The sequence below is a fragment of the Hakea prostrata genome, chromosome 6, assembly GCF_041222555.1.
Source record: "Hakea prostrata isolate BN-2017 chromosome 6, UWA_Hpros_2, whole genome shotgun sequence".
Taxonomy (NCBI): Eukaryota; Viridiplantae; Streptophyta; class Magnoliopsida; order Proteales; family Proteaceae; genus Hakea; species Hakea prostrata.
Window position 1 is genome coordinate 17,015,439 of NC_142605.1, and position 72,089 is coordinate 17,087,527.

Consider the following 72,089-nt stretch of genomic DNA (forward strand, 5'->3'; position numbering starts at 1 on the left):
ATCAACAAAGTTAAACACAGCAGTTATTACAGAGCTTGCAAGCAAGTAAATCTAATTAATGAAGGCAAAACAAGTAAATCTAAGAAGATGAGTGAATGATGGAATGAAAAACTGAAATTGGGAATTAAGGATAGGGCCGGTAAAGTGTTTTAATTGTAAATTACAATATATATCCCTTAATTTGGCACGGTACTAATTCGGTACGGTTTCGATACATACCGACGATATAAGTACCTAACCGGAACCATACCGAAGAAATGTCAAAAAAAAAAAAAAAACTCCAAAAAAAGGGGAACCGTACCAAAGAAATTTGGTTTCGGTACGTATTGTACCAAATTTTTTGAACGGTACGGTACAATGCAGTTTTAGACAGCTCGGTCCAGTATGATTTCGATATGTTGACACCCTTGTCCCCCCCAAAAGGAAAAAAAGCTACAACTAGTTCTAGATGTCAAACACCACTAGAAACACCCATAAAGATTAAGACATTGTTACTACAGCACCAGATTTTTCTTCGGAATTAGATCTAAGTGATGGGTCTAATCTATTCTGTATGTGAGATTAAAAATGTGGGATTCCAATTTGTCAATAATTACCAAAAAAAAAAAAAATTGTCAATAATCCCCTGCAAGGAAAACTATCACACCCTATAGCAAAAACTGTATCTCCAAACTTGCCATTCTCATAATTGGGTTGTATATTATTGAGGATTGGATACTAATGGATTATCGATACCTGCAATCCAATAATTATATTTTATTGTTAGCTAAAAAGTCTATCTCTACCAGAGAACAGTCCAAGCAGGAATTAGTGTCTTATGTGTAAAGTAGGGGTGTCAATTTGTAATTCGAACCGTTAAAATCGAACCGTCTCAAACCAAATCTTAATGGGCCGTAATTGGCTGAGGGTGGTGGAGTCCGCACCAACCCGAAATTGAACCGCAACCCGTTATAACCTGTTTTGTAATTTTACATTAAATAATATTTGAATTGTTATATTACCATTAGGTAGTTGGTATCGACAATTAAAAAACAAATTAAGCAATAATTCAAAGATCAAATAGTCATTTTACTACTAAATATCAAGGTTCTTGATTTCTATAGAATGGGTGAGTTTTTTTTTTTAATGGAAACTGACCAATAGGAACTTAGCTTTTCATATAATTTTCAATTTTGTTGTAGGATAATCAATTGTTTTTTCTTGTTTTTTTTTCTTGCACACCATAAACCCTTAGTTAACCCGAGTCTAGACCGTTAACCCAAACTGTTAGTTAGTCCGAACCAAAACCGCATCAAACCCAAACTGGCCCAAAACCATTATTTTGCTAATGGGCCGTGTTTGGGCTAGGTGTTTTTCAGCCCGAAACCGTTAAGCCCAGCCTGAAACCGCTCCAAACCGCGAATCCGGATCATCACCCCTAACGGGAAGCACTCTATGCTCCCCGATAGGTTTACCACCATAAATTCGGTGGAACCCACTATTAAAAAATAATAAAATAAAAAAATAAAAAAATAAAAAAAACCTTCCTATCACCCAACCCCTGGGTCCCCCTGTATTTATGGTGGTAAAGCCCGGGAGCTGATCCGGACTCCCAAACCACACCGTTGACGCTGATCCGGACTCCCAAACTACACCGTTGACTCTGATCCGGACTCCCAAACTACACCGTTGACACCCCTAACCGTAAAGGTTTGTTTTTCTCTCAAATTCAAAATTTAAAAGACCAGGGGCGGGTCCACACAGCCTGCCTCTATGTATAAAAGTTAGCTAATTTAATGGCCGCAGGATTAGCCTTGCCTTGTGCATGTACATGCAGTAACGCTCCTTATTTTGGGGGTAACTCCCGCTGCCAAAGAAATCTCCTCTTTCGGCCTCCTTGAACGCATAGATAGATCAGTTCCAGAAGTGAGGCTTGGTCGAAGATCTTGATCTGCAAGTTCTGAATCGAGTGTTGAAACAATAATAGGTACGTGATCTCATCATAGATCTGGTTTTCAAGATGAAAATCTTTAGCTGCTTCTTTTTCTCTTGATTTTTCCATTCTTATTTTATGTGATCAGTTTGATCTTCTTGGATGTCAGCAGCAAATTAAAAACACATTCTTGCCAAAGTACCTTTCGGAAATGGAAACTGGTCGAAGTTTTCCTGGAGATAGAATCAGTGATATGCCTCAGCATATCATAGAAAACATCCTCTCCCGTCTGAGTTTAGGTGAAGCAGTGAGGACATGCATTTTATCTAGAAACTGGAGATACAAATGGGTTACACTTCCCAAACTTATATTTGAACCTTCCGTTCGACCTGATTTGATATCCCTAGATCCTAGCCTTGCACTTCCCCAACTTATAATGAATCCTTCCATCAGACATGATTTAATGACCCCTGCAAGATTCATTGATGGAGTTCTCTCACTTCATCAAGGCCCAATTTGCGAGTTTCAGGTCACTCACGTGTGGATCCCGAATACCCCAGAAATGCTTGAAAGATGGATTCTTTGTCTATCCAGAAATTATATACAAAAGTTAGTCCTTCGTTTGTACCCTCAGCCTTTGCCTTATGATCTTCCATTAAGTCTGTATTCCTGTGAGCACCTGACTCATCTAGAACTAGCTTCCTGTGCACTCAAGAATCCACCTACAGTGTTTTCATGCTTCAACTCACTCCGCAGCATTTTGTTTTTTAGGGTTATTTGTATTGGCTTTACTTATGAGGATCTAATCTCCAGGTGCCCAATGCTTGAGAGGTTTATAATAGAAAATGGGTTCACAGATTACACCGACCTAGTAATCCAAGCTCCCAAGCTGCAGGAGTTAGTTGTTTCAGGTTATTGCAGCGTTAGACAAAATATATGTATCCAAAACACCCCACTTCTAACATCTGTGTCTTTTGATTTGGAATGTTTTGATTTCGAAGGAGCACTTATGAATCATGAAGTGGGGGGTGCAAATATCTATTTGCAGAAGGTTTTTGGAAGTCTTGTTGGTCTTGAGACGCTTTCTGTGTATGAGAATTTTTTGAAAGTAAGTATGATGATTTCATGAATATTATTTCTTGGGTTGTTCTTTATTCATTAAATATATTCTTAGACACACCTATGTTTTGGATGTTCTTTATGTAGTACTTCTGTGTGGCTTCTATACCGAGGAGGCTTCAAGTTACTCTTGATCGTCTGAAGAAATTGAGGATGGAAGTTTGCTTTAATGATTGGAATATGATCTTGATGGGACTTTGCTTGATTAGAAGCGCCCCAAATTTGCAAGAACTATTGGTTGATGTGAGTAATCTTAATACTTAAAACTGTTTGATGTTCAGATAAGTATCTGCTTTTAATGAAATATATCAAGCACAGATATACAAATGCCACTATATTTCTCACAACATAAAAATTAATATTGTTTAATGTTGACCCCCCCCCCCCTCTTTCTCTCTTCTCTCTCTCTAATCAATGTAGTTTTGTCCTTGCATTCCCTTTTTATTAGATAAAGAACCATGAAATGATGAAATATTATTTGATATATTTGGCAAAATGGCTAGTTCCTAGCTGTCACCTACCAAATTTTTGTACAGAAACATGATTGTTATGTATCTGTTAGGACAACATGTCTTGGCCATTGCTCCTATAAATAGTCCCCTACTTCGAATGTTAAGACATTACATCTTGGCATTTAGTGTACATCATTACAAGTGATCAAGAAACTCTGAAGTTCTCAATTCAATACATTCAAGCCTCTCACCTAGTGTGTACATTCTTGAGGAATCATTCCTAGGAGATCTAGCCCGTCAAATTTGATTGTGGCTGTAGTGATATAGAAGGCTAGTTGGAGAATCATCCAATCTAAAAGTCTTGCAAGCATTTTTAATTGTGCACTTCATTTCATCTTGCTGCACAACCCACTAAAGGTGTAAAGTGTCACACTCTTTAGTGGGTAAACTCTATCTTATATTTCATTTGTTGTAATTCTAGCTTTAGGTTAAATTAGAATTGTTAATAAGGGTGAACTTGCTTTGGTAATATAGATTGTAAAGGTACACTTGCCCTATGAACAAAGATCATAAGGGTTTGTTTATCTATTTACCGTAATAAAGAGAAACACTGGTGTATTCTCTCTTGAATTCAAGAGAGGAGTGGACGTAGACTTGACAAGTCAAATGACTATAAAATTCTTGTGTCTTAGATGCTTGAATTGTTTCTTTTGTTTAATTAAGTTTTCAACTTGCAATTATCATAATAATTAGACAAAATCCACTAGTAGTAACTTATTCACACCCTATTTAATAACAACCTGTACGGTACCGATCTGATAATAAAAAACAAAAAAATATATCTTCCCCTTTTTTGTATTTTTTCCAACCGTACCTTTTCTTCTCTTTCTGGATCTTTGCACACCTCCAGCGACGATCCACCGAATCTTGCTCTAGTACCACTTGTTAGGGATAATGGATGCATAACTACGAACAGAGAAGAACACAAGCAAAGCACACAAGAAGAATTTAACGTGGTTCGGCAAAACTCTGCCTACGTCCACCTAAGAGAAAAAAGATTCCACTAGTTCAGAAAATCTCACACCACTCTCACACCCACCAAGTGTTATCCTTTGCTTGCCTTTGCCTCAATCCCTATCACCAGGATGTGTTTCCCAATCCCCTATAGGGATTGATTCATATAGGTTATCCCACAGAATAAGACTTTCATAAGACCTATGTGTGGCTCCTAATCTGCCCGGAAATGAATAAGACTTATGAAAGTCTTATGAAATGTGTGGCTCCCGATCGTGTTTTGAAGTCGATCGATGACGTTGAAACACCTAATCCTGCTTATCAATCTTGGATGCGTACTGATCGGTTGGTGACAGCTTGGATTACTGGCACTTTGTCTGATGCAGTTCTTGGAAGGGCTTACGATGTCTCTTCCTTTGCAAATATTTGGAAGACCTTGACATATGCGTTCTCTCAATCTTCTGAGGCTAGAGAGTTCGACCTTCTGTCTCGGTTGCAGTTTTTGCTCAAGAAAGAAACTTAGTCACTCAATGATTTCTTGATTCGTTTTAAAACAATATGTGATCAACTTGCCACGATTGGTAAACGGGTACCAGATCAACATAAAGTATTCATTCTTCTTACCAATTTGGGAGCTGCTTATGAGAATTTTGCAACTACAATGTTGAAACCCCCTATGCCCTTGTATGCCGAAATTATACCACTGTTGTAAAGCCATGACTTGCGGAGTCATGGTACTCTTCTTGACACTACTAATTCTAATCTTGCATTTTATGGGACTTGTATTGGTTCTTATGGTGGTTGCAAAGGCCGATTTGGTTAGAATGGTGGACAATTTAGTCGTGGTGGTGGACAGAGCTATTTTCCTTCGCAAAACAGAGGTTTTGTGCCTTAGACTATTGCTTTTGGTTCTATTTCGACTGGTTTGGCTTATCCTGGTTCTGGTACTCAGTTTGCATAGGAGAATCACCCTCCCTCAGGGTTCTGTTAGCGTTCTACTCTTTGATGCCAAATCTGTAAAAAGATTGTCAAGCTCATGATTCCATAACAGACATTTCTTCTTTTAGGAGCTATATTATTTCCAATTGTTATGTCGTGCGTGATAAGGATAGTTCTAATTATTCTAGAATTCAAAAGATCTAAATTTGAATTTCTTGTCAAAGTTGGAAGATGCTAAGGTGGTTCCAAAAGATAAGGAAAGTCCTATTTTGTCAAGCAAGAATTATGAGAAAAAAACTCAAAATTATCCTTATCAGAACAGAAGGTTCTAGGCTCTTGATGTACATGTCTCTTGTATCTATAAGTTGGGTACTTGTCTGTATATATATACTGCAGATGACATTCTTTAATGGTATTACTCATACTCTCTACATGTTAACCATTATGAACATTGCTGCTGTCATATTCTATCCTGAACTCTATCATGAATTTCTTTGATTTACTATGTGGACAAGAATTTTCTGCCCTGGTCTATCATTCTCTTTTGGGGTGGATACCATTCCGCATTAAGAAAACTTTGCATAGTCATTTCTGCAGGCATATCCCGACCAAGATATTGAACTGCAAGTTCTGGAAATAGAGGATCAATTAGAAAGGCCACTGAACCATCTTAAAAATGTCACTATAACAAGCTTCTATGGTTTACAAACTCAAACAGAATTCATAAGATTCCTTCTTGCTACTGCACCTACACTTGAGAAGATGACGGTTGGTGCCTTCAATGATTTAGAAGATGAGGAAGAAGGACACATTGATGTATCTGTTATAATGGAATTTCCCAAGATGTCTGCAAAAGCAGTGATTGAATACTATGAGATGTGAGTAGGGGGATTTTGGAAACTAAGAGCATGGATTTTGTTGGTTACTATTTCTAGACAAAAACTAGATTTCAATTGTATAATTTACTTGTAGTTGATCATTTTTCTTTAGTTTAAGTGATCTACAATTTTTTTGGGTACAAATGCGCTATTTATATATAGGGAAATGGGGATGGGGATATTACAAATGCTGCCGGCAAGGGTTGAACTACGACCACTCCACTGAGAAGTTAGGTTTTCAACCACTCCACTAATCCTCCATTGGCAGTGATCTACAATTTTAATAAATATTGAATTGAAACAGTGTTTGTATCTTATGGCAACACTAGTTACAAGGAAAGAAGAATAATAAATTGGGGTAGGTTTGGCTTGGACCATAGCAGGGACAAGATTAACGATGGGTTGCAGGTTTTGGCTTTTTAGTACAAATGGGTTGCAGTTGGGGCTAGGGGTGTGTATAGGGTGGGTTGGGTTGGGCTAGTCTAAACCCAACCCTACCCTAGGGAACTAAACCCTAAATCCAAACTCTATCCAACGTTAAAGGAAGGACTATCTCTTGATAACAAGGGAATACTAATGATAATTAACTATCAAATCAGAATCTAGGCTGCTTGCATCATTTCTCTTTGGGTGCGGCATTATTAGCATTCTCTGCTACCTGCCTACCATATTGTATTTGGAATTCGTCACCGACTTTGCCAATTAGTCTAGAATAGAATTTTCTATACAATAATAACATATAATTTTTCATTCAGTTCCATTTAAGTAATCCTATTTTCCATCTTTGAAGACCAAGCCATGGAATTCGTCAATGTTGGAATGACAGAACTTTGCAAAGTTTGAACAATCCCAAAGAAGCACTAAAAGGAGTCTGCCACTATTGAATTTTCATATTGGAAAACACCACTTGCCCCCCATGACTTAGGTCCTAAGCGGACACCCATTAAGATTGAACTTCCACCAACCCACCTCAGGAAAGTTTCACTAGACTTCCTTTGGATCCTGATATCTTCTTGGAATAAGCTTCAACCCTGTTCTTTTTGCCACAACCAAATCCTATTGAGAGGTCAATGTTGTCATTAGACACTTTTCTCCCTATAACTCAAGCTTTAATGAGTTCAAGAGTCTATCAATCAATTTCCTCACTCCTTCAAATCTTCTAGAATTCCTCTTTAGGAAAATCAGTTGCAGACAAATTAGAAAGGCCTTTTTCTAGGTCTGTTGGAAGTTGGTTCTCTTGCTCTTATCCCTATACCACCTTGACCACTCCACTAAATTAGAATCTTCATGATTCACATCAAACAACTATAACATCAACTTCCAATAGTGCTAAAAGAGGCTATTGGAGGGTGTCTGGATCACCTCCTCGTTGGAGGAGCATGCCACAAAAATTTGGGGGAGGGGCATGGGGACCCATAGTATGTCCCACTGGTAATTTTTTTGTTTTTATAATTATTCACATGTGGGTCTTACATCATTTTTATGGTTAAAAAGTGTTAGGGGAGCATTGGTGATCTCAACTCATTGGATGTGGGCCCCCTCATAAACATGTTATGGAGGAGTATGAAAAATGAGTAAAGTACCGGTTGATTTAGTGTGCAGAAGATGTAAAAATGAGGAAACTGTGAACCTTATTTTTCTTCCCTCTCCATTTGTCCGCATTTTCTAGTTTGCATCACCTCTATGTGGTGCCTCTAGGTGAGGAGGTGGAAATCCACAGATGGACCAGGATCTGGAAAGAGCTAACTAAGAAAGAGAAATAGGAAAAGAAGACAGTGGTGAGCATGGTGACTTTTATTGTGCGGCAAATCTGGATTGCTATAAATGAATTGATCTTTAGGGGGAAATAGTGGTTGCCTATTACAAAAAGCCATTTGTGAGTATGAACAATTCAATAAGTTGAGCTTGAAGCCATCAAGGATAAATAGTAGTCAAAATCTCGAGGATTCGAAATCTTGATGGTCTCCATCGGAGGCAGAATGGGGCAAGGTAAATTCTAACACCTTAATGAAGCAGATGAGTTCATGTAGCCTAGGCTTTATTATCTAAAATGCATACGGGAGTGTAAATTGACAGTCTCCAAACTAGCCTTGGCCCATTCCCTGATTGAGGATGAGGCATTAGTTCTGAGGTATGGAATGCTATGGACCCTTGGAGAGTGTTATAATAAGGTAGTCATTGAATCGGATTGCCAAGAGCTAGTTAATGCGATCTCATCAAGCCCTCAAGGCCCATTGGAGCTTCTTCCAGTTCTAGACAATATCCTACACCTTAGGCCCATGTTTTTGGATTGTAGGATTGAACATATTTGTTAAAGTAACCTAGAGGGGGGTGAATAGGTTGCAACTAGTGGATTTGCCTAATTTTTTGGTTTAATTGCAAATACAAGATAAATTGTAAATTTCATGAAATTAAGATAGTGCAATCAACCACAAGACAAGGATTTTATAGTGATTCGGCTTTGCAAGTCTACGTCCACTCCTCTCTTGACTTCAAGAGATAATCCACTAGCGTTTCTCTTTATTATGGTAAATAGAAACAAACCCTTATGATCTTTGTTCATAGGGCAAGTGTACCTTTACAATCTATATTACCAAAGCAAGTGCACCTTTACAATTCTAATTTAACCTAAAACTAGAATTACAACAAATGAAATATAAGATAGAGTTTACCCACTAAAGAGTGTGACACTTTACACCTTGAGTGAGTTGTGCTGCAAGATGAAATGAAGTGCACAATTAAAATTGCTTGCAACACTTTGGGATTGGATGATTCTCCAACTAGCCTTCTATATCACTACAGCCACTATCAAATTTGATGGGCTAAATCTCCTAGGAATGATTCCTCAAGAATGTACACACTAGGTGAGAGGCTTGAATGTATTTAATGTGAGAACTTCAGAGCTTCTTGTTCACTTGTAATGATGTACACTAAATGCCAAGACATAATGTCTTAACACTTGAAGTAGGGGACTATTTATAGGAGTAATGGCCAAGACATGCGTCCTAACAGATATATAACAATCATGTTTCTGTACAAACAATGTGCCGTTTTGGTAGGTGATAGCTAGGAACTAGCCATTTTGCCAAATACATCAAATAATACTTCATGCTTCTTAATCTAATAAAAAGGGAATGCAACAAAAGTATGAGAGTATATTGAATAGAGATAGAGAGGGGGGGGGGTGTTCAGCATTAAACTATATTAATTTTATGTTGTGAGAAATATAGTGGCATTTGCATATCTGTGCTTGATATATTTCATTAAAAGCAGTTACTAATTTGAACAAACAATTTCAGTGTTAAGATTACTCACATCAACCAGTAGTTCTTGCAAATTTGGGGCACTTCTAATCAACCAGAGTCCCATTGAGATCATATCCCAATCATTAAAGCAAACTTCCATCCTCAATTTCTTCAGACAATCAAAAGTAATTTGAAGCCTCCTCGGTAGAAGCCACAAAGAAGAACTACATAAAGAACATCCTAAAAATAGGTGTATGTCTAAGAATATATTCAATAAATAAAAAGCAACCCAAGAAATAATATTCATGAAATCATCACACTTACTTTCAAAAAATTCTCATACACAGAAGACTTCCAAAAACCTTCTGCAAATAAATATTTGCATCCCCCACTTCACGATTCATAAGTGCTCCTTCAAAATCAAAACATTCCAAATCAAAAGACAAAGATGTTAGAAGTGGGGAGTTCTGGATGCATATATTTTGTCTAATGCTGCAATAACCTGAAACAACTAACTCCTACAGCTTGGGAGCTTGGATTACTAGGTCAGTGTAATCTGTGAACCCATATTTCTTCTATTATAGACCTCTCAAGCACTGGGCACCAGGAGACTAGATCCCCATAAGTAAAGCCAACACAAATAACCCTATAAACCAAAATAATGCGAAGTGAGTTGAAGCAAGAAAACACTGTAGGTGGATTCTTGATTGCATAGGAAACTAGTTCCAGATGAGTCAAGTGCTCACAGGAGTATAGACTTGATGGTAACTCATAAGGCAAAGGCTGGGGGTACAAACGAAGGACTAATTTTTTTATATAATTTCTAGATAGACAAAGAATCCATCTTTCAATCGTTTCTGGGGTATTTGGGATCCACATGTGAGTGACCTGAAACTCGCAAATTGGGCCTTGATGAAGCGAGAGAATTCCATCAATGAATCTTACATGGGTCATCAAATCATGTCGGATGGAAGGATTGAACATACGTTGGGGAAATGTAAGGTTAGGATCTAGGGTTGTCAAATGAGGTCGGATGTAAGGATCAAATATAAGTTTGGGAAGTGTGACCCATTTGTATCTCCAGTTTTTTGATAAAATGCATGTCCTCACTGCTTCACCTAAACTCAGACCGGAGAGGATGTTTTCTATGATGTCCTGAGGCATATCACTGATTCTATCTGCAGGAAAACTTCAACCAGTTTCCATTTCCGAAAGGTACTTTGGCAAGAATGTGCTTTTATTTGCTGCTGACATCCAGGCAGATCAAACTGATCACATAAAATAAGAATGGAAAAATCAAGAAGAAAAAGAAGCAGCTAAAGCTTTTCATCTTGAAAACCAGATCTATTGATGAAGATCACATACCTATTATTGTTTCTGTTAGGGATAACGGATGCACAACCACGAATGGAGAAGAACCACAAGAAAAATACATAAGAGGGATTTAACGTGGTTCGACAAAACCTTGCCTACATCCACGAGAGAGAAAAGAAGTTTCACTATTTTTGAAAACCTCACACCACTCTCACACCCACAAAGTGTTACCCTTTGCTTTCTTTCTTTTTATAGGTTATCCCATAGAGACTATTTATAGAGAAACCTAAAACCCTAATCCCAATATAATTACAAATTTGACTCAGTACTAATAATTGACCCAAACCCTGTTTCAATTACAAATAAAACTAAAACTATAATTACATGGACCCACATAATATAAGATACCCAAACCCAACAATCTGCACATTGGCTTGAATTCTACAAACCACCTTGAAGAAAACTTGTTGATGATGTCTCTCTGCAATCATCCGTCTCTGTGCATCCACCACACCTTACCACATGGCCCACATCTAGGAGTTACACTTACTAGTCGTCACCTTACTCAGAAAGACAATGAGATGCGATTGGAAAAAGAACAAAGTCAGCGAAAAATTGAAGAGTTGGAGAATGAGATCAAAGACACCAGACATTAATTAGTGGAGGAGAAAAAATCTTATTGTGAACTTCGGCTTGAAATGACCCAATTAACTCAACTTGTAATGGATAGGCTTGGTTCACAAGGTTCAACTCACTTATGTAAGTGTGAAATGTCTTTATGAATTTCATTGGTTTCTTTATGTTATAAAATATCGACATTTTATTTGTACAGCTAATAATGGAAGTCGTTGAGGTCCTTGCTAGAATCGGACTGCGGAATCCACATAATTTGAAGGTTATTTGCATCTTCCTAAACTTCTTCTCCTCTTGTCTCTTCTCTGTACCTTAGTCTTTCAATTTCTTCCTCTTGTTTAAGTCAAGCTTGTATGTTGATGCCATCTTTGATAAAAGTTGTTGTTGAAGGCTTTGTTATTTCTGTCTTTCTAGTTTTATTTTGAAGTTAATTTCTTTAAGTGACAAGCTGGTTCCCAACATTAGATTCCAAGCTAGTGTGGTTTTAAATTTTTCTTGTTTAGAACTTGGGGTATTGCTCTATTTCACTTCATTCTTGTTAAAGTCGGAATGTTTTTTAGATTGCATTCCTGCAGCAGCTTATATAGGTACTTTTTTGTCAAAATAATCTTTTGACGCATATGGATTATTCTAAATCTTTTGTTTTCTTAGTTTTCCTTCTCTCTTTTTGTGCTGAAGATATAGGTATGTGGTGTTGACATAAATTAATGAAAGTTCTACAAGCGAATTTTGAAGTATGTCCCTCCTTGTTATATCAATTTTTTTGTTCCCAGGAAGTGCCAGAGAAAACCAAGGAGAGTCCAGGGAGCCCATGGCAGTTTCTTGGTTTGCTGGCTCTCTTTGATCCTCGCAGGCATGACAGTGCTGAACCTATCCGCAAGGCTCTTCACCTCGGTGTGAATGTTAAGATGATTACCGGTATGGTAGATTGATCTTCCTTAATTTTCCTGTAATTATCAGTTGATCCCTTTATCCAGTGTTGGTTATTATTGCATTTCTATTTCTTTCTTTAGGTGATCAACTTTCCATTGCAAAGGAGACTGGATGAAGGCTGGGAATGGGAAGTAACATGTACATTCCTCTTCATATCTTGGTGACAAGAAGGATGATCTCTCCACCATTCCCGTAGATGAGTTGATTGAGAAAGCTGATGGTTTTGCAGGAGTATTTCTAGGTTGGTCCTTCAATTAACACCTTTTATCTTGGACTATTTGTCTTTTCCTTCCCCTTCATGATCATAAGGATTGGCCGTAATGCCTTTTCAACCTTTTGTTGCAAAGCACAAGTATGAAATTGTGAAGAGGTTGCAGGAGATGAAGCATATCTGTGGTATGACTGGAGATGGTGTTAATGATGCCCCTGCTTTGAAGAAGGCTGATATTGGTATCGCTGTTGCTGATGCTACTGATGCTACTAGAAGTGCTTCTGATATTGTCCTAACTGAACCTGGATTGAGTGTTATTATCAGTGCTGTGCTGACCAGCAGAACAATTGTCCAAAGGATGAAGAACTATACAGTTAGTTTCTGTCATCTTCTTTACTTGTTAACATGCATCAATTTCTTTTACTTCATCAAATTTATTTATTTATTTATTTTTTACTTCATTTGTTTCCCATCTTGCCAATATAAAATTGGGTGATGCCTTAAATATATTTCAATAGTCCTAGATTCTTTAATGTACTAATTGCAATATTTGCTAGCTTCAGGAAGCATTGGATCCTGAGTACAGAAATGCAACCTTTGACACAAGTGAAAGGGAAGTGCTTTTGAATTAAATTCAACTTTTACGGAGCAAGTTGCAGTCACATATGGATGCAGCTGCTTCAAGTGAGTCCATCGACAAACAGTCCAGCTCTAATCCATTGTCAGGATCAGTCCAAATGAGAGAAAGTGGTAGATACTCATGATAAGATTGAGGAAGAAATTCAGAAGGCAAAGGTGGACAGAGAAGGAAAGTGAGTGGATTTCTTTTACCGATGAATTGAGAATCAACCTTGAATCAAACCGTCAACATGCAGAGAAGCTGGAGGCAGAATTGAGACTGGAGAAGAATTGCACAATGGAATTGGATGATGTAATAAACAGGGCCGTGCTTGGCCATGCTAAGATTATTGAACATTATGTAGAGCTGCAGGAGAAATATAATGACTTGTTTGATAAACACAAGAAAATCATGAAAGGGATTGCTGAGGTGAAAAATGCAGCTGCAAAAGCAGGACGCAAGTGTAAGGGGTCCCGTTTTATCAAATCACTTGCTGCAGAGCTCTCAATCTTGAGAGTAGAGAGAGAAAGAGAGAGGGAACACTTGAAGAAAGAGAACACAAGTCTTAGGATTCAACTTAAAGACTCTGCAGAAGCAGTTCATGCAGCTGGGGAACTCCTTGTAAGGTTGACAGAGGCAGAGAAAGCTGTGTCAGAAGCAGAAGAACTGCAGAATAGCTCAAATGAGGTTTTAAACTAATGAAAGTGACAACTTTTTCATGGGTGCAGGAGAACTACAGAATAGCTCAACAAGATATTGAGAAGTTGAAGAAGCAAATGGAGAAACTGAAAACAAAGCACAAGATAGAGATGGTGAGAATGAAACAATATCTTGCAGAGAGCCGTTTGCCAGAATCTGCATTACAGCCACTATATCCTCAGGATTCCGACATAACAGACAACACCTTCGGAGCCGCATCTCCAAATGATGATCAAGCATGGAAAGCTGAATTTGGATCAATATATCAAGACCACAGGGAACTAGACTAATGTTTGGTGGTGCGACTGAAGTGCAAGCATAACAAGCAGCACTGCAGGCAAGAAAAGGAGTGATGCATCATATGTCAGGGACCCTACTTGGGTCTCCATGCATATATGATTAGGTTGGTTTAGCCACCAATGTGGTGGTACTTGAAATTCTTAGCATTTGTTTCAGACTCTGAACAATGATTTTAGATGATGTATGCTACGTCCCTCTAAATGTATATCTTCAGTGATATGAAGTTCTAGATTTTATGACGATCAGGTGGATCAACTGAATTGTAGGATTCCACCAAAAAATACACTACTTGTTCTTCCAAATCATCGTTTGAGGAATCAGAATTGAAGGGTTGGATTGATTAGTTGGACCAGAATTCTGTTTTGGTTAGTTGGTAAAAGTACATAAATATCACCATAAAAATAATAATGTTGGTGATTTGGGATCAACCAGGTGTTTCTATGAGAGCCCGATAAATCTAAATGCATTTGAAGCACCCGGATGGAAGTCATCAGATGTGAGTTCCTCATTGTGAATTCTCTGTGGTGGATTCCATCAAGATGCTTCATGAGTCTAGATCTTGTAAAATTGAATTTGGATTGATGGAATTGGATCTTCATTTGTAAAATTGAATTTGGCTTTTTGGAATCATTTTTTTTTAATTAAAACAAACGTTGGCATAAGTAACATATGACGGAGTTTATTAAAAACACCAGTAATAAAGTTAAAAACCAACAACGTTTACAAAAAATGCCGGCAATAAACAAATTCTTATGTCTGCTACGACATTTCCAAAACGCCGCAAAAAAAAACACTAATAATGGCATTTATAAATATTGCTAGCAAAAAATGAATATTATAGTCTATGGAGGCGTTTCTTAAGTGCCGCAATAAATTCCTTTTACCGGCGTTTATTGGCAATATTATGGCACTTCCTTTTCACCCGCGGCGGTTAATAAATGCCACAAATAGAACCCTATAACAACACTTCTTAAACGCCGGTAAATGTGCCGCCGTAAGTTACCATCACCGGCATTTGCATTTAGTGCCGCTATAACAATACGACAGTGCTTTTGCTAGCGTTTTTGAAGCGCCGAGAAAGGTTTACAACGGCATTTTTAGACTTATGGCGGCGTTTTGGAAACGCCGCCGTAGGTCCGTTTTCTTGTAGTGTCCCCTCCAGGTATGGTTTTGTTACCGCCATCACTAAACCAACATGGCGCACCCCCCCCCCACCTGGGGTTTTAGTATAGCTCATCGCCGCTATACGATGTGACGTGGCTCCATCTCTCATTTTGTCACAGTCGGCTCCGAGAGATCATTGCCACTCACCAAATCCAAAGCGAAAGTCACCCGCTTCTTTCTAGATTTGCCCTTGTTTTGCGCTTGAACAACCTGCAAATTCTGCCTACCTGTACCCCTTGCCAAAGTGTCAACTGGAGCTCCACCTATTTCAACATTCCCTACAAGCCTGTACAACTTACTAATCATCTTTCCCCACATCACAACCATGGATCCCCTTGAAACCTTGAAAACTCCACCTTCAAATGACCATCTAAAACCTTTAGAATCTATAGTGCTCAATGAAATCAGATTCTTCCTTAGATTTGGCACATGTCTAACCCTAGTCAAAGTTCACACAATCCCATCAAACATGCAAATCTGTATAGTCCCAACTCTGACAACCCTGCTTTCCACATTATTTGCCATCTTAACTGTATCACTTTCACATGCATGATATGTAGCAAACTAATTCGTGATTGAACACATGTGAAAAGAACACCCAGAGTCTAAAATCCAATATGAAGTATCCAAACCTGATGATGAAGTCAGAAGGACATCATCTCCTCCATCATTGCTCAATAAGACAACAATAGATGATTCATCACTCTCCCCATTCTTCCTTTTCCTGTCCTCCTTATGCCTTGGACAATCTTTCTTTATATGACCTTCCTTCCTCTTTGCAATAATAACAAGCTACTTTGCGACGAGCAGACTTTGAGCAACCCCTTGACTTGCTAGACCCCTCCATTCTTCCATTTGATCTTCCTCTATTATGACCACCCCTTACAACCAAGGCACTACTTTCATTTGGCTCCCTATCACCACTATTTTTTTGCTATGTTTCATTGATTAGCAACGTAGTAATAACATCGTCAAGTTTGAAAGTGTCCTTACCAAAAAGTAATGTGGTCACAATATGATCAAATGACGGAGACAATGATACCAACAAGAGTAACGCTTGTCTTCCTCCTTGATCTCCTCATCAAGAGACAACAACTCCGTCAAAATCTTGTTGAACTCATCCAAGTGCTTGTCAAAATTTGCTCCCTCTAATAACCGAAGGCCATATAATTGTTTATTTTAAAAACAACCGATTTGTCAACGACTTGGACTTCTACCTACTCTCCAGTTTTGCCCAGACTTCCACTGGATTTGCCACCTCGATGACTTCATTAAGAACTTTATCCGCAAGATACAACTGGATCGTACTATTTGCTAGATCCCTCAACTCTTATCACTCTGTCTTCCTTCATTGCCTTTGGCTTTTCTGGATTTTTTTTTTTTTTCTGAGAGCCTTAACAGTCCCTTCCCGCGTGAGGATGTTCTTCACCTGTTGTTGTCACAAGGTGAAATCGTTATGACCATTTAAAAGTTCTATGGAGAAATTAGAACTCTTCACCGCCATATGATTTGTGCCCTTCATACCCGTCAACAATCCAAAACACCTGTTCGTTGATCTCCGTACGAACTCACAAAATCAATACCAATGGAGCAAAATCTCCTCGATCCATCACTTCCATTGAGTCCGGAACACCCAAAAACCTTGGGAACACTTAACTCCATACAAAAAACCTTCACACAAAATCCTATGTAAACAACCTCTAAATTACCAATCCGATAATTAAAATATATATATGTTTTCAGTCTTTTCCACTACCGTACCTAAAAGGATCAACTAGAAAGGCCACTAAACCATCTTAAAAATGTCACTATAACAAGCTTCTATGGTTTACAAACTCAAATATAATTCATAAGATTCCTTCTTGCTACTCCACCTGCACTTGAGAAGATGACGGTTGGTGGCTTCAACAATTTAGAAGATGAGGAAGGACACATTGATGAATCTATTATAATGGAGTTTCCCAAGGTGTCTGCAAAAGCAGTGATTGATTACTATGAGATGTGAGCAGGGGGATTTTGGAAACTAAGAGCATGGATTTTGGTGGTTACTATTTCTAGACAAAAACTAGATTTCAATTGTATAATTTACTTGTAGTTGATTGTTTTTCTTTAGTTTAAGTGATCTACAATTTTTTTTTGGGTACAAAGGCGGTATTTATATATAGGGAAATGGGGATGGGGATATTACAAATGCCGCCGGAAAGGGTTGAACTACGACCATTCCACTGAGAAGTTAGGTTTTCAACCATTCCACTAATCCTCCATTGGCAGTGATTTACAATTTCAATAAATATTGAACTGAAACAGTGTTGGTACCTTGTGCGCAACCCTAGTTACAAGGAAAGAAGAATAATAAACAGGGGTAGGTTTGGCTTGGACCATAGCAGGGACAAGATTGATGATGATGGATTGCAGGTTTTGGCTTTTTAGTACAAAATGGGTTGTAGTTGGGGCTAGGGTGTCTATAGGGTGGGTTGGGTCGGGCTAGTCTAAAACCAACCCTACCCTAGGGAACTAAACCCTAAATCCAAACTCTATCCAAACTTAAGGCTACGTTTGTTTGCTGGAATAAAGGTGGGGTGGGAAAATTGTTGAAAAAAATCAAACTTTTCCTACTTTTCCTTTAAATCCTACAAGTGTAGATTACACAGTTTGGTTGCTTGGGGTGAGAAAGTTAGAGATAAGTTTCCTTAAAGTTAGAGACAAGTTTTCTTAATTTAAGGAAACTTGTCTAGTGATGTGGCAACCCAACCTTCCCACCCCAAGTCTTTTGAAAACCCCACAAAATGTGTGGAATTTTGTGGAAAAAGTAAAATGTAGGATCCACAATCAACATTTTTCCACAAAATCCCTTCCTTTCCTTTCCTTCCTCCCTCACCCCACTACACATGGGGCCCACAGTTGTTTTCCCACCCCACCTTTGCAAACAAACGCAGCCTAAAGGAAGGACTATCTCTCGATAACTAGGGAATACTAATGAAAATTAACTATCAAATCTGAATCTAGGCTGCTTGCTTCATTTCTCTTTGGGTGGGGCATTATTAGCATTCTCGGCTATCTGCGTACCATATTGTATTAGGAATTTCATCACCGACTTTGCCAATTAGTCTAGACTAGGATTTTCTATAAAATAATAACATAAAATTTTTCAATCAATTCCATTTAAGTAATCCTATTTTCCATCTTTGAAGACCAAGCCATGGAATTCATCGATGTTGGAATGACAGAACTTTGCAAAGTTTGAACAATCCCAAAGAAGCACTAAAAGTAGTCTGCCACTATTGAATTGTCATATTTGTAAACACCACTTGCCCCCCATGACTTAGGTCCTGAGCGGACACCCATTCAAATTGAGCTTCCACCAACCCACCTCGGGAAGTTTCACTAGACTTCCTTTGGATCATGATATCTTCTTGGAATAAGCTTCAACCCTATTCTTTTTGCCACAACCAAATCCTATTGAGAGGTCAACGTTGTCATTAGACACTTTTCTCCCTATAGCCCAAGCTTTAACGAGTTCAAGAGTCTATCAATCAATTTCCTCACTCCTTTAAATCTTCTAGAATTCCTCTTTAGGAAAATCAGTTGCAGACAAATTAGAAAGGCCTTTTTCCAGGTCAGTTGGAAGTTGGTTCTCTTTCCCTTATCCCTATACCACCTTGACCACTCCACTAAATTAGAATTTTCACAATTCACATCAAACAACTGTAATATCAACTTCCAATAGTGCTACGAAGAGGCTATTGGAGGGAGTCTGGATCACCTCCTCGTCGGAGGAGCATGCCACAAAAAATTGGGGGAAGGGCATGGGGACCCACAATAGGTCCCATTGTTATTTTTTTGTATTTATAATTATTCACATGTGGGTCTTACATCATTTTTATGGTTAAAAAGCATTAGGGGAGCATTGGTGATCTCAACTCATTAGAGGTGGGCCCCCTCATAAACATGTTATGGAGGGGTATGGAAAATGAGTAAAGTACCGGTTGATTTAGTGTGTAGAAGATGTAAAAATGAGGAAAACTATGAACCATATTTTTCTTCCCTATCCATTTGTCCGCATTATCTAGTTTGCATCACCTCTACCCTATGTGGTTCCTTCAGGTGAGGAGATGGAAATCCACAGATGGATCGGGATCTAAAAAGAGCTAACTAAGAAAGAGAAAAAGGAAAAGAATACAATGGCAAGCATGGTGACTTTTATTACGTGGCAAATCTGGATTGCTTGAAATGAATTGATCTTTAGGGGGAAATATATAGTGGTTGCCTATTAAGGTGTTACAAAAAGCCATTTGTGAGTATGAACAATTCAATGAGCTAAGCTTGAAGCCATCAAGGATAAACAGTAGTCAAAATCTCAAGGATTCAAAATCTCAATGGTCTCCATCGGAGGCAGGATGGGGCAAGGTGAATTCTGACACCTCAATGAAGCAAATGAGTTCATGCAGATGAGTTCATGTAGTCCGGGCTTTATTATCTGAAATGCATAGGGGGAGTGTAAATTGGCAGTCTCCAAACTGACCTTGGCCCATTCAATGATTGAAGCTGAGGTTTTAGCTCTGAGGTATGGAATGCTAAGGACCCTTGGAGAGTGTTATGATAATGTAGTCTTTGAATCGGATTGCCAAGTGCTAGTTAATGCGATCTCATCAAGCCCTCAAGGCCCATTGGAGCTTCTTCCAGTTCTAGACAATATCCTGCACCTTAGGCCCATGTTTTCGGATTGTAGGATTGAACATATTTGTTAAAGCAACCTAGAGGGGGGGTAAATAGGTTGCAACTAGTGGATTTGCCTAATTTTTCGATTTAATTGCAAATACAAGATAAATTGTAAATTCCAATGAAATTAAGATAGTGCAATCAACCACAAGATAATGATTTTATAGTGGTTTGACTTTGCAAGTTTACATCCACTCCTCTCTTGGCCTCAAGAGAATGTTCCACTATTATTCCCTTTGAATACAGAGGATAGAAATCAAACCCTTACAATCTATGTTTAATAGGGCAAGAGCACCCTTTACAATCTTTGTTCTAAATAGAGTAAGAGCACCCTTTACAATTTTTGTTCTAAATGGGGCAGGAGCACCCTCTATCATTTCTAATCAACCTAGACTAGAATTTAGCAACAACACAATATAAGAGATGGATGATATTACCTAACAAGGGGTGTGACACTTTACCCCATGTGTGAGTGTGATGCAATGATAATGAATGCTCAAATGAGGAATGAATGCACCACTAATTAAGTACTTATGGCTTTTAATCACATCAAGCTTTACTCCAATGAGCTTGTTTGAAAACTTTGGAATGTTCTTCAAAGTTGAGTGAGGTTGGAAGGTAAATAATCAATGCTTCTTCATAAATTGAGAGCTTGAGAGTTGTAAGGTAGTAATGACTCAATAGGCAAGGTAGAAGCTCTCAAATGGGGGTTGTTGGGCAAATAAAGATGGTATTCAATTGCTTGGCCCAACCTCCCGACGGATATAATTTTTCTCCCAGTTTTCAGTCCAGATAGACGTTTGACTGATCAGACAGAGCTCCGTTGGGAAGTAGCCATTGAAAAGTAGCCGTTAAGACAAACTTTAAACCAGATGAAAATTCCATCTGGCACTCTATGACTAGAAGGACATCCGTCTGGCTCAGACAGATGTCCATCTGCAATACATAGTGCACAGTAATGTGCACTCAGGGACTTGATTGGGTTTTTAGGAATTTCTAGCCAACCCTAAGCCTCATACACTCTCCTAACATGTCATAGGCCAGTCTAATGACATGATATGTGTATAATTGAGCGTAATTACATATGAGTACATTTGGAGGTGTCCTAAGCCTAAATTTTTCTAAATCTTGAACTTGACTTGATTTTCTCATCTTCTTGTGCTTTGATATTGATGCTCATCTTGAGTTAGGTTACTTGTCCAAATTAACTTGACCTTGACTTGGGCTTGAGCATCTAGCAAGTTGGGTCCAATGAGTTGAATTTGGTCCACTTGCTTTCCTATTGAACTGAAAACACAACTTAATATGGACATTAGAATTCGTGTTTGTTATCATCAAAACTAATGGAGGCTAATGTGACAATGTTGACATGGCATTTCCCAACAATATTCTTAGGGAGGGTAATAGTTGTGCAAGCTCCCTAGTCCGAAGGGCTCTACCTTTAGAGAATATATGAGGTGGTCTAGCCCATATCCAACTCTTAAATTCCAAGCCTTCTGGTTGTGTATTCTTTGTGTAACTCTCTTTCTTCAATTAAATGAAGGATGTTTCAACAAAAAAAAGGTGGAGCATAGACCTCTACCTATTGGGATGGAGGATTTAGACTCAAATGGTAACATTTAAAAGTTAAGAAGTCTTATTCATAAATCTGTAAAGTACATAATGAGTTAAATTAGTAAGTTCAGTAAAAGTTGAAAGCATTAATTCGTTAAATGGTAATTCACATTAAGATCTCTAGAGAAATGCTAGAGGCAAACTACCTGTTGTTTACAATGAAGAAGGGTAGTGACTACCACCAGACTCTATATAACTTGAATTTCTTAGCCCCTTTTGCTATGTAATCTTCCTGAGCATTGTTTGATCTGGAAAAAATCGGACAACAACCGATTGAAACCTAGATGAGATCTTGTGGATCTTATTTAACAAGATGGAACTGGGCCAATCAAGAGAACCGTCTTGGCCATTAAGAGCTAACACAACTATTAAACATCAGAAAATAACACAATTTGTCTAATGCTATGTCATACACAAACAAAAGGGCTTCTCTAATACTCTCAAATTCTAAAGACAAAGCTGAAAACCCAAAAAAAGTTGTCGCCTTTGCTACATCAAACATACCACCAAGATCGCAAACTATGCTTCTTCTCCCTCCTTTCTTTGCTAGAAAGTCCCAAGAAACATCAAAGACGACTTTACACCAACTTCTAGCCTGCTCCGAAACTAATGAATAGTCAACATATGGCTCTTATGTGGCCCTAGTACCTTCTCTTGGTTTGACTGATTGGATTTCAATTGTTAATTTGAAGAACCAAGATAAAATATTAGGAAGAGACACATAGGAGCCTTTAATAAATATGCATTCTGAGCATGCCAAATAACCCAACAAATGATGCTTCACATAGTATACACTAGATCTAGTTGGTCCGAGTCCTTAAATATATTGTCCTCAAAATCGGTCCAACCATGTATGCTAAAGCCTCTAAACTCACCTGTCTCTATCATCAAAGGGGATGCTCTCCACACAAGCTTTGCGAATTCACAATGAAATAATGCATCTCATTTGTATCTATTCTCAAAGGAGATGCTCTCTACACAAGCTTTGCAAATTCACAATGAAATAATGCATGTATAGTATCTTCCATTTGGTACATAGACATAAAGGAAGATACAAGCTCTTTCAATCAAACAAGGCTTTATGAGTTGCTATGCCATCATTTACAGCTCTCCGGATAAAAGTTTTAATTTGAGGAAGAGTGTTAATGCCCCGAATCCTCTTCCAATTTGGATGTGAAGAAGAGCTGGCTAAAGAAGAGAAATAGTTCCCCTAAGATGAGAGAGTTAAGTAGTAGGTAGATTTAGTAATAAAATCACCATGCCTTGTTGCCTTCCCACATCCATGCATCTTCCACGTCTAGATCTAAAATGGGAAAGGATATGATTTCCCTTGCTTCAATCTGCATGAAAAGGGAGTTGATTGAAGGTTTATTCTACATGTGATTTCTCCAATCAATAAGTTCATGGACCCGCAGTGGCCCCAATTGGTTTTGATTCCTTATAGGGTATGGAGAAGGAGAGTTTGGGTTTTAGGGTTCCTCAAAACAAGAGTACCTAGACCATTCCCAATTCTTTTAAGCAATTCTTGCTTCTCTCCTTGCCAACAAACTCTTCCGTCCCTATGAAGCTCCTCTTGGGGTTTGTGATTGGAGAAATGGTTGATCCTTAAAATATTTTCATTCATTGTTATGACCCAAAGAGAGTTTGGATGGTTTAGAAGTCTCCACCTTTTTTTGGCTAATAAGGCTTTGTTGAAAGAATTGAGGTCTCTAAATCTTGAGCCAACTTGGTTCTTGGGGAGACACATATTCTTCCACTTACCCCATTTAATCCCTAAATTCTTGTTGTTATTTCTCCACCAAAACTCCCTAATCATTTGATCACATTATTACTTAACTCTTTTGGGAGTAAGAACGAGACATGGTATAAGTGGGCATAGTTGTTGCCACAACCTTAATTAGAATTTCTTTTCCCACATGAAAATCTAATTTTCCCTTCCATCCTACCAATTTGCTATGAAGCCTATCCTTTAAATAAGCAAAAATTTGGGATGTTGACTTAGTAATATTGGATGGCAACCCCAGATAAATACCGTGTGAAAAACCTCACTTATGTCTAAAGTAAGGAGAGATATACCATCTTGTTTGTCTAGTTACTCATTTTCTAATGAGAAGTAAAGATTTTGCATTGTTTATGTGTGACCTGAAGCTTGCTCATACTCTCTTAGGATGTTACCAACTAGGATTGCAGAGATGTAGGTGTGAAGAGCATGCAATTATCTGTACAAAAATTAATGATTAATATCATGAGTAGTTCTAGCTATATGAATACCAGGTGATCTTGAAATACCAATTGATGAACTAAATCTTCTTGAAACGACTTCAAGACACAAGATAAATATGTAGGGACTAAGAGGGCAACCTTGCCTCAACCCCCTAGATGGGATTAACTTGCCCGTCAGTTGTCAATTAATTTTTATATGATACCCAACAATTGTCAAACATTGCATTACCCATTGTATCCATTGGTTTGCAAAACCTAATAAGTGCAATGTGTCGCTGATGACACCCTATTCCATCTTGTCATATAGCTTACAAAAGTCTAATTTAAGTGCCATACACCTAGATTTTGATTTAGAGTGTTTCAAGAAGTGGAGACACTCATGTTCAAGGTAAATGTTGTTAAGGGACAGTTAAAACCTTATCTTCTTTTCCTTTTGGAGATTAAGGTAATGATTGTTTTATTAGGGCTTTTAAGAAGAAAACCCCCCATTGAAAAAGTGTTTGATCCTTGAGATCACATCATTTCCCAAAAGGTTTCAGTTTAATTTCTATGGTAGAACCTAGCAAGAAAACCATCTATTCTGGTTTTTTTTTTTTTTTCCCTTCAATAGAAAAAGTGCATCTTTTATTTCATCTTCTAAGAAACGTTTACACAAATGATCATTATCATATCTAGAAATACAAGGCTATACACAAGAAAGAAAATTATCTGGAGATTATGGATGTGATGTTGAGAACAAATTTAAAAAATGGGTTATTATCTCCCCCTGAATGTCATGCTTCTCAGTGAGCCACTGCCCTGCGTGGGATTTCAGTTTATGAATTGCATTTCTTTGTCTTCTTTGAGTTGTTATGATGTGTTTTTGTCTCTAGCTTGAAGCAAGGTAACTCTAGACCTTTGTTATGAGTATATCTCTTCCTCCCTCATAAGAAATACTAGCTTTTGAGTCAAATCAGCTTCAGTTAATTGGGGTTGTGTAGTTGAGGGGGTTAATTGTTCGACCTCTTCTAGTGCTTTTTAGGTTTATTAATTTATTTCTTTTGAAACAACCAAGACATTGGATTACTCTAGTATTTTAAAGAGGTTGTGCAGTGGTAAATTTTATGCTAGAGAATAAAAGAAGGAGATCCATGTCAATTTGTTGTCCAACATTTTTGGTTTTGGTCCCCAAAGTCATGATACTCTTCCCATTTTGTTTCATAAATGAACCTCATGGACTTTCTTTTGGTTTTCTGAATTGTGACTTCTAAAAATGTATGGTTTGAACCAGCCCTTGAAAGTTTGTGAGCATGGATGCCACTAACATTATAAGCATGACTAGGTTACAAAAGACTTATCAATATTCTCCTTTAATAATGCCCCCTCCTTCCTTTTATTTGACCATGAATACATGATCCTTTAAGTTCACAGAGCCCGCAGCTAGAGATAGATTGTCTAAAGCAATCCAATTGATTTTCGGGTCTCGGTAATCCCCCCCCTCCTCCTCCCCAATTTCTTATTGTTGTGCATTATTTTGTCAAAATCACCTAGGAAGAACCAGGGGTTGAAATAGTATTACCTAGTTGGTTGAGTTCCTTCCAGTTCTTTTTCCTTATTCCAACCTTAGGATCTCCATAGACAAAAGTGAGCCGAAAATATCAAAAGAACGCACATGAATTAGTAAATCCACAAAAATTTTGGAGGTTGAGAAAAGAATAGAGAAATATTATCATTCCACATAATAGCAGTACCTCCAGACCGACCTACTAGATCAATTATAAAGTTATCACAGAAACCAAGAGAAGATGTAAGTTTGTTTAGTCTCCAAAAGAAGAACTAAGCATGGTCTTGATGACTTGCACACCTTGTGCAAGTATTGTTGAATTAGGGGTTGACCACACCCCTGACTATTCCAGCATAGTAGCTCCATTTGTCACTTGGAGGCTGATTAAGGGCAACCTTCCTCACCTTGTTTGAAGCTTCTTTCAGTATTTGATTGTAATTCTCCTAATGTCTGAAGTATTGATGAGAACCACTTGGGAAATGGTTTGACCCCTTCTTGAGATGTTCTATGCTAAGATCATTAGCAAGTTGGTGTTTTCCTTAAGATAAGGGCCTCAGTTGAGAGCCCCTAGAACAGACTAGGAACACATCGGTTCTCTCCCTCTAAGAGATGAAACTGTTCTTTCTAATCCTTGCTCCATAATCTGGGCTTTTCCTTTATCCAACTGGGCTTGCTCAATCAGAAATGCAAACTTTCTTTACCCAGGTTATTGGGTTTTGAACTGCCCAAAGCCCACCTTATGTGGTTCGTCCATTAGGTCACAAGAGACATTTGAAATATTTTTCGTTCCTTTTTCAGCCCATCAAGATCATTTAAACTAGCATCTCCTATGTGTCTTTTCAGTGACTTTTCTATCCCAAAACGATTGGTCCTCACTGGTGCGCTTACCGAAGACCTTCGATGTCGTGACAAAAAATCCCAGAAAGCGATTCCTTCGAAGTACCAAACAAACTGCGAGTTTTTCTGTCTCAAGCGGAAGCCATTTGAAAGGTTTCCATGGAAACGAGGAAGATAGTGGTTGTGGTGGAAGATGTGGACACAGCTCGAACTGCTCTCCAATGGGCTCTTCACAACCTACTTCGCTATGGGGATTTGATCACTCTGCTTCATGTGTTCCCATCTACGAAATCAAAGAGCAGCAAGAAGAAGAAGCAGATATTCAGATTGAAAGGCTTTCAATTGGCTCTTTCCTTCAAAGATCTTTGCGATTCCGTTTTCGGTGTACGCTCAGTTTCTCACTCTTCGCTTCAATTTTCGAAGTCCTCCTTAGGTTTGGAAGCTTTCAATTTTTCATTTGTGTGTAAAAAATGTTTGCAGGCGAAGGTGGAGATTGTGGTGAGGGAAGGTGACCAAGAAGGCAGGACGATTGCTTCCGTGATCAGAGAGATTAGAGCTTCAGCTTTGGTTGTAGGTCTCCATGACAAAAGCTTCCTTTACAAGTAAGTCTCTTCGATTAACAACAGATCACAAGCTTGTTCTTCATCTTCTCCTCATCAATCGTAATCCTTCACTCATCTCTTGAGTTTGAAAACATTACAATCCCATCAAAACTCGATCAAAATTGCGAATTTTTTTTTCTAATTCTGTTAAAGAACATGGGCGTCTCGGATCATCGGAAGGGAAGGTCATGCCAAGCCGCGCCGCCACCTGGGATGGTCGGACATGCCGGAGGAAACAAAGGAACGGTGTGGTGGGGCCCACTGAGGACCAGCCACTTTTGAATGATGTGAATGCGATAGCTCATTGCTCCCGCCATGGGAAAGTACGATTTACTAACTTCTATAATTGGGTCCCATTCTCTCACCGTCCCACGTATAAGGCAGCTCTGTATTTATTTATTATTTATGTTTACTTTTGAAATATATATATATATATATATATATATATATATATATATATATATATATATATATATTTTTTCTTGAAAATTATTTTGCTAAAATATTTTTTAAATAGATCATTTATGAGAATTAAATTATGGATCATAAATAATAATGGTTTGATTACTACTTATAATACTATGGTTACCTAAAAAAAAAAAATTACTACTCATAATACTACATTATATATTTAGAATATCGAACGTGGGACATAATGGGATATTTCAATTCATATCATTCATTGATTTAAATTAAAAAGTACAGATTGAGCTCATCTACTTTTTATTCTCTATGTTGTTCAAAAACTTTATGGATGTGGATTTGCCAAATGTGTTAGACTGAGTGATTGGTTGTCTATTTCAAATTCAAAATTAATTATCCATGATTAGATTCATATATTTGTTTAGTCCACAATTATAGTATACATGAGGGGAGCACTAAATTAAGAAGTAGAGGATATAAAACGTGATATGTCTCTCAAATTAATTTATAATCTAAATTGAGAGATTTTCTTATTTATACAGATTGGCCAAAGCCCACGGCAATGTTACAAATTACCTGAATTGTAGAGTTCTTGCATTTAAGCAATCTTCACCAATGACATCTAACAACTATAGTGGCACCACAAGTTTGGACTTCACTCAGATTGAGATGGGCGAGTTATGGTAATTTCTCCTTTCGAGTGCATGTCTTAAGATAGCTTCTCAAATTATCACTTTTATTGGGTAAAGGAAAAACTTAAGCAAATATGCGGAAGTACTTGTGCCCAAACAATAGGCTTGTGCTTGAAATGATCAACACATTGATTGTCTTTGTTAATGTTTGCCTTTTCATGGTGGCGTGGTGATCATTTTGTACAGTATTATGTTTAAGGGCAATGAGAATACACTAAGAATTCAAGAAATTTTTTTTTCAAGCTAAACATTTTTTTCCCAATAGGGTGTGGGACCCATTCTGTAGGAAGTGGGCCCACCCTATATATATAGTGAGGATTTATCCTCCTCACTCCATGTGGAATAATAAAATTTGACTTCTAATGTGGTACTTTTCATGGGAAAAGAGCGATATTATATAGTTGACCATTGGGTAAGAGTGTCAATTCATATTGTATGGCATATGCTGAAAGTGTAACCTTGCAACTGTGGTAAATTGTTGGTATAACATAGTTATACCATACCATTTGATAAATGGCATGGACAATTTGGTATAAATAAACATTACTAAACTAATATGTTTCAAAGATTTGAATCGTTTTGTACCAAATAAATATGATACGATAATGGTATAACATACGTATATCGTTTGGTATTTGATAGAATAATGGTATTTGATAATATGCTGATATTGTACCAAATACCGTTGAGCATTCTTTTCCCTAATTAATAATTGTCTCACACTTGTTACGCTTGCAGGGTTCCTCCTCTACCACCACAAAAGATTCCATACAGAATACTTCCAAGTCCAAATGCCATAATTTGGAGAAAAAAGAGGAATAGGAGTAGTTGAATGGGGGGTTGGTTCCCTCTCAACCGTTTGATCTAATTCCAACGCCTTGGATGGAAGAAGTCATCTCTTAGTGTAGTTCCTTTGGGCTTTTGGGCGTTGGGCTTGGGGCCTTTTAACTTTATACACAAAGTTAGGAAAGGTAGTTATACTTGTGACCTAACAGAAATTGGGTGGATATTGACATCACGTAATTAGTATTTTGTGCTTGTCCAAAGTTCACATTTTTCTTTCTGTACATAAAATAAAGTATAAGGTGCCTTTTGAAACTAATAAGTGTCCGTTTGTGTTACTTTTCTTCTAATTTTTTCTTCTTTCTTTAGTGGATAAGATCAATTGTGAATCTTTTTGATGGTTTGAGATGGATTGGCACAAGGTGGTTGTACTGGGTGGTAGGGATAAGAAATTTCTTGGGTGCAAATTGTTTGGTAAGTTCAATTTATATTTTATGATTTTCAAATGGCCATATTTGGAAAAAGAATTTTGTTAATTGTTTTCATTATAATTTCTTTGTATTTCAGCCCATCAAAATAAAGATTAAATTTTGAGATATTGGAGTCAATTCAAATGTTGTTAACCTAAAACATGAAAAATACAGGTAAAGTTTTTTTAGAATTCAATTACATTATTTATTTTTCATGGGATGAATATTGTGATAATTTATCAAATGGATTGATTTTGAAAAAAGTTACCTAATAAGATTTTTTTTCAAATTTTTCTTATTCAAATGGATTTTTTATTATTTAAAATATTTAAAAAATAAAAAATTTTGCAATAAATTTTCCAACCCAACTAATAAATACTCTACAAATGGGGGTTGGTCTATGAATTATCTAAATGCAAAAATCCCGATTGGGAGACTCACCCACCCGGCCTGGTTTATAAAACTGGGTTAAAAAAAAAAAAACTAATAAATACTTTACTATACAACAACAACAATAAGCTTTGTCCCAACTAAATGGGGGCTCTGGATTCTTGCCCTCCAATCGCATTCGAGGCCATGCTGATCGGCCTGCATCTATCCTTTCTCACCACTTCCCTAGGTTATCTTGGGTCTACCCACTTCTAGTTCCTTCAATATGGATTATATCACTTCTCCGTGAGGAGCATTTATGGGTCTCCGTTGACGGGCCGTCCCCAACGCTTTCTCAAGCTTATCCTTTGGGAGCAACTCCCGCCCAACTCTAATATGATCATTTCTTATCTTATCCATCTTAGTTTTGCCACTCATCCATCTTAGCATCCTCATTTCTCGCTAACAGTTTATCTATATGATTCTTTTTATCAACACTAGTCATCATAGCTTTTAGTCGAATAACGGTCCTATAAAATTTTCCTTTAAGCTTTAATGGAATACGCCGATCACATAAGACCCCGGACCCTCTCCACTTCATCCACCCTATTTTAATTCTTTGGGAAACCTCATCTTCCAAATCACCTCTTTTACTTATGATTGAACCTAGGTACCTAAAACAATCACTCGAGAAATCTCTTTATCGTCAAGTATCACCACCTCATCATCGCCGATCATGACTAAAGTTACAAACTAAATATTCTGTTCGATCTACTAAGTTTAAAGCCTTTTGATTCCAAAGCTAATCTCCATGATTCTAATTTGGTATTAATCCCCACTTGGGTCTCATCAATCAACACAATATCATCCGCAAAAAACATACACCGTGGACCTCATCTTGAATGTCTTTGGTTAATTCATCCATTACCAGTGCAAATAGATATGGGCTTAAAGTTGACCCTTGATGTGCCCAACTCTATCGAGAATTCATTACTTTGTCCCCACACTGTTCTAACACTAGTCACCGAACCATCATACATATCCTTAACTATATCTATATATTTACTTGCACACTTCTTTTCTCTAGTACTTGCCAAATTAACGCTCTGGGGGCTCTATCATAGCTTTTTCTAGGTCGATAAATACCGTATGAAGATCTTTCTTACATTCTCTATACCTTTCCATAAGTCTCCTAATTAAGTAAATAGCCTCCGTTGTGATCTTCCGGCATAACCCAAATTGGTTCTCCGGTCGTGTTAAGTGTCTCAAGCGGGTTTCATTATTCTCTCCCATAATTTCATCGTATGGCTCATCAATTTAATGCCCCTATTAATAAATACTTTACTATGAATTATTTAAATTCATTAATAAAATTCCACCTGCAAAATGCACATGTGGTGAGTAGAAATAGATTTTGGATCCTCTACCATTTAGGTACAGGTCTATAAACCCATCATACCTCTTTAGCATATAATATGAGGGGGCCACACCTTTGGCTTTCTACAAAATAAATCAAAGGTTAGATTCTTACTGGGTCCTTGTAGACTTCTCTTCCAATGTTACTTGAAGAATGCAGAAGGAAAATGAACCGTTATTGAGTTTCTTCATAAAAATTTCAAAAACTACATAAGTGAACTTGTAGACGTATAAAGATTACATCTATGTTGTGATTGGTCCAAGGAAACAAGAGGTAGATCGTGTTATCTGTTCCCTCGATCAATGAACATCTCAAGTATTTAAAAAGAAAAAAATTACTTATATGTATTCTTTTAGAAATACAAATTGTTCATTTATTTGTCAAACTTAATATAATTAAAAATATTGTATAATATTAGGGTAAATGATTTGAAGGGTTATAAGAATAAGACTATAACTTAAAATTAAAACAGTTGTTTGATTGACGTGATACATGGCATCCTTGTAGCAATTGAAAAAAAGATCAGCATCACGATCATGCATTTTTATAGAAAAATTTCAGGGACATCCCAAAATAAATAGCGAAAATCATAAACATCAAAAAATATACAAAGTTGACAAAGACACCCCAAAATGTCTCTTAAAAGTGATACAATGGTACACTCCATTAGTAGATTTTGTTAGGTCAGAGTTAAATAATTCATAATTCCTAAATTGCCCCTGATGTCTTATGATTTTCCAGTACTTTCTTTTAAGATTTTGCAGTACTAACCTTTACCATGTTGACTCTTTAACATTTTATAATTTTATGATTTTACCTTTAGTGAAATGAAATCTATAAATCCCAATTAATAGATATGAATCATTTGTCTTAAAAAAAATATATATCTTCCATTATCCCTTCCAGTTCCTGCATTTCATCCTTCATTTTTTTTTAAATAATTTGAATGATTTTTTCACTCTTTAAACTGTAACAGATATTCAATTTTGATTTTTTTTCTGACGGTAAAGACCCAGACGATCACAGCAAGCTATTGTGTTCTGCAAACAAAAACATAGCCTCAAGCTTTCTCTTGATGCTCTCCATGGAAAAAAAATTCTTTGGCAAACTCATTACCAAAGTATAGACCATATCTTTGCATCATTCACCTCAAAAACTAGCATTGGGCGTATTCTTCACCTTCTTCCCATCAGAACTCAAGATAATCGATAATCTGCATTGATTCCTGGAAGGCATCCACTAGCAATGAATTATTTGGAACAAGAACGAAACCTTCTTTATCCTTTTTTTGATATGGTTTATCAGAAACTTATCTATTGAAAGATTATTGTCACTTGAATAGTACTCCAACTATTTTATGATCCTGTCTTTGAGATCATTTGATGAGAAATTATTATCACTTAAATAGTATTCCAACTATTTTATGATCTTGTCTTTGAGATCATTGGTGAGAATAACAGATTTGTTGGATGACGAATAACAGCTATCGAACCATTTTTTAGATTCTTGAAACTCAAAAATCATCGAAAGAGGTGACCAGCAGTCGGCTAAGGGCCATCCTTAAATACCCTCCATTTTCCTATTTATGATCTTTAATTTTTTTGATCCTTGGTGATATTAATTGCCTTATTTTTTGCCTCATCCAACATGTAAAATATCAAACTATTGTTTCCCCCCAAAACTCCAAGAATCACTCCAAAGAGGTGACCAATAATGAGTATACAATGGGCGGGGCCATTTCTGGAATTTTTTTTAATAATCTTTAATTTTTTATATTAATTGCCTTTTTCTCTTCCCACAGACCATGCCATTGCCCCCCCCCCAATATTGAACTTTTAAAAGGTAAAATAATGGATATAAATGTCATTCTTAATTCAAAACTAACTCTTCAATCATATTTATTCTCCTCTCTCTTCTCTCTTCTCTCTCATGTTTTCTTCCTATTTATTATCTTCTTTTTCTATAAACGTGGGTTAAAGAGATTTTTTGAAAAAGAAATCTAATTAGGTATTCAAAATATCATTCCTATTTAGAAACTAATTCCTCAATCCTTATTTATTCTCTCCTTTCTCCTCCCTGCTCTCTCTTTTCTCCTATTTTTTTCCTATTTATTCTCTTCCCTTTCTATAAGTGTAGGTTAAGGAAAAATTAGAAAAAAATATTCTCTACAATTAGGTACTCTTTCTCAAATTTTTTATTGTTTATCTTTTTCTCTTTTTTAATTATTCTTTTTATTTGATTTTATATTATCTATTTCTTTATTTCTTCTACAATTTTTGTTATTTGATTTTGTATTGTAAATAAAATGTCTAGTAAGGTAAAACTACCATTGATTTGCATTTCTTAATAAATAAAAAATAAATAAATAACTTAAAATTGGTTTGCATCTCTTTCCAAAGAAAATTTTGGTTTGCGTATAACTTTCTAGGGTTGAATTATGTGTATTCTTTTTTGTATTGTTACTTTTTATGTATACTTTGTGCAAAAAAAAAAAAATATATATATATTATCAATAATTTACCTATTTTTTTCAAATGTGTGGGCCCTAGAAAATATGTGGGCCTATTCTTTAATATAATAAAAAAAAATTCAAAGGTGGGACCCCCAATAGGTTTTATTAGGGCCCACATAATGTGTAGCGAAAAAACATTAGTGCTTCTCCGACGGAAAAGTTATTTGGACTTTCATTTTTCGGCCCCCCAATGTTGAATCATGGATCCGCCCCTGGAGGTGATGGACATCAGGACATATGTTCAGAATCAGGAGTGAGGGTTATAATGGATCCAACCTCTTTTTCTTCCCTTTCCATTTAGAACTTAAACTTAGAAGAGTAGAGGGAGATGGAAGGGGATTGTATTTAGTAGAGAGAGAGAAGAGAGATATTTGTTTAGAATAGGTTAAAATCGTAATTTTAATTTTTAGAACATAAATACTACTAAGGATATACTTTGTCTTTTCCTGTAATTCAATTTAGTGTTCTAACGCAAAAGGGGGTGACTGTCATTTTAAAAGACATTTTGGGTGTCTTGCCAATCTGATATATTTTTAGGGTGTCATATATTTTCAATATTTATTTTGGGGTGTCTCTTTTCTCTTTTTAATATAAGGGTGTACATGAGTTGAGTCATAGGAAAACTTACTCTCCCTAAGGTATTTGAACGCTCTTTTATTGTGTAGAACAGGTTGACCACGATGTCCTTGCCTCTAAGACAAAACAACTCTCTAGTCACAATGACATGCACTCAAACGGCAAATACTTGCAAAGAACATCCAAAGTAGTGCTCACAAATTAATCGACAAAACACACACACTCCAATAAAAAACCAAAAGACTAAGATTGATTTTAAAATTGCTGTTAGAGAAAAATTAGGGATCAACTCCTCTCTTTATATAGAAGAGGAAGAGACACCTACAAAGGGATATCTCCAAATCCAAAAAATACATCCCAAACCATATATTTTTTCTTAACTGGCAAGTCTTTCCATAGGCCACCTATTGGCTATTTAGGTATGTAATAGGGAATAACATCATCGTTATAAATCAAATAAAATATTTTGAATATCACATTTTAAAGTTAGTTTAAAATTCCCAATAAGGGTCTCTGATTAATATAATTTATGATTTAAAAATGAAAATAATCTAAAAGTTTTATGATGAACATATAACCCTTCTTTTTGGGCGTGCAAGTTTGGCTCTGAACTGCCTTAAGCCCGCCCTGACCACGAATAAAGCTTGGACTCAAGATTTTGGCCTTGAGGGCTGGTTAGTGCTAAAATATTCTAGCCTTAACTAAAGCCTGGGATTACTCTTTGGCCCGTTGGTCCCGTCCCTGATTTTTTGCCCTAACTTTGACCCTAATTTTTTGCCCTGATTTTGACCCAAGTTGCATCCTTTAGGCAAAAATTCGCTGAATTTAGACTGTTTCGTGGATGGTGAACCAAAATGGCCACCAAAAGGCAAAATAGCAAGATATTGCTGATATTCTCAAGAATTTCGGTGATAAATACCAAAATTCACCGAATTTCGATTGAATTATCCACATGATTTTTTGGAATTTTCTCTCTCCTCTCCAAACCTCCCCCAGAGCTTCTCTCTCCTACTTATTGGCATTTTTGCCATATTTACGTTCGATCTTTAACATAAAACCTTAGGTCTCATTTCATTATTGACGGATATGACATTGTTCGTGACTATCAAGTGGGATTTCACACAGATCTAGGTGTTTTGTGGAGTTTTTAATCTAAAAAGTAACTATTGTTGTCACATCCACCCAGCCGGTACCCTATCTGGCATACCCAAGTGTGTGATCCACAGTCCCGTAGATCAAGTATTGAGGAAATCATTCTCCCACATTAGCAATAACATAATAATGAACATAAATAATCAATGTGTAATAATATAAACAAGAAATTTAAATAAGGAAAGAGTAAGATTATATAATATCAAAGTGCAAATGATAATAGATAAGTATTTAATCAAAAGAAGTAGAGTGAGGCGGAATCTCACTCCACAAGTGTAGCGGAAAGTAGCTCAAAAGAAAGAAAGAAATTACAATTATTCTCAAAAAGGAAGCAACAAAACTAAATTAAAGAGTTTTCAACTTTATAAAGAATGTCTTTATAAGTGTAGACTTTTGAAATCAAGCATGGACGCTTCCACTCTACGGTCGGGCTAATCATAGTACGAAGCATGATCACATGAGAGATCTTCACCATAATCGTCATAACTGCTATCACCTTGCGTGAAGTATACCTCTTCATCTTGCGCTTCCTCATATGGACCATCATAGTATTCAGAACCTATAGAGAAGTCTAACAAAAGATATTGTACAAAAGGAGTGAGTTTAAAAGAAACTTAGTAAGGCAAGTTAAATCCACAATAACATAAATAACATGATTACAGTGCATAACATGATGCAATATGATATGAAACAGATGATGTATATATGATTCTAATTCTATGTATGTTGGTCTTTATTGGCAGACATGCTTTAAGTCATAGCACCATACTTCTTTAGGAAGATCTCATCACACAACGCCGTTTGGTAGTGGGTTCTTCATCCCTCAGGACAATCCATGGCTGGGGTATAGGTCACCACTCTCTCACATTACCATTGGTTTAAGTATTGGCGCATGTCAAGGTTAAGCCTAGCCAAATGCAAGTCTTCTACTTAGTTACATCAAGTCAGATCCAAATATGTCCATTCCTCGCCCCTGGCGATCCTTTCCAGTATCCTTCACACTAGAGTCCTCATAGTCCCTGACTATGGACTCACCAACCCTATTGGTCATCCACAAATAGTAAACGGGAAACTCTCACGTCCTCTCAAAGATTGGTTACCGATCTTGAGCGCCCGTGAGTCCAAGTCTATCCATTTGCAACCCTACCAATAAATGGCCTCTCACAAGTATCCACAATGTGATTCCTATCTTCTCATGGATTGGTTACCGGTCTTGAGCGTCTATGAATCCCCATTGCTACCACGGGTCGTTCGGTCTCAATACCCTTCCAATTTGGGTCTAATATAATGGGATATTCCTAACCAAACACTACTAGACCAGTCCTAAGTATGACAATCAATAATCCAAGAAAGTGTCAATGAGCACCCTCGGAAACATCCCATACTATTTCCGTTGATGGCCAAGGACAGAAGTGTCAAAAGAACATCTCCCAATCCCATACTATACCTAATCAGTCACATTCTCAAATCAGTCATATCATACACACTTCCAGTAACTCATCATATAGAGAATATACAATGACATGAACAATCTCATATACAACTGACAATAAAAGATATCCATAAACCAAAGAATACATATGTGTAATGCTACTATAGTTGAAGTATTTGCATTAGTAGTATAACATCCAAAAGAATACATTTATGGTAATGAACCCAAAAGAATCCAAATATAGAAACTAAGATTCACACAATCCATGTAAATATAGAAGTAACTGTCCTTACCTTATATAGCTTCAAAGAATATCCCAAGAATCAAGGAGAATGGTTTTAAATAATAAAATAAAATAAATAAATAAAAATAGTTATACCATTTGATAAATGGCATGGACAATTTGATATAAATGAACATTACTACACTAATATGTTTCAGAAATTTGAAACGTTTTGTACCAAATAAATATGATATTATAATTGGTATAACATATGTATATTGTTTGGTATTCGATAGAATAATGGTACGTATTTGATAGTATGATGATATTGTACCAAATACCGTTGAGCATTCTTTTCCCTAATTAATAATTGAAACACTTGTTCGCTTGCAGGGTTCCTCCTCTACCACCACAAAATATTCCATACAGAATACTTCCAAGTCCAAATGCCATAATTTGGAGAAAAAAGAGGAATAGGAGTAGTTGAATGGGGGGTTGGTTCCCTCTCAACCGTTTGATCTAATTCCAACGCCTTGGATGGAAGAAGTCATCTCTTAGACTCTTAGTGTAGTTCCCTTGGGCGTTGGGCTTGGGGCCTTTTAACTTTACAAACAAAGTTAGGAAACGTAGTTATACTTGTGACCTAACAGAATTGGGTGGATATTGACATCACGTAATTAGTATTTTGTGCTTGTCCAAAGTTCACATTTTTCTTTCTGTACATAAAATGAAGTATAAGGTGCCTTTTGAAACTAATAAGTGTCAGCTTGTGTTACTTTTCTTCTAATTTTTTCTTCTTTCTTTTTTTGGGTAAGATCAGTTGTGAATCTTTTTTGATGGTTTGAGATGGATTGGCACAAGGTGGTTGTACTGGGGGGTAGAAATAAGAAATTTCTTGGGTGCAAATTGTTTGGTAAGTTCAATTTATATTTTAAGATTTTCAAATGGCCATATTTAGAATAAGAATTTTGTTAATTGTTTTCAATAGAATTCTCTTTATATTTCAGCCCATCAAAATAAAGATTAAATTTGAGATATTGGAATCAATTGAAATGTTGTTAACCTATAACATAAAAAGTATAGGTAAAGTTTTTCTAGAACTCAGTTATATTATTTATTTTTCATGAGTTGAATATTGTGATAATTTTTCAAATGGACTGATTTTTCATCAGTCCATTTTGTCTCAGTTATATGGAATAAATTTTCAAATGGACTCAGTTATATGGTTGAATAATTTGATACTTTGACCGTGTGCATGTATAGGACTCTAAAGATTTTACCTCTGGTTTTGCACCGTTGGATTAAGCGAATTGTTGGTCGTCTGATCTTTGGGTTCACGCCAATCTAGGATGCAAAGATTTCATGAATCATACTTTCTCCAATTACTTCCTGAGTCCTTAGCGATTTGAGTTAATTCCTACTTAGTTTCCTTGCTGCGCATGTTAAATCCCGGGGGTGATATGTGTTGGTCAATGGCACCACTACTGGGCCAGGTTGGTCCATATGTCTGGCGGCTCATTTTACTTGGCTTGTTCAACATAACCGTCACTCATCATGACAATCTTATGAAAAAGTTGTTATTGCTGTGGTTATGTTTTCAATTTATTATTCGGTTGATGATTTTATGAAAAGAGTTCTTTTAACGAGATTTTGTCTCTTTCTCTTTCTTCCCCCTAATGTGCAACCGTGATATTTTTTTTGAATTCTAAGCATATAGCAGGAAGCTTCTTGTGTTCCATTGCATTGCTGTTGACAAACAGAAGGCATCATTATCTACTACCATTTGTAAATTTTAATGAATTTATAATTTCTTTTTATTCTAATCTAACAGTAATTTCTGTCCAGTTAGTTATGGGGTTTCTTATTTTAAGAGTGCCACATTCCCGTAATTGTAAGCCATCTTCATGCTGTTAAACCAGTGCCATAAGCATTGTAGAAGCACAAAGTTGGAGCAATAATGTATCCACTATGACAAAGTACTTAAGAATGAATTATGTAGTAAGACTGGATGCACCAAACAGTTTTCAGATTTATGAACGCTGTTACATACTTCTAATCAGATTACAACTCATTCTTACCAGGTCCAGGTGAGAGAGAGAGGGTGTGAAAATGAGAATGTTGTTTCAAATTTCACCTATATAATGATAATAAAATAAAAAATATTATTTGCGACGGTAGGAAATTTCCGTGGCGAAAAACAAAGTCCATGGGTCCCCCTACTAGCAAACTATTTGTTGCGGTAATTAGAAACAACAGCGGGTAGTGAAGTAGGTGCTACGGTTTACCATAGCATAGGGTAACCAATTACCGTGGCTAAAGAAAATAGAACCAACGCTCACCAATCTCTATTGCAAACCTTTATGAGGGCTTTCTAATCTACGGAAAGTTACCGTCAAGTCAAACTATTTGCTACGGTTTCTGGGATTTTGCTATGGTAATTTTCCCTAGCAAAAGCCCTTAATTGTTGTAGTGAAAGGACCAAATAAATCAAATTTATATAAAGAGAGTTTTATGTAGATCTACATTTGGGACTCGTACATTCTATGCTTTTTGGCCAATTGATTAACAATAGTAGTTCGAACTACACCTATTACATTGAAACAAGCTCTTTGACTCGTACTTCATTTCTTTTCTTGTGCTCTTGATGATCTGGATTTAGAACACCCAGAATTTCGTTGTCATCTTCTCATAGTGTAGCAAAGCTAATGGTATTAACTTGGAAAATGTGAACTCCAAACTTTGCAAATTTGTGGTTGCTTCTCTATGGTAATCTTTCTTTGGCTTATCAGAGACACTCTAGTGGTTCTTGATCAACAAAAATTTTATTGATTGATGTTAGATATGTTTTTTTTTCTTTCTTTCTTTCTAATTTCTTTCCAATAGAAGGATCAGACTAAAAGGATTACACACACTCAAGAGCCACACACTCAACTTTGCAACAACAGTTGCCCTAGGTACACCCAAACTCACTGACTCCTTTATCTGCGATAAAACATGAAAGAAAGACCAACATAACAATAATTAACTAAACCTACACCTTGGGAGTTGCATGGTGTTCCACTCCAACTCCCTCAGAATATGATTAGGCCACTCTCTTATCGGAGTAGAAGTCTGAACCTTTACTTCAAATTTTGCATATTGGAGATAACAAACTTCACCAGCTCTACGCTTGCTGCTTGTGAGGGTAAATGACCTTTCCACCCTTGAAGATGAACTTTGATGCCCTTCATCATAGGTAAGAATGTATCTCTTATCACCCTCCTTGTACAAAGCTCCACTTCCAATTATTTTTCGGCAAGAAAGCCTCTATTTGTGGCACCTTTTTAGACACCTTTTTTTACTTAAAGCAAGTTTCCTTAAGAGAACTTTGCTTTTCTCCAAATTGATAGATTAGAATGCAAAAAGTTGGTACTTCCCAAGGAAAGACTACAAGTTCTTAACATACTTGAGGGCTGTATTACAAAAAATAAAAATGTCATCAACAAATAATAAAAAGGAAGGGACAATCACCCCCCTAGGCCCTGGAAGAGCCTTCAAGAGTCCTCTCATCACCATGTCCTTCAGATTCCTGTAAAACACTTCCTCCACCAATATAAATAGCATAGGAGAGATGGGATCTTCCTGTCTCAATCCCCTTTCCACACCAAAGAAGCTCACCTTTTTATTGAGGGATTTATAATTAACAAAGCTTGACTTTCTCAAGATCAACCCAAACTTTACTTTTTCTGTAAAGATCATACTTGCTGCAAAAAAATGAAATCAAGTCAACCTAACAACTACTCAAACTTGAAGCGTCTTTTATATATATATATATTTTTTGGGTTAGGGAGATCTTACTTAAAGTATATGAAGCCACTTAAGATTCTCAGCATCTTCTTCATTCATTGGGTGTTTATTTGCTCTAAATTCTTTGTAAAGCTGCAAAAAGACATGTTGAAAATTTTGTTGCAATTTAATGGACCAATAGAAAACTTACTATGTCAATGTAATTGGATAATACAATTTAACCTAAAGCACATACGAGTTACGATAAAAGGAATGGTATTGAATGATGAGCAACACAACTGAAAGTAGAGTTGTCTTATTCCTTGGCTACCTATAGAGGGAATATTATTAGTTTTTACTATTGTCCACTTCATCAAAGTTATTAATGCCATACAAGATTTAGATCCAAACATACACCAAAATTTGGCAAACATTGTATGAGAAGTGGGCATGCTGCTTCTTAACTGCACAACCTTCAGTTGAACTCGATCTACAGGACCCAATGAGAAATAGTATCTTAGATTAAACCTAAAAAATAAATTAAGAATAAGAAGTTTGAAGCTGGCAAATGGTTAGTCTTCAAAAACCAATATTTAGCACAAAGGAGAACATGCTTGTTGGCATAGTTCATGGGTAAGGACAAGAACCAAGGCATAGGGTGCAGTTTTTGGTGAACCAACATCCACAAAGAGCTTATGGAGTAATGGTAAGAGGTAATCAAATGTCTCTCCAGAACCAGTTTTTGCCCGAGCAACAATATTCTTGCCTTCCTATACAATGTCATGCACTGGGAAATAACAAAATTAAATTACAAGAAGCAATAGAAAAGCATAAAAACCTAAATTTCAATCCAACCATCTAATATATGAAGTCAAGTTAGCAGTATAAAAATAGGGTAATGGGGCTGATCACATTTGGACATCATAGGTTTGATAAACAAAGAATAATTTAACAACTAAGCTACCACACCGGGGAAATAAAGGGAGGCAAAAAGCTTAGCAATGTTAATACAATGAAACAATGCGATCAATAAGATTGACCAAGAGAGAACCCATATTTTGAGTTTCAGAGAAAGGGAGAGAATGAAACAAGCCTAAAACTACAAAAACACAAACCTGAGAGACATCAGAGAGAAGCCCTATCAAGATGAAGTCCTAGAATACCAAGATTTCTCAAACCCTACCTACCTCTAGGGACACGATCATCCAGAGATGTTTGATTTAGGAATGAGAAGTTTGAGGAAGACAACATTCAATACTTCTAACTTCTTGATTCTTGAAGGCATCACCAACTAAAAGAGATAGAAATCCTACTACTCCCACAACTAGATACGATCATAAATGAAACCGCATCTGCAAAACACAATGATTCTTAGACTGATTAAAAGTGAAAAATAAATAATGTTCAATTCGAGAAGATGAAACATAAGAGTTATTGAAATACCTTTGTAGCAGATACGGGAGATCTCTTTAGGCTTTAATGTTAATGTGAAGAAAGATTCTAGTTTTGAAATATCGCGACCACTTTCTCCTTACTCTCTGTCTTCCTACAGAGCATGTCTAACATGTTCTTACAAAGGTTTTGACCACATTTGTTACCACTTCCTTCTTTTATTTGTTCTTAAAGAATAAAAAAATGATCTGTTTTACCAAATGCTCATCACATGTTCTTCCATTCTCAAATAATATAAAAATGCCAGAGAAGTTCTCTGAGAAGGTAAGAACATTATCAAAGGATGCACCTGCAACACCCTGGCTGCAGTGGCTTTTGCTTTTCTGTTGTCATTTTCCTACAAATGCACTAGCAAGTGTTTGCATGAAAGAGCATGAGATCATGTAGTTAAGTAAAGTACTGAACCAAAATGAATCCCCTCATCCATACCTTCTAAAGGGTAGTTGTCCTTGCTTTCCGCTACTGCTACACCCATACCTTTTCATTTGATGGCTAGCCCTCCCATATCATGTTAAAGAAAGCACTAAACTCCTCCATAACCCTTTTGCAAAGTCACACTCTACAAAAACATGATAGAAAGTTTCCTGCACTTTCTCACATAGATTACACTGCAATGCAACAATGATTCCTTGTCATTTCACTTCAGCGTTCACTAGCGATCTATATATAATTATTGTTGTCCCCTTGTACTATAGTTTTATTATTAATAGAGCCTTGCACTTTATTAAATTACTATTGCCTCCTCCCTTTCAATGATGTTAAGAGGCTGTTAAGGTCGAATGTGTTGTTGAGTGCTTTTGCCTTCTTTGGTGGTGAGTGATGTATGCCATTGGGTGGGGATCCTAATTAATGGGGGTTATCTTTGAAGTTGGCATGGGAATTAAGTAGATAAAAGGCTGTTAAGGTTAGTTGGAGTTCGACAATTTGGGATTTTTACTTGCTGCTCAGGCAATCTCTTTTTGGATGGAAGTTGATGCATGAAAGGGTAGCAGTTGATTCACTTGTGCAGTCCAAGGGACGATGGGCCCCCATTCTGACCTTGTTGCCAAGATTCTAAAGATCTAACACATTTGCTGCTTTAGTAAAAGGCAAAAGATCGAATAGTTCGCTCTGTGCTCACTGCGAGGCTGCGTAACACACATTTGCTGCTGAAATGTTCATTTTCACAGTGACATTGGACTCGTTTGGCTAACAACTTTGGCATTCGGTCAGAGGTAAGAAATTCTAAAAGAGAGGTGTTGAGATGGTGGTCGCAACGATCAAAGAGCTCTGACTCAGGCGCTGCTTGGCTGAATGGTTCTAGCTAATGCCATATTATGTTTGGATGGTTCGTTGTACAAAAAGACATGAGGGTATTGCTCCCTCGCTGGAGTGGGTAATGTTTTGGGAATTCAAGGACATGTGGCAGCATGTATATTCTCTTCATGGAAGGTGATGACCCAAGGAATGTCACTGCAATCACAGTTGATGGGGATGAAGTTGAAGGCCAGTAGTGTGGGGGATTCTCAAGAGGTGTTATGGAATGCTCCAAGACAAGAATGGGTGAAGTTAAATGTGGATGGGAGTTCATTAGGAAATCCTAGAAGAGCTAGCAGGGGCTGGTGGTTTGTTTTGAGATGATATGGAAAAGGTTCTTTGGTCCTTCAAAGTGTACTAAGGGGTGCAAACAAACTTAAAGTGGAGTTTGAAGCACTAATGCATGAGCTTGAATGGGCACAAAGGTTAAATATTCAAAGGCTCTGGGCTGAATGTGATTCGGCCACTATGGTTTCTCTTGTACAACAAAGGCATACCCACTAGTGCATACTATAGAGATGGAGAGGTATTGACACTTTCTTGAGGGACATTGAGTGGCCGATATTGCACTGTTATAGAGAGATAAATGTAGCAACGGATCTTTTGGCTAGATTAGTAGTAAGACCTGAAAGTTCAGACATTAATCCACCTTGCTCACCTATGATATTGAAAATGTTGAACTAGGATGCTTCTGGCTGTCCAAGGTTTTGATTCTAATTGAAATATGTGGAAGTTTTTTCTTTCCAAATTTTGTTCTGTGTGCTTGCATGAGTTCTACACCTAAAAGGAACCAATGACTTTGGGTGTATTTGGGACAACTAATGTTGTGGGGTTGAGTGGTATGGTTCCCTCGAACCGGTGCAATTATACTACTATTTTATCTCTTTTTTCACTCTTAATACAAATGACCTTTTAGTGAAACAAAAGAAAAGGTTGGAAGTGTATGTCCATTTTGCCCTTCATTATAATTAAGATGCCAAAAGACAAAATTACCCTCATTTAGAAAAGCCATATGGAATGCTGATTGTTGCCCTTGTATTCTTGTCAATTTGGATTTCAAAGAGTTGGGTCTTGATGAGACAAATAAATTGTAATAAACCTTTATTTGGGGGTTTTCAAAAAATCCAGAGATGCCACGTGATCAATTGAATAACAGAGGTTAATTGTACGGACATCAATAATTTTAGGCAAAGTCTAAGGTTAGATAAGTAATTTCAAAAACTGCAGTGGATAATCTAATAATTAAGCTATAGTTTTCTTTACCTTGGGGGTGGGGGGCATTAGTAATTATCCCTTGTAAAACCTTTACTATTTTTAGCGAGAATGCAGGAGTTGAATCATGTATGAAAGAAATTTAAGTGGAACATAATCCCTTTATGTTTCCAATGCGAGTTGCATTTTGATTTTGAAAATGGCAAAGCATGTCAAAGATGTTTTGCAAAAAAATTCTCAACCAAGAAAATTGGACCGGTTTGTTTTCTGAGAAAGATAGAACGATCTAATTTGCCAAATGCATTTTGGTCACTTTTCCATGCTTTGAGAACAATAGAATGCCAAAACTAGTTTTATGGCGTGTTACCAAATGCAGGCTTGGTGTTTGATAAACTAGTTTCGGAATGGAAAAAGAACAACCAAAGAACATTTCATTGTTTGATAAAGTTGTTATAGAAAATATGTTCCTATTATCAAAATCTATGGTTAACGCCAAAGTTATGGCATGCCCCCCCCCCCCCCCCCACATATAAGATGGATACAAAATCAAAATATCAAGAAAAAAATTTTAAAACTTGGATCAAGAAAAAATAATGAAACGACCACAATAAACAAATATATATAATATTATCCTTCAATAGAGAAGTCCATAAACTTAGGCTTTTTATTTATGATCTTTTAATAGAATACATAACAAAGAACCAAATAAGTCAAATTTATATAGAGAGACTTCTATATAGATCTACATTTATATCTCGTACATTCTATGCCTTCTGGCTAGTTGATTAGCAATACTAATCCTAACTATTCCTATTGCATTGAACTAGCTCTTTGACTCGTACTTTCATTTCCTTTAGTGTACTTTTAATGATCTTTTTTTTTTGTTTTCCTAGTAGAAATACTCTTGATAATCTGGATTTAGATCATCTAAAATTTCCTTATCATCGGCTTATACTATCTACTTGGAAAATCTGAACTCCAAAACTTTGCAAATTTTTAGTTGCTTCTCTATGGCAAGTTTCTTTGGTTTGTTAGATGCTCTAGTGGGTTATGTTCAACAAAACTTTTAATGGTGATCATTTAATAAGGATATTATTCTTTAATAAACCAATAACAGAACGAGGAGTTGGCTTTTCAACTTTTGAACGGATGCGGAGGAGAGAGAAGTTCTAGTGTTCTGATGTTCCCAAGGAGTCGGTTTTTCTAAGGTTGGAACCACCTAATGAGGTTCAAAGGGATGAGGAGGGGAGGACTGAAGAGGAATCTGGTGTTTTCAATGGAGTGATAGGGAAGAAATGTCATTCCCCACCCGCCGGTCTCGGTTATCCGCCCGACAACCCGTGGGAGTGAACCGTCACAGGATCCATGGCCTTACTCATCAATAATAATAAACACAAGTATAGACAATCAAGAGTAAGAATAAGTGCAATAATTAATAAAAAGGTTACAAGAGTCCAAATACTCCAATAAATATCCAAGAAAGAATCAAAGGAAAGAATCAAGAATCAAATGTAATATCGAGTTCAGCAGAAGGAAAATAAATAAAATAAATAATCATCTTTCCGGGTTTTTTTTCTAAATCTAAAAACTGGTTTTTCTAAATTAGCAAGTAAATGGGGTCCTCCAATCTTTCTCCATACAATCATCAAAATCCTGGCAATCTGCCTCAGTCGGCCATCAATGGGTGCTATAAGTGCACACCAAGCATCTTCAGGAGGCTTCGTGCTCTGCAAGTTCATGAACCACTGTTTGTGCCACATTAGCTTCATACGAGAAGGCTCTTTCATACGAATCATCTCCAACTTCTGATGTTGTACCACCATCTGTACACTCATATAATATATACAATGAAAGGAATGAGTTCTGACGAACTCGGTAAGGAACAGACAATTCTCATATATATGTCAATACAATCCATGAATGCATATATGAAATGATATGGATGGTACGTAAAAATATGAATGCTACTAAGATCCAAGTATCCAAGTCTCTAACAGTTGACATGCTTTAAGATATACACCAGCCCTCCTCTGGGTAGGTCTAGTCACTCTAATCCGGCAAGGACTGGTTACCTTTGTAGGGATCCTGGGCAAAGGGGTAAGCCCACACTTGGCTCTCAAACCATGGCTGGGGTTAAGTCAACACTCTCTCACCACAACCATTGACAATGAGTACTGGCACATGTCGGGGTTTCTAATCCAATGCAAGTCATAATGGTAACATACTATATGAAGTCCAGATACTTCCCTTATGGCACCAACCAACTCGGTTCAGTATCCTTCGCAACCTAGGAGTGAGAACCCTCATGGACTGGCTACCGCTGTTGGACTCCAGATACTTCCCTTGGGGCGGATGCTCTCATGACTCCTCACGACACCCGGTCCGCTCCTTGGACGTCCATGAGCCCAACCCTAACATATGCAACCCTAACATTGTATGACCAATAGTGGACCATTAAGTTTCCGCACGGGACTGGTTACCGCTGTAGGATGAAACAGACTCATGTCACCATTGTCACGGGTCACCCGGCTTCAATTCCCCTGCCAAAAGGGTAATAGCATGTGGGATACCTAGCCATGCAATTCTAGACTCTCCTAGGTATGTCATCCAGTAATCATGATAGTGCTAGAGGCAATCAGTGAGCATGTGTCCCATACCACAGCCCTCTGATATCTCTAGCCAAGATATCCCAATGGAATACCCCTTCCATCACAACTACACTACATCACTCTTTATCATACCATGAACTGTTGTGCAATATCATAAAAGATAAAGTACATAAAAGAACATTTCAAACTGCAAGTATACAATAAGATTCACATGCTTTATACAATTACAGCAAGATACATAATTAAAGAATAGTAAATAGAACAGTTGATTCATCATGTATATATAATTTCATATAAATAAGAATGCATGTTCTTACCTGTAATTTAGTAGAAGTCTTTTAAATTACAATCCAAACACAATTATAAAACTTTAAGTAGAAATAGAGGACACCTATATGCAGGGTTACAAGAATGTATAAGAGTCAAGAGTCAAAACAAATTCAAAATCAAACCTACACAGTCACTAGAAACCAGCCGGTTGCTTGTGCCGGTTGCTTAGGTTAAGCGACATCCACAAGCAACCGCCCTTATTTCAAATAGTTTCCAACTCCGAAAATTAGACTTTTGATCATCCGATTTCAATCCATTTTCGGATGATCTTAGTTCGAATTTCAAACTTAATAGGTCTATAAAAAGGGGTGAAACAAAACCCTAAAATTAACAAAGATCAACCACCAAAAATTCTCCCATTGATTAGATCCATCCATTAACAAATGCAGGGATTCGTTTCAGGACAAGATCTCATCAAGAACATTGGAAAGGGAGTTACAACTAATCAATTGGGTAACCACTAACAAAAATGGGGATAGGTTCATATCAATTAGAGGTTAAAAAGAAGAGAATAGAAGATAGAGATTCTTTGCCTTATCCAGATCACTAAGAATAAAAGGGAAAAGGTTCCAGATCACTAACAGTACTTCGCCCACCTTCCAACACGTTTTCACTGCCGCCTAATCGCCAAAAATAGCAATCCCGAACATAATAATGCGTTAATAGGGCGAGGGATGCTATTTATAACGAACAGGGGGCAAAATAGGGCATTTTCCCGCAAGCAGAAAGTGGCGGTCGCTTGGTTTAATCAACAGCCACTAGCAACCACCCCCAAGTATATTGCTATACAAGGGTGCTTTGCTCAGGGGGTTGAAACCCAAACACAACCTAACCCAAAACAACACATGGGGGAGGTCTTACCTTCATTCTAGACATCTCCAAACACCACTTGCTTTCTACCAGAGATCCAACTTCCCAGTAAGGCCAATTCTTCAACAAGAGAATCCAGATCCATGGGTTCTAGATATGGATCATGGACTTCTATCTGGACACTCCACAAAATTAATCTGACTAGACCTTCGGGTTCTCGGACCTGCAATACGGATTTCGGGTTAGAAATACTAGGGTTGTTACAAGAAATCTTACGTGAATGCAGTTGGTGATTCAAGAATGCCAGAGATCGACTCTCTTCCATCTACAGTACAAGTAGGGTCCTGTCGAATGATTGTGATTTCACAACAAGAATATGAGGTTCAATGTAACCAGTTTCATTTTGCTCAAACTAGCAGAGCAAACTTTCATCTCAATACCATGGAGGAGTTGCGAGAATTTGAGAGAAAATCCTAGAAGCTAAGTCATGAGGTAGTGATGCAATCTTTGGGCAAAGGTTTTGTTATCTTCCAGTTCAAGTGTGATGGTGATATGGTAGAGGTTTGGTGTCGAGGATGGTGGAAGGTCGGATCCAATTTATTTTTGTTTCCAACAATGGCATTAAGATTTTAACAGTCATGCTCCTCAATTAGCTGCCAGACTTGTGTGGGTATGATTTCCGGATCTACCACTCTAGTATTGGCATGAGAAGGCTCTTCTCTTAATTGCTAAAATGGTGGGTAGACCAGTTACTTTAGATCGGCGAACTTGGCATGGTTTGGTGAAGGTATTACGGTCGTGTTTTTCTAGAACTAGATGACAGTTATGAGCGAGTGGAGGAGGTGCATGTTGAACATCTAGAGCCTGACACTTCTCCTGTATTTAGTTTTTCACAAAAAAGTGGTATACGAAGATGGCATTGTCAAATGTTGAAGAAAATTGGAATGATATGGATGATCAAGCCCTCATCAACCCAACCGATGGGTCAACCCATTTATCTACTGTGTATGCCTATCATATAAATTTTTTTTTTTTTTTTTTTTTTTTTTTTTTTTTTTTTTTTACCAACCCCAAAAATAAAAAAATTGGTTTTTTTTTTTTAGGGTTTTCGGTAAGAATTCTTGTAACGTTGTTTTTGGTGATCGGTTGTGAGATCTTCTTTTGTTCTTCTTCTACATAGTGGAGAAACTCTTATTCTTCGCTCATGGACGTAGCATACCACATCATGTGTGAACCAATTTAAATCTATGTCTGTTTTCGTTTTCGTTTTTGTTTCTTTTTTTATTTTCTATTTTGTAGTGTTTGTTTTGAAAAACTGGTATTAGGCTCTTGATTGTTTTGATCTACGTTTGCATCAATGAAATCTAATATTGAAAAATCCGGAGAACATCACTTTTAGTTGACAAGTTAAGGTTTAAGAAGACAAAGAAACTTAAGGCTATGTTTGAAGAAAATTGGAATGATATGGATGATCAAGCCCTCACCAAAATTCAGTTATGCCTATCAAATGAAGTTCTGCAGGTTCTCTTAGAGAAGACAACGACAGAATTGTGGTCAGCGTTGGAAAGTTTGAATATCAGGAAATCCCTCACTAACAAGTCTCAGTATAATGGCCCTCCAAATCTCATATAACTAGTTTTAACTCCATTGTTATTGATCTGTAAAAGATATATGTTAAAATTGAGGACGAAGATTTTGCCCCATTTTTGTTATGTTCACTGCCTCTGTCATACAAGCACTTAAGAGACACCATGATCTATGGTAGAGAGACAATCCCGTTGCCAGATGTCAAAACGAATCTTCTAAGTAAACAAAAAATTGATGATGAATTGACATCAACAAAATCTAAGCGTGATGGTTTGACAATTAGGGGTAGAACTACCAAGAGGAATTCAGACAATTACAAGAAGAAGCCTGGGTCAAAATTAAAGAACAAAACTTGATCTGTAATTATTGCAAGAAAAAGGGGCATATCAAATCTAAATGCTACAAGCTGTAGAACAAACAAAAAGCATGTAGTGGTGCCAACCAACCAAAGAAAGAAACCTCTGTAGAGTCTGGTGTTGCTGAAGATGGGAGTGATTCTAAGATGCTACTGGTGTTTGACAATAGATTTAGATCATAACAAGGATGGATCCTAGATTCTAGGTGTTCCCACCAGATGTGCCTTTACTTAGAAATAATTTCGAAGTGGAGTTGTGTTGATGAGGAATAATTCTCATTATAATATAGTTGATAAGGGAAATATTAGAATTAGGATGCATGATGGTGCTATCAGAACTCTAACTGATGTTTGGCAAATTCCTGAGTTGAAGAAAAATCTTATCATTTTAGGCGCACCTTTGATACAAACGGGTGCAAATGCACAGCTGAAGGTGGAGTCATGAAGGTCAGTAAGGGTGCCCTCCTATTAATGAAAGGCAAGAAGGTTGGTAGTTTATATGTCTTGCATGGTACTACAATCATTGGATCCGTTGCAGTAGCTTCATTGGTTTTTGATTCAGATACTACAAAATTATGGCACATGTGGCTAGTCCATATGAGTGAAAGAGGGATGGTTGCATTGGGAAAAAAAGGGTCTACTGTGTAGTTAAAGTAAGATGGAGTTTTGTGAGCATTGTGTATTCGAGAAGCAGATGTTAGTTAGTTTCAATACTACTATTCATAGGACCAAAGGAACTCTGGACTACATTCATTCAGATTTGTGGGGGGCATCCAAGGTTCCTTCAAATGGAGCTTGTGTCAAGTGTTTACTTACCTTTATTGATGATTATTCTAGGAAGGTCCGGGTTTACTTCTTAAAGCAAAAAAAATCAAGTACTTGTCACTTTCAAGCAATGAAAGATTTTGATTAGGAAGCAAATTAAAAGATTGAAAATAGACAATGGCCTAGAATTCTGTGAAGGAGACTTCAATGAGTTCTACATGAATGAAGGAATTGCAAGACACCTCAGCGGAATGGAGTTGAAGAGCGTATGAATGGAACCTTGTTAGAAAAGGTAAAGTGCATCTTGTTAAATGGGCAAGGAATTTTGGGTGGAAGCAGTAAGCACAACAACATGGTTGGTGAAAAGGTCTCCCTACATAGATATTGAGTGCAAAACTCTAGAGGAGCTATGGTTAGGTAAACCTATTGATTACAATAATTTAAAAGTTTTTGGATGTCCTACTTATGCACATGTGAATAATGAGAAATTGGAAGTTAGGGCTAAAAAGTGTATTTTTATTGGATATGGATCTGGTGTTGAGGGATTCTGATTATGTTGTCTTGATCCACATAATCTTAATTTTATTATTAGCAGATATATAACTTTTGATGAGATTGCTATATTGAATCCTAGAAAAGAAACTCATATTCACAGTGATGAAAGTTAGAAATTTTTTGAGGAGAAAGTGGAGTTTGAAGTGGATGATCCATCTTTAAAGAAAGCAATCAACTTCAATTTATTCGCCCATTCTTACTGAAGAAGAAGGTGCTCCAGAGAATTAGGAAGAAGAGGAGTACAACATTGCCAAAAACAAGCCAAACAGAAATATTAGGTCACCACAAAAATATGGGCATGCTGAAATTGTTCCTTATGCATTGTCTATTGCATAAGTAATTGATGACAATGAACTTGCAACATATTCAAAATCTATTTCTTCAGTTGATTTTTCAAAGTGGTTGTTGGCCATGAATGAGGATGTTGAGTATCTCCATAAAAATCAAACATGGGTGCTTGTCAAGCCACCTAGAAGGAAGAAAATTGTTGGTTGCAAATGGGTCTACAAGAAGAAAGAATCGACCACAGGTTATGGAGACGCTAGATACAAGGCACGACTTGTTGCAAAAAGTTACAGTTAAGTATAAAGTGTTGACTTTAATGATGTGTTTTCACCTGCTTTTAAGCATAGTTTCATTCGTGTTTTGTTTGCTTTTGTTGCTATACATGATTTCGAGTTTGAGCAACTTGATGTGAAAATTGAGTTCTTGCATGGTGACCTAGAAGAACAGATTTATTTGCATTGGTCTAAGGGTTTTATTATAGAAGGAAAGAAGGACCCGGTTTGCTTGTTGAAAAAAATCCTTACATGGCTTGAAACAGTCTCCTAGACAGTGGTATAAGAGATTTAATTATGTCATGGCTATTTTGGGTTACAATAAGTGCAAGTATGACTATTGTGTATACTTTAGAAGACTTTTTGATGGTTCATTAATATATTTGCTATTATATATTGATGATATGTTGATTGTTGCTAAAGAATGGTTGAGATCATCAAGTTGAAGCAATAGTTAAGCACTAAATTGAAATGAAAGTGGGGGCAAAAAGAAAGATTCTTGGTACGGAAATCAAGAGGGATAGAAAGGTAGGGAAGCTATGGCTATCTCAACAAAAGTACATGGAGGAGGTGTTAGAGCGTTTTGGCATAAAAGATGCAAAATTTGTTAGTACTCCAATTGCATATCATTTTAGGCTTTTAGCTGCTCTATCACCTTAGACAAATGAAGAGGTGAGTTACATATCCCGTGTTCTATACTCTAGTTCAGTTGGTTCCATTATGTATGCTATGGTATGCACTCGACCTTACATTTCCTAGGCAATTATTGTGGTGAGTAAATACTTATCATGTCCAAGTAAAACTCATTGGGAAGTAGTGAAATGGATACTTAGGTATCTGAAGGGGACCTCTGGTGTGTGTTTGGAGTTTGGGAGGAATGGTGACAAGTTGACAGGTTATGTTGGCTCAGATTATGTATTTGATTTTGACAAAAGAAAGTCAGTCATAGGGTATGTGTTTACTTTGGGAGGTTGTGCGATCAATTGGAAGGCTATTTTATAGGCTACAGTTGCATTATCTACTACAAAAGCAAAGTATATGGCAATGACTGAAGTAGTTAAAGAAGCTATTTGGCGTAGAGGCTTGTTTGGAGAGCTCAACATGGTTTAGGAGGAGACTGTTATCCATTGTGAAAGCTAGAGTGTTGTTGTGAAAAATAACAACACAAGTGTACACTACCGTAACATCTAATATAATGATGAAAGAATTGTTCCCTTGAGGACTATAGAGTAAGTACCAAACTAATTATACCAATTATATCGAACAAATAATAAGAAAGAGAATTATCCTAGACTAAATTGCAAATTTAAATTTAAATTGAGATTTGTTAATAACTAAAAACCTAGGGGTCAGAATTCACCATAAATAATCCTTCCCACCCTTTGATCCATCTTTATAATATGAAATATATTTTTCTGATTGTAGTCGAGATTCCCTTCCTTATCTACTCTCTCTCTCTCTCTCTCTCTCTCTCTCTCTCTCTCTCTCTCTCTCTCTTACTAATAGAAATTCGCTCAATTGCTAACCCACTATATTTCTATGTGGATTAATACAACTAAGAGATCATTAAATTCTATGGATTCCCCTGGAAAAACTACACAAACCATGTATCTCTATCCTACATGTAATTCATGACATTTACTCCTATGCAAGGTACAAAATTTTGCGAAATTTTGGCGATATTATGGGGTGTTCGACCAGATTTTGACCCCCCATTTCGGGGAGTATTTTTGGTCACTTTGGGCCCAAATTTGGTGTCTACCCTAATTGATGCCAATACTTAGTAAATTTGAAATTTTCCTACAAATTCTACCATGTAAATTCTCATTCTTAGCCACATTTAACATGTTACATTCTGAGGCCTAAATCATTGGGACATAATTGGAAAGATCACCAGTTGACCTCGAAGATTCCATTATAGAATCCTTTCATAATTTAAATTGTTTCCATAAATTCTTTCATGTATATACTCTTCCCTAACCACATTTGGCATGTTGCCTTTTGTATCTTGAATCATTGGGACAGAATTGGTAACATTTTCCATGACCTTGAAGTTTCCACTATAGAATCGCGAGATAAATGGCTTAAAAATCGTGAGAAATATCCAAGATATTGCAAAAAATCGAGATTTTGACAATGTATCACGAAATTCGCCGATATATTGGTCGATTCAATGATATGGCATGAAATATGGCCGAATTTTCTGCGATTTTTGGAACATCTTGGTTTTGCCCCCAAAATCGGTTTGCTGACCGCCAAAATGCCCAAAATTCAGCAATTTTTGAAGAAATGTTGCACTATGCTCCAACAAACTAAACACATAAATCCCCTATCAGTTCATTATGATTAACAAATTAGTTGATTAGTGGCCAATTAATCAAAAGCATTAAGAATAGTAGTAAATACTCAATCAATAAAGAACAATATTCAAAATCATATTGATGAATTCAAGAGTGAAATTCAAAGTTAGGCTACATTTAATCCCTAGAAAAATTAAATTAGTTCATTCTAGAAATTGAAAACATCACAGAAGAATTCGAGAACATTGAAAGAAGATGAAGAAAAACTTATTCCCAAGCTCCAAGTCTTCTTCTCCGAGTCTCCAAAGCCAACCAACGTCTCCAAAATTTGTCCTCTCCCCTTCTCAAAACATCCTCCATAGAGACACTCAAAAACGGGATCCCCCCAATTGGAAATAAAATCCTAGAGTATGCAAAGAATCCTTCTCTCCATATTTTTGACTTGAGAAAACTTTTAGAGTCTATTCTTTTTTCTTTTTTTTTTTTTTGGTACAAAGGGGCTTTATTAAGCCGGGGGATGGGGATATTAATATGCCTTAGCAAGAGTCGAACCCACGACCTCTTCACTAAGAGGTGTTGGTTTCACCACTAGAATAGCCTTGCGTTGGCTTTAGAGTCTATTCTAACTTATGAAAAAGACTTTCTTTTTTTTATGGAATGGAATAAAAACCAGCTTGGTTCTTTAAGATAATTTTCGCAAAATTGCCCAATAATACCCCTGCCGATTTGGTTGATTTCTTGCAAGCACAATTAATAAATTTTAATTAGAATTTGCTAGGAAATATATAAAATCACCAAATTATAGAAAAACAATTAATTAGTATATATAAAATCTACTCATCCAGTACTATTCACTATGCATCATGAGAGGACGAAGCACATTGATGTTTGGTATCACTATATTATAAAAGTATTTGCAAGGCAATATCCATGTATTGAAGATTGGTATGAAGACAATCCAGTTGTTATGTTGACAAAACCATTATGTACTAGTAAGTCCAAGCATTGTTGTGACTTCATTGGAGTTGGTTGCATTAGAGCTTAGCCCATGAAGGGGCTTTTGGAGAAGATGAAGATTATTCAACTTTGTGGGAGAATTCAAGTCAAGGTGGAGATTTGTTATGTTTATTTATTTGAAATCTTGTACACAATTTGGAAGATAGACCCGCTCCAAAATATTTTGTTGGGCGAGTCGAATGATTTGTTTGAGGAGATCTGTGGATGGGGTGCGGGGGTTGCCCCTGCAATACGGTACGACCTGACTTGATGGGTTAACTCGTTTACTCGATTGGAGTCTATATATATGTATCTTATATTCGTCTACCATATTATTGAGATATTTTGGATTTTCGATTAGGGTTTTGGGTGAGTTTTTGTAATGCCATTTTTGGCAATTGGTTGTGAGATCTCATTCTATTCTTCTTCTACATAGTAGAAAACTCTTCTTCTTCACCCGTGGATATATCATATCATATCGGTGTGTGAACCACGTTAAATCTCTTTGTGTTTTTGTTTTTGTTTCTTTTTCAATTTTCTCTTTCGTGGTTTGTTTTAACAAAATGTTCATTGTGCAATGGTGAGGGATACATGAATAACCAATGCAAGGGAAGTCAAAGATCTCTGATCAAGCGGCCAAGGAATTGTTGGGAAATCTAAGTGAAACTAGGAGTTTAGGTGCATTGGATAAGGCTACTTCTTTGAGTAATTCAAATTCGGATGAGTTGGTGATTCGCAAGACTCTCAATTCAACTTCAAGTTGTGGATAATTCTCTACAAAGTAAAGAGGACCCCACTCAGTTTTATATGCATAACCAAATTGAAGAGTTGGACATTAATAGGAGGCTGAATTTGGAGGGCTCTACGATTCAAAATCAAAACATAGTGAAATCTAATAAGGACGACCTCTTATCCTCAAAACATGGTAGAATTTACCAAGGATTTTGTGGAGTCCACTGACTTGGTCTTTGCTGAGAATTTGAATGAATCTAAAGTGGGGCCAGTGTTTTCTCAACATGGCACGTCAAATCAATCAACACAAATCCAACTGTGGAATGTGTGTCCCATGAGGTTTCTCAGTCCTACTTGGAGGTGGTGTTGCCTCTTACCATCCGAAGAACCCAATGACAATCCTCTCCCAAGGCAGGTGGAAGGAGGAGGTTAAGGTTGATGGGAGATTGGTCGCCCAAGGAAGAATAAACACAAGCTAGATTTATTTATTGAATCTAAAAGGAATATTACGAGATCTTGGTTTTCACTGATTTGCAAGTAGCTGCTGTTTCTTTCTTTTGAGACCAAACTATGTGATTTCTTGAGTGATTTTCATTTGTGAGGAACTGGTTAGGATGGGTGTATTGGAGTCTATTGTTGCAGGGTTGAGTGACTTGGTTCCTGATAACTAATAAAGTTCTTTGGATGTTGTATTTCTTTTTGCTTTTAGTATAAATGACCTTTAGTGAAAGAAAAAAAAAAGTCCATATTCTCTGCCCCCAAGTTGACCAAGCCCTCATTCCCCCCCCCCCCCCCCCACTCTTGTGAGTTGGGGGCACGGGGGACATGGTCAGCTTGGCAATAGGAAATCTAAATTCAAAAAATAACCGATAACAGAAACATGTATACTTACAAAAAAAAAAATAATAATAATAAATAAATAAATAAATAAATAATAATATATATATATATATATATATATATATATATATATATATATATATATATATATATATATATATATATATATATATATATATATATATATATATATGATGATTAATTTACACTGAAACCATAGTGTGTTATTATTGCTCACAACTCAGCACACTAGAGATTAAACACATATTGAGACTCTATTAAAGGAAAGAAAAATAAATAAATAAATAAATAGTAGGTACATCCACAGCTCTGCATTGCAACCACTATCTACTTAATCATCTTTGCTCTGCATTCTAACTCTTATCTGCTGAATCAACTTTCCAAAGATGAACTATCAAAACTCATTATCTTAGCTTAGGGGGAAGTACTACAACCACATTCATGTAACTAAGAACAAGGAGGATGGTACAAATGGCTGAAAAAACCTATTCGAAACTAATAATTAGGTGAAGCTCTCCTTTTCAATGAGGGATTTGTGGTAAGCTTAACTAAAAAGAATTATAGCATCAAAATAATGACACTGGGTACAAGGAACCAAAAACACTCATCCCGCAACATCAGTTGCCCCCAATACACCCATCCTCACTAGTTCCTTTTCAGTTTTAAAACGAAAAGCACACAACCGTAAAATCTGAATTTTGGAAGGCCTGATGCATTCTAGTCTAGTTCTTTGACAATCATGTCCATGGTATATTTGTAGCAAAAGTTCCAAAGTTGCCACCATGCCTGCCAAGTAATTTACTGCCATATTCATCTCCCTGGGAAAATTTTCTATTCAATGCTCTCTAAAAAGGATAGTAGGCCTCTCCATGCCAAACGTCATATTTACTTGCAAAAATATGAAATCCAGTCAACCTAACAACCGCTCAAATTTGAAGGATCTTATGTTCATTTTATTTTTATATTCTTTTTTGTGTAGGGGAGATCTTACTTGAAGTATGTGAAGCCATTTCAGATTCTCAGCATCTTCTTCATTTCATCAGATTTATATGCTCTAGATTTATCGTAAAGCTGCAAAAAGACAGGTTAAAAATTCTTTTGCAATCTAATGGACCATTAGAAAACTTACTACATTTATATAGTTGAATAATATAGTTTAACATAAAGTACTTACAAAGTTCCTATCAGAAGAATGGTATCGAACGATGAGCAGAGCAGCTGAAGGTAGAGTTGTCTTATTCTCCTTGTCTACCTATAGAGGGAATAGAATTAGTTTTAACCTTTGTCCATTTCATCGAAGTTATTAATGCCATACAGTAGATTTAGATCCAAACATACACCAAACATTGGCTGACATTGTATGAGAAGGGGCATGCTACTTTTAAACTGCACAACCTTTAGTTGAACTTTATCTACAGGACCCAATGAGAAATAGTACCTCAATATAAACCAAAAAACAGAAATTAAGAATAAGAAGTTTGAAGCTGGCAAAGTGTTAGTCTTCAAAAACCAATATTTAGCATCAAGGATAACATGCCTCTTGTCATAGTTCATGGGTAGAGACAAGGCACAAGGTGCAATTCTTGGTGAACCATCCAAAAATAGCTTATGGAGTAATGGTAGGAGGTAAGCAATTGTCTCTCCAAAGCTAGTTTTTGCCCGAACAACAGTATCCTTGCCTTCCTATACAACGTCATGCAGTGGAAAATGAAAAAAATAAATTACAAGAAGCAATAGAGAAGCATAAAAACCCAAATTTCAACCCAACCATCTAATAGATGAAGTCAAGGTAGCATTGTAAAAATATGGTAATGGGGCTGATCAAATGTGAATATCATAGGCTATTTGAAGGTTTAAGAAACAAAGAACAATTTAACAACTAACCTACAACACTAGAGCAATAAACGAAAGCAACAAGCTTGGCAATGTTAATTCAATGAAACCATGTGATCAATAAGATTGACCCAGAGAGAACCTATATTTTGAGTTTCAAAATAAAGGGAGAGAATGAAACAAGCCTGAAACTACAAAAACACAAACCTAAGAGACGTCAGAGAGAAGCCCTATCAAGACAAAGTTCTAAATTACCAAAATTTCTAGAACCCTACCTACAGCAAGTGACACGATCATCCAGAGATATTTGAGGAAGACAACATTCAATACTTCTAACTTCTTGATTCTTGAAGGCATCACTAGCTAAAAGAAACCGCATCAACAAAGCAGAAAGATTCTTTGACTGCTTAAAAAGTGAAAAAGAAATAACATTCTGTTCGAGAAGATGAGATGCAAAGAGTTACTGAAATACATTTTCAGCAGGTATGGGAGACCTCTTTAGGATTCAATGTCAGCATGAAAAGACGTTCTAGTTCTCAAATATCGTGACCGCTTTCTCCTTACTCTTTGTTCTTCCTACAAAACATGTCTAACATCTTCTTACAAAGGCGTTGACAACACTTGTTACTAGCTCGTTGTTGAAGAATACATGAATGAAGTGTTTTACCAAATGCTCATCACATGTTCTTCCATTCTCAGAGAACATAAAAACGCCATAAAAGTTCTCCCAGAAGGCAAGAATGTTATCATACAATGCACCTCCAACCTTGTGGCACAGTGGCTTTTGAATTTCCATTATCATTTTCCTGCAAATGCACTTGTAAGTATTTACTTGAAAGACCTTGAGATCATTTAGTTAAGAATGGATATGAAACTAATGAAAAGAAAGACTACATAAATTGCTAATGATGAGTGATTGTTTTTGTTGGTGAGAAAGATTTCCAAGCAGAGGAACAAAAACACATTGAATGAAATTTGTGATTCAATATGCTATCTTAGTTTCAATTATCAAGTTTTATACTATGTCAAAGTAACGATCAATATAAACTTGGTGGATCCGATCCATCTCATAAATATTTTACTGTGGTGCTTTGTCTAATTAGAAACACCACGTACATTAAAAATTGAGTTCTTAGTACTTCTCACCAGCAAGAGTTGTGGGTTTCTTACCAGTCAAGCAATAACCAATCCACTTGCAAGAAGAGTGTTGTCAACTTGACCTACAAACAGATCTAAAGTGCAGCCATTGGAGTTGGACCCCCTACTTTTGAAGCCATTGATCAATGTAACACAGAATGTTACAACAATGATCATCATAGGGAGCAAGAAACCTGGTTGCAAGTACAAAAACAAAGTAAAACAAGGGTCCAATATTGAATGTATAGCACTAGAAAAAACTGAATTCATCACTTAGAAGTAGATTTAGTCATGGAATCACAAATAGAGCAAGGAAATAAGTCTCAGAATAGATTGCAGAAGTGAATTCGTCATCTAGAAGTAGTTTATGAAGTTTTTTCTTTTCTTTTCAACAGAAAAATAAGTCACATAATATACACAAGAACACCCAAAAAAAGAGGAATTATGAGAAAATAAGAACGAGAATTGCTACCAAAAAGGCCCTTAGAAGAGTTTAAACCATTCCAATTGATCGAACTGATAAATAAAGTATTAATTATTTTTGCTGAGAGGCTGTGTCGATGCTTTGAGCTCAAGCTATGACTATCAATTGCACCAAGGCCCATCCCTTTGGTCTTCCATTCGTCCTCTTAAATACACTTCTGCTGCTAGTACATTGGTATGAACAAATTTAATTATTTGAGGTAAAACATAACTAACTTAAACTTTATGGAAAGAAAGGAGAGCACTCAGATGTAATTTACCCAAAAGAAATAGAATTCCCAATAGAACTTTAAAAGTCTATGTTTTACTTCTTCTAGATGAAAATGTTCGGCAAGCACACACAAAATCATTGACACTACTGAATAGTTGGAAAATGTTTTAGTTGATCAGCGAAAAACAAGTGTGATAAATACATCTTGCAAAGTAGATGATCACCTACCCCAATTGCAAAGCTCAAGATTCCCAATGGGGGGAGGAACTAGCTTGGCTTCACATGTCTCAACCAGCACGGATTACCCACAAAAAAGAAACGTTAATTGGGAAGCCGTAATAGGCCTAGAAAACAAAAGGAATTATTCTGGTTAGAGAAGTACATTGTAAATAAACTACACTAATGAATGATAGTGTAACAAGATCCATATAGACAAAACTCATGTTCACAACTACCCACAAGTATTCACATAGACAATCAGGTTTCCTTGGGATTAGGTTGAATTGTTGATGATACTATAGCAAACTCAAGTAAAAGGAAGCTTTTGAGAGAGATGTGACCTTGCAAATTTTGCAAAGTTCTTAGCTTTGAAGAGTTTCCTCACTAAAAAAGTATAGACAATTTTTTAGATGGGGACAAACAAATTTGTAGTTCCTATAAAATGTCACATTTTGAAAATAGAGTCTTCAATTTATCTCTAGCCAACCAAACACAGATAATTTGAAGATATGAGCAAATAACACAAAATCTACACTCTTTTCTCTTCTTTTTTAGTAATTTCTAGACAACCAAGCACAACCTTTTAAGGAAGTAGTTTGAATGGAAATAAAGATCCAATTGCAGTAACTTAAAGAAAGTACTATGACAGCTATGAGTCATCTTGTAGGGTTTAAGATCCTTCTACGAAGTCTCCTAGGTCTAAAATATGGCTAGACGAACTGCTTTGTTGACAAAAGGGAGACGGGATCAAATCACATCTGCTTGCCGTTTAAGGAGGAGGGGGGGGGGGGGGAGAGGGGGGGAAGAGGGGAAAAGAAAAAAAAAAAAAAAAAGAGAACCCCCTTGGTTTTTTATGTTGTGTTTATAAAATAGATTAAAATTTGGGGTTTCTTTTTTTAGGTCCCCCATTCCCCCCCCCCCCCCACCCCCCAATATGGGTTAGGAAAGCCCGACCCGCCCTTTTTTTTTTTTTTTTTTTTTTTTGTTTTTGTTTTTATTTTTGTGTTTTGTGTTTGTTCTTTTTTTTTTTTCCCCCCCCCCTGCTATATAAAGGGTCGCCTTTTTTTTTTACAAAAGGGGGGGGGTCAATCTTACTTGGATTTGACTACTTATAAATTCAAAAGAATAATAATTGGCAACTCAAAAATATTAGCTGTCAACGGCCAAAGGTTTGATGATGTTGGCCTCTAGGATAGACCAAAAATAGGTAATTTCGGCCTTATGGGTTATGTCCAATTTTAGGTCTAACCCTTTAATTAAACAAGATTAATCTAGGTTTGACCCATAGAAAACAATTTATTTTATTTGAACAATAATTTCATCATGTTTTCTTTGTAAATCACATAACCCTAACAAACTATAAAACTAATGCAACAGAAAATAAAAAGTCTAATTTTAATCTATAACAAACCATATTTTATAAAAATCTTATAAAATAAATGTTTGAGTCTCTATATGGCTATGAAACAGAAGTGATTAAATGTTACTTTGTAATTTTGTATACAAGTGTAAAGATAACCCCTCTGAGTTAATTAAGCCTACAACATAATCTTTACGAGCGGTTAAAAGCCCATCTTCCCACGGGGAGGTCCTGGGTTCACATCCACCCGGCGGCACCTATATTAGTAATATTCTCCCTACCCTATATATAAACTCTTCGGATTCAAAAAAAAAAAAAAACTATGTTTTTTAAATTCCAAATTAAGAAAGGGAGGATTATTCAAATTGATATCTAAAAAAGCTCATTTAATAAGATTAAAACCAAATAACTATTAAAGCTTAGCATACTATTTAAAGCAAGAAAAGTTATAGATAATTCCTTTTATAGAATAATTAATTTTTTTTTTCAATAAAATAATTACCTTCAATGAAAGAAAACGACTTTGTTGTTTACAATGAGATCTTCAATAGTTCAACATCTATGAATGCCAGAAAAAAATGATTAGTTTTGAGACTAGATTGAAATCAAATAATGTAAAGTAAAAGGTTGATCACAAGTGCTTTTACCTAATTTAAGGAGTAGTCTCAAATGAATTACTTTAATCCCCATTAGTCAAATGATTTATCAATCAAAACTAATGGAGTTTACCATCATGCAAGTCACCTAGAGTAGTCTTTTGAAAATGCTCCACAGATATTGGTCGAGAAACAAGTAGCTCTTTTGATACTTGATGCATTGTTGGACGAGATCGTGGATTACTGCATAAACATGCAAATGCTACTCTCACAATAGAAATTAGATCATTCGCAATATTCTGATTTGATGGAAAGGTGAGGCGTGGGTCTAATATGTCCCCCAATAATATCTTTTGACCAAATGGCAGTGTTAGAGATGAAATGAGCTCTGCTGGATGACTTCCCATAATTATTTCCAGTGGAACTACTCCAAAACTATATACATCACATTTATTAGTTAAAGCCATGGTGTAGGCAAGCTCTGCAAGAGGGGAACAAAATACTGTGGTAAAAATGTTCAAAAACAAATTTAGAAACTACTTATTCAAGAAGAATTTAAAAACTTATTATTTAACATAAATATGAAAACGTACAATAGAACATGACAATTCTTAGGATACATATGAGATATATAAAATTTATCTTTTCCATTTTCAACATTAAATATAAAAATATTTTAATAGCCTAATTCAATAGGTTTTCAATATTAAAATATAAATAAAGAAACCTTAAAAAATGACAATAAGAATATAGTATAAAACAAAGGCAAATGTAAATACCTGGAGCAATATATCCATGAGTTCCCTTAAGTGACGTCCAATTGGATGAGTCTGGATTTAAGAGTTTGGCAATACCAAAATCAGATACCTTAGCCTCAAGTTCGAAGTCTAACAATATGTTTTTGCTTGAAATATCCCTATGAATTATTGGGGGAGTACAATCATGATGCAAATAAGACAAAGCATTTATGATACTTTTGACGACGTTTACTCTTTTGAGCCAATCCAACTCTTTTGCCTCTGCTTCAGTGCTCAAGATACGAGCCAAGCTTCCTTTTTCCATATACTCATAAACAAGAAATGTGCATCGTGGATGTGAACAAAAGCCATAAAGTTTGATAATCTCTCGATGCCTAATATTTGTCAAGACACGCATTTCATTTTCAAAGCTTTCATCAATTTTCATCTCACCCTCTAGTGAATGGAACTTCTTCAAGGCTACTACATGACCTGAAGGTAGGACTGCTCTGTAAACGCTCCCATAAGTTCCAGCTCCAATACAATATTTGATGTCAAAATCTTCTGTTGCTTGGATTATGTCCTCATAAGCAATGTTGCCATCAAAGTTCCATATTGACAATATATTACCATGACTTCTCCTTGTTGCTTCTACATGTCTTTGTTGATCTTTTTTTCTCAAGAAGAAACCAACAAGAATAATTGCAAATGCAAGGAATATAAATCCTATCAAAGAAGCGGTAATGGATATGAGGACTTTGTGTCCTTTGTTGCTATATCCCTCATTTGTATGAGATCGATTGCATGATAGAAGACCTTGAAATTCACCACATAATCCTTTGTTATAGATAAATGCTTGTGGTGAAGCAGCACGTTGAAAAACTTTACTGTTAGGAACTACACCAGTCAACTGATTATAGGACAAATCAAGGGATACCAAGCTAACCATCTCTTCAAGAGAATGGGGTATAGAGCCCACGATCATATTGTGGGATAAATTCAAAACTTCCAACGACTTCAAGTTTGCAAGTTGTGTTGGTATCGTTCCACTTAATGAGTTATGGCTAAGATCCAATTGTATTTGTAAGGATACTAGATCACCAATTTGAGATGGAATGCCTCCATTAAATGAATTACAACTCAAATTTAATAATAACAATTTAGAACATTGACCAAGTTTTGCTGGAATTGATCCGATTAGTCTATTTGATGATAGGTCTAGATGATCCAAATTGATTAACTTGCCAATTTCAATTGGTACATTCCCTGAGATCTGGTTTCCATTTAAATATAGCTTGAGCAAAGCGTGTAGGCTACCAATTTCTTTTGGTATTTCACCAACAATTTTGTTGTAAGAAAAGTCAAGTACTCCTATTTGAGTTAATTGACCAATCTCAATTGGTATGCTCCCACTAATATTGTTTCCAGAAATCTTTAGCGCAGACAAATTCTTGCATCCTCCCCAATTTGCTGATAGCTCGCCATACAATTTGTTGTGACTTAAATCAATATAGTTAAGATGTGGGTGGACACCAAAACTATTGCTTATATTTCCTAGAAACTGGTTGTCATCAAGTCGGACTCTCCTTAAACTTGTGCAATTTCTCAAGTCTGGAATAGGACCCGTGAGACTACTATTAAGAGCCTCTAATATTTGAAGTGCTTGTCCTTGGCATATTCGCTGTGGTAAGCCTCCAGATAAGAAGTTGCCATATGTTACAAATTCTATAATGGAGGCTCTACTACCCAAATCATCAGGTATGGGACCAGATAATTGATTCCTATCCAAATAGAATGACTCTAGTCTACTTAAATTAGCTAGAGAATGAGGGATTGGACCATTGAGTTTGTTTTGAGACAAACCCAAACTAATCAGATTTTCCATCTCTCCAATCTCTGAAGGAATTGAACCAGATAATTGATTCTCAAACAAGTAGAGTGTCTCTAGTCTGCTTAATTTAGCTAGAGAATGAGGGATGGAGCCAATGAGTTTGTTGGTGTTTAGTACCAACTCAACAAGATTTTTCATTTTTCCAATATCTGATGGTATGGGACCACTGAGTTCATTATGATGCAGGTATAGAATGCGAAGGTTGCTCAAATTAGCCAAAACAGGAGGCACCATACCAGTCAGTTTATTCCATCCTACTGAGAAATCAATAAGATTTTCCATATCTCCAATCTCTGAAGGAATTGGACCGGATAATTGATTTTTAGACAAATGGAGTTCCTTTAGTCTACATAAATTAGCTAGAGAATGAGGGATTGGACCACTGAGTTTGTTTTCAGAAAAATCCAAATCAATCAAATTTTTCATATCTCCAATCTCTGAAGGAATTGGATTGGATAATTGATTCTCAAACAAGTAGAGTGTCTCTAGTCTACTTAATTTAGCTAGAGAATGAGGGATGGAACCAATGAGTTTGTTGGTGTTTAGTTCCAAGTCAACAAGATTTTTCATTTTTCCAATATCCGATGGTATGGGACCACTGAGTTCATTATGATACAGGTATAGATACTGAAGGTTGCTCAAATTAGTCAGAGAATGAGGTATTGGACCAGTGAGTTTGTTTTCAGACAATTCCAAATCAATCAAATTTTCCATATCTCCAATCTTTGAAGGAATTGGACCAGATAATTGATTCTTGGACGAATGGAGCATCTCTAATCTACTTAAAGTAGTCAGAGAATGAGGTATTGGACCGCTAAGTTTGTTTTCAGACAAATCCAAATCAATCAAATTTTTCATATCTCCAATCTCTGAAGGAATTGGATTGGATAATTGATTCTGAAACAAGTAGAGTGTCTCTAGTCTGCTTAATTTAGCTAGAGAATGAGGGATGGAGCCAATGAGTTTGTTGGTGTTTAGTTCCAAGTCAACAAGATTTTTCATTTTTCCAATATCCGATGGTATGGGACCACTGAGTTCATTATGATGCAGGTATAGATATTGAAGGTTGCTCAAATTAGCCAGAATAGGGGGGACCGTACCAGTCAATTTATTCCATCCTATTGAGAATATAACCAGATTTTTCATACTTCCTATCTCAAACGGTATTGTCCCACTGAATTCATTGGTATAAAGATATAAGAATTGCAATTTGCTCAAACTAGACAATGTGGGGGGCAGAACACCTGAGAGACTGTTGTTGCCAAGAGCTAGGTGGGTGAGTTTGGTGAGATTACCAACATTCAAGGGTAAGGGTCCAGTGAGTAGATTTTCGCTGAGATTGAGACGAAGGAGATTAGGAAAGGAAGAGAAGGTGAAGTTGTGAAGCGTACCTTGCAGCTGTGCTTGGAAAAGGTTAATCTCAACCACGCTTCCACCTTTGTTGCAACTTATGCCAAACCAGTTGCATGGCGACGCTGATGATGATGATGATGAGGAATTGAGGTTCCAAGAACCAAGAGCAGCAAGAGAGTAGTTCTGAAGGGTGGCTTTCCATTTGAGGAGAGCCTCAGCCTCAACTTGGGTTGACGAGTGAACAGATGAAGATCTGCTGCTTCCGGCAGCTAAAGCAGATGAAGAGAAGAGGAGGAGAAGGCAAAGAAACACTAGGACAGTTGGAAAGAAGAACAAAGAGGATGATGGAGTAGTAGTAGTGGAGTAATGAGCCATTTGTAAGTTGGTTTGTTGGTTGGTTATTGGTTTGCAGGTTGGTGGTGTGGTGTTACGCAGCTTCAGTGTGTAATTTATAGAGTTAGCAGCAGGCTATGGATGACCACCGAATTAGTGGAGGTCATTGGATTGGATGGACTTGGATTGGATGGATCATTCAGTGGAGGTCATTAGTGGAGGTCTCCTACATCCTACACAAGCGACTTTAATAAGTCTTCCACCACCACTCATCAAATGGGGGGGGCACTTTGGTTTGTTTTCTCCAAACGCAATTTCCTCACATTTCAATTAAAACTTCACTGCTGGAACCATTGGATAACTGGGAACGAAAATAAAGCATTAAGATTACTTGACTACTCTACTCTGTTGTTGATTTTAGTACTTCAGCAGGAACTTCAGGGGTGAAATATCGGTGTTCGTATCGTACTATTTTGGCCAGATGCGTATTCGTCTTGCAAGCCTGCAGCCAATGATACCATACAAGTCAACACATGCATTTGTAAATTTCGTTTTCTCCGTCTTAAGAAAAAATTAACTTAATTTTTAAGTTTAATTAAAAGGTTATGCAGCTTCCACTATGGATGTCTTGGATTGGATTGGATTGGTTTTCAGTGGTCATGTTTTCTGCCCCCATCATCTCCTACGCTCTCTTTATTTATTCCCAAGAACTAGTTACAACCTTTAAGAGAAATGAGGAAAATTCAAAAGTTCTCAAATTTGAATTTTAAATTCAAACTTTTAGTTGTTGAACTTTAGTTGAATTCAACCCTATTGAATGATTTTAAATATGAATCTAAACATTGGTTTAATAACACACCCTTGTGCGTGTGGCGATGGAGAATATATATGGATCTTGAAAATTAACCGCACTAGGCGCAAACGCTAGTTAGCATTTTTTTCTTTTTCTTTTTCTCCTCTAGTATATTATTCATTTAGGATTTATTAACAAGTTTCTCATATGATTTTTTGGTTTTAGTTTTACAATCTGTGACTTTCGTGGTCATGGAGTACGGGAGACTAATCGATATACTAATTACTTGGCGAGCTTGTCTACTATTGACCAGGTCATTTTTTATGATTTTGTAAGAGTATCTGAATACCTCGTTCTTTTCGTTCAACAAAAGACAAGGCTGACAATTTTTCTAGCTATAACTTTACCCTTATTTAATATAAGTCTCCCTTCTCCGTTTGTGTTTATGTTCATGTCTTTGTGTTAATTTGCCATATGTTCTAATGCATCTCGTGTTTCCATCAATTATTTATTCTCTCTACCAATGCAGAGCTGCTCTAATGGTGAAAACAACACCTCTTAGTGAAGAGGTCGTGGGTTTGCCTTTTGTCAAGGCATATTAATATCCTATCCCCAATATTAATAAAAACAAAAATGAAAGTGCCTTTATATCATATATATATATATATATATATATATATATATATATATATATATATATATATATATATATATATATATATATGATATTCTCTCCCTAAGAATTTGTACTCTCTGCCTCTATTCCTTATTCACTAACCAAAAAAAAAGGTATTAGTGGCGATTTTATCATCCACTAATCATTCCTAAAACTGCCACTATTTAAATGGTGACGTAGCCCTATTTAGTGGCGGATTTTAAAAACCTGCCACCAATTAGGTTGATTTTTTTTTTTTAAACATACCCTATATTTGCTTTTATTGTAATTAGTGGCAGATTTTAAAGAAATCGCCACCAATTAGGTTGACTTTTTTTTTTTTTTAAATTCCATATATTTGCTTTTATTACATTTATTCCTGGAAGACATACAAATACATGAATATGAAAAAAAATCTAAGAGAGCTAAAAGTATTCAAAGAAGGAAGTTAAGAAAAATAAATACAAAATGTATATTAATCAAGTCAACTTGGGTAAAGAACATACGAAGGTTTTTTTTTTTTTTTTTGGTAAGAAGAATATACAAAAGCTACATGTATAAATACATGTATAATCAAGTCTTGTAGTCTTAAGCTTCATCTTTTTTCCCTTCCCCTTTTCTCTCTCTTTTTTTTTTTTTTTTTTTTCTCTTCTTTCTTCGGTGCTTTCTCGCTAGAGTATATATATATATGTAGGATTGGGGGAGGTGAACGTGGAATCACATAGCAAAGTGAAACCCCGTTCACATGGCTAGTTGTTTGCGCTACTGGTGGCGTGCATGAAATTTTTACAAATGCTAATCTATATGCATGTCATGCAAAAAGGTATATAAGGGCCTAAGAGATGGTAGATGCATGACTGTAAGCATGCCATCTCAAATCCTTCCTCTATGAAATTAAGATAAGAAAGAGAAAAACAGGCCATTTCATCTTACATCCTTACCTTGCTTGAGTTCCCTTTTGGGTTCCTGAAAATATTAAAAGAACTTAAGAAGAAATAAATAAGACACTTACCATTAAGAAAGCTTGCTTTATTAATTCAAATGGAAGTTACAAAGAGAGCACTTAGTATAAAAGGAGAGCACCATCACTTGAAGGGATGTTCTTCACAAAAGCAAAATTGGGAGAGGAGTTCACACAAGGTGCCTCCCTTACACTAGTCCTACCTATTTATAGGCAAGTGGATAACACTATGCCTTACTACACTTGGCATTTACAATGAAAGTAAAGACAAAGGACTAAATGACATATTTTAGGGGACTATAATACCCTTAACCTTTAATAATATTTACATCTTTGTCCTCTGAGGTGTCACCTAAATTATTTAAGGAGATGATTCCACGCAACACCCTCTATGCATGTAGCTGTGAGGTCTGTTGAGGACCGTAGATTTGGTATTTCTTCAAAAACCGCCTCGTGACATTCCACGTTGTATGAAACGACTGTTTTCCACATTAGTTTGGTTCAGGAGATTAACTAATGTTTTACAAGTAAGGTTTTTGTCTGGCATACTTTTATCCTTAGCATGTTCAAGTGTAATAAACACTATGTTTTATAACCCAAGAAGAATAAAGACAGGGGCACAATTGACAAAAGAGGAGAATGATAGAGTGTGTGTTGTAATATTAGTCCCACATCGACTGATGTGGGAATGTGGAGAGAGAGCTATAAGAATGCCTTCCTTCTTCTTTAATCATCCCAAATATCTTCTCTCTTAGATATTTCTTTATTTATAGTGGAGTTTTCTCTCTTGCCCATATATTATTGTGTCTTTCTTTCTCTTAGTTGTTATTATTGTGTTCTTCTTTTCTCTTATTGCTGATTGTTCTATTCGGTGGGTTCTTCATCCCGCGTGGTATCGGCGGGTTTTCAGTATGCCGTGGTTGCGGTGTCCGAGCTTCCCTCGGGAATTCCTTGGGGGGTTTGTTTGTTTGGTTTGGGGTGAGTATCTACTTTGTTGCTCGTGATTGCCCTTGGTGGATCCTTCCTCGGTGTAGATATTGTTTTCTCCTGGGCTTTCCGTGGTTTCTTTTCGGGTATCCTGGGTGTTTGGGTGTTAGTGCATGTCTGGTTTTGTCTGGGTTGGCGGCCGCTTGTGTCCCTCCGCCTTTCCGATTTTCCGTGCATTTTGGTTCAACCATTGCGTTGGAGATCTCGGGCGTTTCCGTGATGTGGGGTTATTTGCGTGATGAAGCAATGGCAGAAATTGCATCGGCGTTTGACGGCACTTCTCATTATGGAATGAGATGAGGCATTATTGATAAAGATAACCGCTGAAGCCATCGGTTCGGGAGTTCACGACACGAGTGGACGGTGATGCGTCGCTCTTTCGTTTGCATTTAGCTTATCGATGATTTTTGCGGGCATGGGGCTGCTGGAGGTTTGGGATCACCTCATCTTGTATGGCCAATCACTTCACCTCATCTTGTAGTGGTGCATCTCGGGTGCGTTGTGGAGAGTTCTTTCGATCGCTGGCCCGGATGTTGGAACATAGTGATGCTTGGATCTTGGATTCGGGAGCACATGGCACATGACCTCTCGCAGAGTTGGTTTCACTTTGACCTATCTCTGCGGTTCGTGTCTGGGATGATCATGCCTTGGAGTTGTTGGAGTTGGCACCATCGTTGAGTGTACGATGGTTGGTCGTACTATTCAATGTGCGGCATGTGGGGCTTAAGAGAATCTATTGTCTTTGGGACATTAGATGAATTGGGTGCAAGACACGCATCCAAATGGATGATGAGGATCGTCAAGGAGCGCTAGTTGTGATGGCTGAGGGGCGCCGCATTTGTACGAGTATGGGAGAACTGTCGGGGCGGCTCGCATCCTGCGTCGCTGAGAGATGACAAAGTGTGGCATCGAATTTGCCCACTGTCGGCGGGTTGGGTTCTCGCGTGTTTACTCCGGTCTCACAGGTTTCATTACCCTTTTGTGAGCACTGTTACGCAGCGGGATGTTGAGTTCATGCATCCGATTCCCGGAATGTATTCGATTAGTTCACTCGATGTATGGCAGCACCGGTTACATCTCGGGAGGAGCGGTCTATGTTCTTTCATTGATGATTATTCCGAAGATGTTGGGTGTTTCCTATCAAGAAGAGTCGATGTGTTTTCGCTTTCAAAACATTCAGCGCAGTTGAGCGGGAACTTTAACCCTCCACCTACACAATATTTCGAATATGGAACCCAACATCCCCAACTATGTGAAACTAAAATTTATGTTATGAAGAACCCACCGAATAGACAATCAGCAAATAAGAGAAGAGACACAATAATACACTAAGAGAAAG

General features: G+C 36.7%; 4 protein-coding genes across 14 annotated transcripts; 3 read left to right on the plus strand and 1 right to left on the minus strand.

Annotated features, from left to right (window-relative positions):
• Positions 1-2,123: 2,123 nt before the first annotated feature.
• LOC149012382 (F-box/FBD/LRR-repeat protein At1g13570-like) lies at positions 2,124-3,330 on the plus strand. The gene is made up of 3 exons (XM_089157592.1): positions 2,124-3,020; positions 3,119-3,190; positions 3,313-3,330. Exons 1-3 carry the CDS (start codon positions 2,124-2,126, stop codon positions 3,328-3,330), a joined length of 987 nt encoding a protein of 328 aa, XP_089013718.1.
• A 2,868-nt stretch (positions 3,331-6,198) lies between these two features.
• Positions 6,199-13,282, plus strand: LOC149012383 (plasma membrane ATPase 2-like). Its single transcript, XM_089157594.1, is given in 8 exon segments — positions 6,199-6,314; positions 10,744-10,774; positions 11,706-11,768; positions 12,280-12,424; positions 12,520-12,579; positions 12,582-12,677; positions 12,782-13,023; positions 13,208-13,282. Coding segments are annotated over 8 exon segments (828 nt in total).
• A 13,114-nt stretch (positions 13,283-26,396) lies between these two features.
• Positions 26,397-29,362, plus strand: LOC149012384 (Adenine nucleotide alpha hydrolases-like superfamily protein). The gene is made up of 4 exons (XM_089159527.1): positions 26,397-26,752; positions 26,849-26,970; positions 27,936-28,076; positions 28,824-29,362. The coding sequence occupies exons 1-4, from the start codon at positions 26,528-26,530 to the stop codon at positions 28,915-28,917; spliced, it is 582 nt and encodes a 193-aa protein (XP_089015653.1). The 5' UTR covers positions 26,397-26,527; the 3' UTR covers positions 28,918-29,362.
• A 28,019-nt stretch (positions 29,363-57,381) lies between these two features.
• LOC149012385 (uncharacterized) lies at positions 57,382-67,420 on the minus strand. Of its 11 annotated transcripts, none has more exons than XR_016173982.1 (5): positions 63,820-67,420; positions 63,092-63,521; positions 62,947-63,003; positions 58,376-61,209; positions 57,382-58,272 (listed from the first exon to the last, which is right to left on the minus strand). XR_016173982.1 is itself a non-coding variant. In XM_089158888.1 (2 exons), the coding sequence occupies exons 1-2, from the start codon at positions 67,394-67,396 to the stop codon at positions 63,160-63,162; spliced, it is 3,939 nt and encodes a 1,312-aa protein (XP_089015014.1). In that variant the 5' UTR covers positions 67,397-67,420; the 3' UTR covers positions 62,178-63,159. The 11 variants fall into 11 exon arrangements, 1 of the variants encoding a protein (XP_089015014.1); XR_016173983.1 differs by having other exon boundaries at positions 58,376-60,365; positions 61,094-61,209; positions 62,947-63,521; XR_016173980.1 differs by having other exon boundaries at positions 58,376-60,815; positions 61,094-61,209; positions 62,947-63,521.
• Positions 67,421-72,089: the final 4,669 nt, after the last annotated feature.

What these genes read in the sequence shown, in the direction of transcription:
- LOC149012385 (XM_089158888.1), bottom strand. Translation starts at nt 67,396, where the DNA reads ATGGCTCATTACTCCACTACTACTACTCCATCATCCTCTTTGTTCTTC. An exon ending in TCATGGATATATTGCTCCAG is followed by an intron (nt 63,522 to 63,819) that starts GTATTTACATTT and finishes CCCCTCTTGCAG; the next exon opens with AGCTTGCCTACACCATGGCT.
- LOC149012384 (XM_089159527.1), top strand. Translation starts at nt 26,528, where the DNA reads ATGGAAACGAGGAAGATAGTGGTTGTGGTGGAAGATGTGGACACAGCT. An exon ending in TTTGCGATTCCGTTTTCGGT is followed by an intron (nt 26,753 to 26,848) that starts GTACGCTCAGTT and finishes AAATGTTTGCAG; the next exon opens with GCGAAGGTGGAGATTGTGGT. An exon ending in GACAAAAGCTTCCTTTACAA is followed by an intron (nt 26,971 to 27,935) that starts GTAAGTCTCTTC and finishes TTATTTATACAG; the next exon opens with ATTGGCCAAAGCCCACGGCA.
- LOC149012382 (XM_089157592.1), top strand. Translation starts at nt 2,124, where the DNA reads ATGGAAACTGGTCGAAGTTTTCCTGGAGATAGAATCAGTGATATGCCT. An exon ending in TGTATGAGAATTTTTTGAAA is followed by an intron (nt 3,021 to 3,118) that starts GTAAGTATGATG and finishes TTCTTTATGTAG; the next exon opens with TACTTCTGTGTGGCTTCTAT.